The following is a 71,582-nucleotide window of genomic DNA, read 5'->3' on the forward strand; positions in this document are numbered from 1 at the left end:
CCTGATGGCCCAATTGCCCCTAACTGCCCTCCTCTGCCAACCCAATTGCCCCTAACTACCCTCCCCTGCCTGCCTGGTCATCCCTAACTGCCCTCCCCTGCAGGTCTGGTTGCCCCCAACTGCCCTCCCCTGCAGGCCACCTTGTGGTGGCCATCTTGTGTTCACATGGGGGCAGCCATCTTGTGTGTTGGAGTGATGGTCAATTTGCATATTACTATTTTATTAGATAGGATAGGTTGATTTCAAGCAGAACCATCAAGTAGTCCTTGGCCCATGGTCTTCCAAACCTGGAGGAAATATTGAACTGGAAAACCAGAGGAATAATTGGAATGGGAAATTCCATGACCTCTAATCCTATGGTTACCAAATAATTTTCCTTTCTTTTTTTGTGACTTTATTTAAACATTTCCCGCATTGGTTAGGTGAAGCTTAGAGATAATGTCGCATTATATTTAAAGTGTTCAACATGATGATTTGATATTCATATATATTGTGAAAGGGTTCCCACAATCACATCTATCATTTCACAAAGTTACCTTTTTCAGGGGGAATGCAGGGTGTGTGATGTGAGAATGCTTAAGGTCTACTGTCTTAGCAAATTTCAATTATCCAATACAGTTTTATCAACTATAGTCACCATACTATAGGTAAGATTCTTAGAATTTATTCATCTTATAACTGAAAGTTTGCAGCCTTCTACCAATCACTCTCCATTTACCCCACCCCACCAGCTCTTGGTAACCACCATTTTACTCTATGCTTCTATGAATTCAACATTTTTTTTAGAGATTCCATATATAAGTTATACCATGCACTATTGTTCTTTCTCTACCTGGCTTTTTCACTTAGCATAATGCCCTCCAGGTTCATCCATGTTGTCAAAAATGGCAGACTTTCTTCTTTTGTAAGACGGAATAACCTAGAAAGTAAACTGTTTTCCTCAGGTCTATGAGCTGCTCTAGCAAATTAATTGAACCCTAAGAGGGTTTTGTAAGAACCTCCAATTTATAGCCCTACAGTCAGAAGCACAAGTAACAACTTGGGACTGTGATTGGCACCTGAGGTGGGTGAGGGGAAATCTTGTGGAACTGGGCTTGTGGAGTCTGATGCTATCTGCAGTCGAGAGTGTCAGAATTGAGTTCAATGGTGGGACTCTGAGCTGGTGTCACAGAATTGGTTAGTGTGTGGAAAATCTACACATCTGTTTTCTGAAGTGAGTGGTGGTGAAGGGAAATACTGAGAGTAGAGGTGACAAGCAAATAAGTGAGTTTTACCTCTAAAGCCTATATACATGGTGGCTTTTAAATGTCTTGAGTTTGTAAGAGTATCATCTCTGCGTTTTTAGGGGCCTTCGCCGTTCTATAGCATTCCTCAATAAGTAGTCTCTTTCCTCAGATCTGTAGACCTTCAAGAACATTACAATCCAAGGCCCCTTCTTCCTGCAGATTGCCCTAACCTGAGGTATGAGCAGTGTTGCTTTGGCCATCTGTGCTCTGAATTCACAAGCAATCCCTAACAAGTTAGATGGTTTCAAATTCAGTCTGCTATACTCTTTCTGAGGTAAGTTTGTGTGTCTGGAAGGTATATTTCAATACTTAATCTACTTTTAGCGTGTTCTCTACTATTTACTATTAACACTTTCTAAATATACAGATGTTTCCAGGATACTCTCATAGAAAATTAATTACACATTCAAAAATTAAGTAGCTGACATGTAGATAGGTTCCCATGCAGATTTAGATGAAGCTACAGACTCATTACAGTAAATTATAACAGAGTTTCTTTACTCTCATGTAATTTGTTCATTCTTCCAACATGCGATGCATTTATTGTGTGCCTATGGTATTGGAGATAAAGTATTGACAAAGTGATAAAGCCAATCCCTGCTCTCATGAAGTTTACAGTGAGGAAGGACAAACGATATACAAACAAGGGTGAAACTTGGCACACCAAATGGTCATGGGAGCTGTAAAGAGAAATGGGGCAGAAAGGTAGTAGGGGAGGTGACATGTGAGGAAGTCATCACTGTTCCTGCTTGGTGATCCCTGCAAGGGATCTGGGAGGCCTCATCGACAGGGAGACATTTGAGCAGAGACCTGGGGGGAAGGAGGGAGACCACCATGTGTGTGTCATGGGCAGGGAGGGATTCAAGGTGAAGAAACAGAAAATGTTAAGTCCTGGGGCAGGAGCATGTTGGCACATTTGAGAAGCACATGAAGACCTGTGAGGTGGAGTGGAGAGAGTGAGGGGTCCGCATTGTAGTTAGATCAGACAGGTGACCAAGGGCCAGATCATGTAAGAGCTCCAGGGGATGCACACACTGTGGCTTGAACTCTGATGAGTAGAATGCTATTGCAGCTTCGAGCTGCAGAGTGACTCCTCTGGGTCATCTGGTACCGGGTGGAGAGCAAAGTGCAGGGGTGAGGGCAAGAGCAGGGCATGGTTAGCAGAAGCTACAGTCATCCTGTCAAGTGGTGATGGCGACTCTGAGCAGACAGAGTAAGGGGAGGCACTCAAGGGGTCAGGTGAGGACACTTTCTGAAGCTGGATATAGAGGCTTTGCTGGTGGGGACGCGAGGGGGTGGAGAGAGGGGAGAAGTCAAGAAAGACCACAAAGCTGGGGCCTGAACACCTGTCAGGATGGAGTTGCTGTCATGGAGAAGAGGGAGACCAAGTGAGAGCAGGTTCAGGGGGAGTCTGGTTGATTTGGGCACATTAGGCACCCATATGGAGATGTCATGCTGGCAGCTGGGTGGGAATCGGGACTGTGTGCAAAGGTTTGGGATGGATAAGTAAATGCGGAATTATGACAGTATAGATGCCATTAAAGCCATGAGATGGATGAGGTCAGCAAGCAGATGAGAAAGGAAAGTGTTCCAAGAAAAAGAAAGATCTTATTCCCTGAAAGTGAAACAGCACCAACACCTGTCAGAAACTGATGCTTGAGTGATTAAGATCGACAGCTGGCAGACAGGAAAAGAGGGCAGATTGGCCCCGCCTGCATACCCCTAAGGCCTGCGGAGACACACCTAACCGGAGGACCTAACCATTAGACCTAACCTTTAGATTGCTTGGAGAGTCAAACAGGGCGCCAAAAGCCAAAAGACAGCACCTGACAGTGGTCAGCACCTAAGTACCTAACAGGAAGTCCAGAATTGGCAGACAGAACAGAAGAGTATGGTCCTAAACCTGCTCCTATGGGGCACTTATACTCGGCTGAAGCGAATGACACTTCAATTTTTTATTTTTATTTAAATATTTTTAATAATTTTCCCTTTTTTGTACCTTTTCCCTACATTTTAGGTTTTCTGTTTTCTTTCTTTCCCCCTTTAAAAAATTGATCTTCTTTATCTGCTTTTTTTTTGGTGTGTTGGTTTATTCGTATTTCTAATTTCCTCTTCCCTACTCCTACTCCATTTCCCCTTCTCTTATCATTTTCTTCACCCCTCAATTTATTTTTTATTATTTTCTCTTTTCTTCTTCTAATTTTTTGTAACTTTTCCACTTCCTAAATTTAGGCCTATTGGCTCTCTTCTCTATTCTCCTTTTCTCCCCATATTCCTTCTCTCTTTCTTTCTTTTTCTTTTCTCACTATCATTCTTGCTCTCTTTTCTCGTTTCTCTGGTGGTCACTTTTGTTGGGGTTATAGGTGTCTTGTGTATATTCGTGTTCTGTTCCTTCTGTGTCATGTCTTGTCATGTAGGTTTTTGATGGTTGTTCAGTCAGCACCTCCACAATGATTGGCATGACATGGTAGCAAGCGAGCTACGTAATCAGACACCCTGAGAGGAGACTCCATCCACGAATAGGACAATAACATCCAAAACCCAAATACATCAGAGAGAGCGCAACTTTCCAATAAGCTAGGTTATTGCCTCCTCCCCCACCTGAATCCTGCTGGTCACAGATGTTACTTTTTAAGAGGTTAATGCTGGCTCAATTTTCTAGGTTTGTTCTATTTCACAGCTGTGAAAGGGATTCTTGTGTTTACTTTTACTTCCTTGGCAGCTTGATTTTAAAAGGTATACTTCTAGATTAGTAGTGTACCTAATCTCTTTCCAGCTCACACCACCCCCATGCCTTTTACTGTTTATTAAAAAGAAATTTAAACACTCCAAATAGCAGAAATAGTAAAATGAATATCATGTACACATACTGCACAGATTTAATGATTCTTAATCTTTTAACGTATTTGCTTTCTCTGTTTTGCTTAATTTTTAAAAAGTAAATTATAAATATATTATTTTTAAATTGTAACTGTATCAGTAAGTATGTTTAAAGTACAGCATTTTCCTGCATAGTCCAAATTCAAGGGTAGGCAAAAATAAGTTCACAGTAGTGAGTACACGAAAGTTTATGAAGCATGGTAGCAATCATCTCAGGTAACAATTGCTGTTTCATATTTTAACCCTGCTGTTCTTCGGTAATTATTTGCTTGCTAAAATAATAGAGAAGTTATTTTGATTTTCTGAACTTATATAAATCATCTCATTCGATTGAATACCCCATTGATTGTGGTTTTACTGGTCTTGCAAAACACATTCCTCTGCACCTGGAGACCAGGACAGTACAATTACTTTAAATTGCTTCAGTGGCTTTAGAAAATGTTTCTGTTGACTCAGTGGTCCCAAGACCTGAAACTATAATCTTTGTAGATAACTAACTTGCTCAATCTAGCTTCTGTAACAAACTGCTTTTGCAAACCAGGTTCCTCATTCCAAACCTCGAGATGTAATCAATACCTTTGTGATATTTGCCTCTATAAGTCTGATGCTTCAGCCAAGGGGGCACTGCGAGATTTGGAGCCGCTTCTCCCTCGCAGTCGCCGGCTTTATTGATTAAATGACTCATTGATTTGATCTTGTGTCCTGTGTGTTACTCGAGGAGTACATTACAACAGCTATTCTTGTATTATTACTTATTGTATTATTATTAGTAGTAACTTTTGTCCACCCTTGTCTTATCACACTAACCAAGGTAATGGTAATTTTCCTTAATATTTCTAATATCTGGTTCATATTTGTGTTTCCTCAATTGGTGTCTCTTGCAGCTCTTGTCTTTCCAACCCGGATCCCATCAAGTACCACGCTCTGCAACGTGTTGTTAGGTCCTAAAGTCTAACCCCAAATCTCAGTGGATTCAGGAAGTCTCCAGGGGTCAGGTCCAATGGGCTACTGAAGCGGAAATGCTTCAAAAATTACTTCCTTCGGTCTCAAGGGTTCATGGGAAATGTAGTCTTGAATGTGTGGGCCTACCGAACAGGCCTCTGGGAAAGGGTCTTCAGCAGTCACTCTGTGCAGGTGCCCACCAGTCCCGCCTCCTCCCTGCCGCCTTCCGGGGTCCGTGCGGAAGCACAGCCTGTGCACCTGAGAGCCCGAGCCCCCGCGGTCAGGTAACTCAAGTGTGGGGCGCGGGAGCTGGCAGTCCCGGGGTTCCGCAGGCGGGCCCTCCCTGCCCCAAGCCCGTGTGCGTGCGGGTCCTCCTCGCCGGCTCCCGCAGCGCCGGTGGGACCGAGTCCTCCGGGGAGGACACGCCCTGTGCGGCGAGCGGGGGACTGCACCCTCTGGACGCTCACAGTGCACAAGGGGCTACTCATAGTTTATGCAGATATTCTGAGAACGAAATAAGGTGTCATCTGCAAAATACTTTGCCAGATGCCGTGTGAGCACTGTGTAAATGGCTACCGAGACACTTTGTTCCCTTGTTTCATTTAGCGCTGACAACAAGCCTACTTGTCGGTATGGACGTGCCATCTTAAGAAGCGAGAGGACTCTCCTGGGGGCGGAATGATACACCCCAGGGCACGAGCTGGCCGCGGAGAGCGGTAGGATGCAAATGCAGATGTTACCCCCTATCTCTGCTCTCCCGAGAACCCTCCCCGCCCCAAACCTGAAGTTGCAACCTTTGCAGCACGTAGAAGAGTAGCCTGTCCCCAGATTGCCAGAGACGTGATTGTAAAGTGAACGGGGACAGGACCTCACCATTTGGTAAACATCCCTGGGGTTCGTGGGTTTTCTCCAGAACCCCGGGTCAGACTGAGGCTCTTGCAGCTTCCTGCACTGTCCAGGCTGTCTCCGTCCTCAAAGGCCCAGGCTGGCCATCACATGCAGTGCTGGCCAATAGAAAGATAATGCAAAGATAATATAAAAATTTCATTTAAAAAATTTCAGTAGTCACAGTGAAAAGAAAGGAGGTGAATGAATTCAATACTGATTTAATTCAGTACAGTCAAAATATGACCGTCCTGCGGAGCAGCACATTTCAGGTGCAGGAGCTGCATGCAGCTGCTGGCTCCAGTCCTGGGTGGTACATTCTTAGTGAATTCCAAAAGGGTCAGGCTTAGAATGTCGGCGGGAGGTTTCAAATAAAGTGCATCTGTTTCTCAGGCTCAGGTCCCAGTTCCTCTGGAGCAAAGTAACTCTTTCCCGTCAGGAAGGAGGGAGCCCCAGAAACAGCTGCCACTTGGAAGAACAGCCATTCTGACAGGCCCTTCACCAGAGCTTCAGAGCAGAGGCAGAAGTTTCTAGAAAGGAGCAGGTGCTGATTTGCTCCACTAGAAGCAGGAGTGGAGGCTCTGGCCCAGCTGGTTCTGGGAACACCCTGAGGCCAGGCACCTGGCGGCTCCCAGGGCCTTCTCAGTGTAATTACTTAATCACACCCCAACCAGTGAGCCTTTGTGAGCAGCAGGTGAGCCTTTCCAGCAGCAGGTGAGCCCAAGCGGGGTCTGTTTGCTCACACAGAAAAGTGCTATAAACATCTCAAAAAATCTTTGTAGAAACTGTAACCAATTTAGAGCAAAATGTTTAAGAATGTATTTCTTACATAAAATGTCCCACCATATTTTAGAGTTTTCTGGGGAAACTAACTCAAGCTCTAAAGACAACAAGAACTTGATTAATAATCCAGCAAGAGTAGTTTTTTGACATTAGTCTTAATGAAAGTAGAGGATTTCACCTCTGGTGTACCTGAATTTATTTAAGGAACCCTCTGTTTTATTTACTTTAAAAAATGTTGTGTTTTTTTAATTAGGAGGGAGCATAAATTTTTAATTCATTGAAAAAATGCAGTTTACTTAGTGAAAACGCAGTATTAAGCCCACGTGATCATCTCAGATGCAGATATTCAGGTGGTGCTACCTCTGTGTGGTTTCTGCTGTTCCTTCTCAAGACTGTCAGAGGGGCCCAGCTGGTGTAGCTCAGTGGTTGAGCATCAACCTATGAACTAGGAGGCCACGGTTTGATTCCTGGTCGGGGCATATGCCCGGGTTGTGGGCTCAATCTCCAGTGGGGGAACGGAGGAGGCAGCGATTCTCATCATTGATGTTTCTATCTCTCCCTCTTCCTTCCTCTCTGAAATCAATAATAAAAAAAGAAGTCAAAGGGACATTCTGCCGTAGGGAAGCCTTTTCTCCACCTGGTGTTAGGAGATTTTTTAGCCAGATGAATATAGGAATAAGGCAGACCAGGTTTCTCATGACCCCATTTCTCTTCCCTTCTCCCCAGCTAGAACTTCACAGTTTTTTACCTTCTTGCAGGAGCAGCAGAAAATGAACGAAGCTCAGGTGAGTTCAGTTTTTAATAACCTATTTATTTTACAGTGGATTTTATAAGGGTTTAAGTGTCTCTATGTTAACATGGAAAAATGGAAATTGAAATGGGTCAGATGCATTCAGAGAAGATACAGAAATATAGATGAATAGCAGAACAAAGTTGGCATGTGGATATATGCAGAAATTTATTTCTGAGGGTTCTGATATCTATGTCAGAACGTTAGACAATACTTCCTTAAAGGCTGACATTGGTGAGGAGATAAAGCAAACTGATTCCCCATAAAGACAATTGAAAATAAAAAATACCTTTGTTGTTTCAAGTAGGCAATTTAGTTAACAACTTTCCAGTAACATAACCCTGAAATAATATAGAATATTGCCTCTAATTGTTCTTTAATAAAAGTAGAAGACTTGATGCTACATGTAAACTCAGTCAATACTAATTTTCAGAAACTCAAACACAGGGGTTGAACTAAGACATTTTTCTGATAAATCAACTGAATATCCTCAAAATTACTCTGCATAAGTATGAATTGCATGTAAGTGGCCTTCCAGATCCCCAGGAATATATAGGAGCTTTACAGAATCTTCATTGACCTTTCATTCCCCAGCATTTCCTTTTAAGCTTCTCGATTGGTCATTGTTTGCCCCTGCTGTTATTACCACCTCAGGTAGCCACTGAGTTAAACAAATGCCTTTCAGTGTTTTTTTGCCTTTCAGTGTTTTGACAGATGCGTCTGAAGATAGTCTGTTCCCACTATGTAAGCTCCAGGTTAGCTCAGATAGAGACATCCTTGTAAGCCGGGTCTTTCAGGGAACCTCCAAATAGACCAAGTGATGACAGTTTTTGGGAATGAGGTTTTGATTTGATGGAACTCCAACCCTCTTGTAGTTGCCAGGCTGCTGGTTGCAGACTGTTGGTTCTCAAACTACTGCTGAGTTGGAGAGAGAGGGTTAAATTAAAAGGACACAATATTGTTCTTACTGTGAGTCAGCCATTTTTCTTGTATATTTCCACAGTTTGCCTTTGCTAACTTCTATAATTTTTTGCCAGTTTTTCAGTTGCTTTAGTGGAGGAGATAATTTTCTGGGATGCCTGCTTCAACATTTTTACCTAAACCACTTGTTAGCTTAATTAAAAAAAAAATCCAGCTGATCTTTATTAAACCAGATATTAAAGATGAGCTAAAATGAAAAAATTCCATTTTTCTCACTAATATTTTAGTTTTGGAAAATATAGTTAAATTTTCTTTATTTGTTTAGATGACAATAAATTTAATGAGAAGTGTTCCTGTTCTTGTTTTCATTTGTTTTAGTTCCCAGCTACTAGTTCTGAGCATCACACAGAGCATTCACTCAGTAATGAAGACATGAATGAACATGTAATTGGATTGTGTCTGTCCTCTTATCTCTTAATCTCCTTCCCATTCTTTCTATTTTTTAATTGTGACAAGATCCACTCTCAACAAATTTCTCTGTGTACAATTCAGTGTTAAGTAGAGGCACAGTGTTATTTTGGAAACTTTCTCTTTTCTTGTTTTCCAAAACTCTGCTCTCTCATGCATCTATTATTACTTTTCAAAAAGTTCTCTGGCTTTGTGGCCTATACTTTTTCTGTCAGTGTCTTTATTTATTACTAGAGGCCCAGTGCAGGAAATTTTGTGCACGGGGGTGGGGAGAGATTGTCCTTCCAGCCCAGCCTGCACCCTCTCCAATCTGGGACATCCCTCTCACAATCTGGGACTGCTGGCTCCTAACTGCCCACCTGTCTGCCTGCTTGCTCTCCCCTAACTGCCCCCCCTGCTGGCCTGGTCAACAGCAACTGCACCCCACCAGCCCGGCCTGCACCCTCTCCAATATGGCGCATCCCTCTCACAATCTGGGACCACTGGCTTCTAACTGCCCACCTGCCTGATCTTGCCTAACTCCCCCCCCCCCCCGCATGCCTGGTCAACACCAACTGCACCCCCCTGCTGGCCTGGTTGTCCCCAAGTTATTTCCCCCACCCACTTGCCGGCTCGGTCTCCCCCAACTGCCCCCCCTCCCCCAGTGGCCTGGTCACCCTGCATGCTTGCTGTTCAGTCGTTTGGTCATCCGTCACCAACCCCCCTGCCATCCTGGTCGCCCCACCCAGCCTGCTGTTAAGTCATTTGGTCATCCCTCACTAACCCCCCTGCCAGCCTGGTTGCCCCACACAGCCTGCTGTTTAGTTGTTTGGTCATCCCTCACTAACCCTCCTGCCAACCTTGTTGCCCCACACAGCCTGCTGAACGTTACTGTTACAGTGATGGCATCCCAGACAATTTGCATATTCCTCTATTATTTGTATAGATTATTTGTTAATCCTCACCTGAGGATATATTTTCCATTAATTATTAGAGAGAGTGGAAGGGAAAAAGGGAGGGAGAGACAGAGATAGAGGTAGAGAGAAAATCATCAATGTGAGACACATTGATTGGTTGGTTGCCTCCCACACAAAGCCCAACCAGACCCGAGACTGGATCTAGGGATCGAACCTGCAACCCAGGTACGTGTCCTTAACCAGGAATTAAATTCAAGACCGTTTGGTGCACAGGCCAACGCTCTAACCTCTGAGCAATACCTGCCAGGGCTCTGCTAGCCTCTTAATATTTCTCAAATGTTTTTGGTACTTTGCTTTGCTCATTTCCTTCATGCTCAAGTTGCTGTCTGATTCCTTCTGATGACTTCAGTCACCATCTAAATTGCTAGTAACTCCTTAATGTTGTCTCCATCCTAGACCTCCTTTCTGTGCTCTAAAGTCATGCGTATACTAGTTTAAGGGGCAGTTCCAGCTTTACATTCCATAGACTCTTCAGTAGCAACATGAACCGATCTGTCATGTTAGACTTACAGCACACTTTTCCTTTTGTGTCCCAAGTCAGTATTTGGCACCAGCCTTGAAGGAGCAGCTCGTTGCTAGAGCCACACAAGGGTAGCTACATAAGAAAGTAGTTATCACATTGGTTTCTGCTTCTGCTCTGTGACTACTTCCCTATCCTTACAGCAGTTGCTGTTACTTCAGTGTAGATTTTCTCTCATACTGGTCTCTCTGATTCCACCTCCTTGGTAGGTTGTTCTTTGCTCTTCATGAGCTCTAGATTTATATATCTTTACTAGTGACCCGGTGCACGGATTCATGCACATTGAAAGGAAAGCGTCTGCAGAGTGAGCAGGGTCCCTCTGGCAGGTGGGGTCCCTTGGCCTGGCCAGGCCTGTGGGGATCGGGCCAAAACCAGGTCTCTAGCATCCCCCGAGGGGTCCTGGAATGTGAGAGGGCACTCTGCAAAGTCGCTGTCATACAAGGTGTGGAATGCAAATGCAAGTGTGCAGTAAACCAGACTGGGGGTCGACAGTGTCCCAGTAACAACATAGCCCACGGCTGAAGGTGGAATTGCGAGGCCCGGCAAGGAATCATGCTCTCTCCTCTCTGGTTTTGGGTGGGTCTACCGAGAACCACCACTGCCAAGTCACTGCAGCTCGGCAGCTCCTGCGTTGAGAGTCTTCCCCCTGGTGGTTGTGAGCGTCATAGTGACCCGTCAGACAGAGTGAAGGACACTTAGCATATTAGCCTTTTATATATATAGATACATTTATTTATTCATGAGCTCAATCATGTATGATATCTCCACATCTTACATGTATCTCTTTCTTGACTCCCATTATGTATGGTAGTGATGTCCAAGGAGGGATTGAACATCCTAGAATTCTCTAGAATACCCAGGAATATCACTTGGGATGTAGAAGAGCTGTAGGAGGTCTCTTTACACTGGATTTGTTTTGTTTTGTTTAAAAAAACTAATTTGGCCTGGTTTGTTTGGCTTAGTGGTTAGCGTGTTGGCCTGTGCACCATAGGGTCATGGGTCAATTCCTGGTTAAGGGCACATACCTGAGTTGTAGTTTCCATCCCCGGCCCTAGTCGGGGTGCATGCCAGAGAAAGCAAATCCATGTGTTTCTCTCACATCAATATTTCTTTCTCTCCCCCTCTTTCTTCCTCTCTCTCTCTCCTTCACTCCCTTCCACTCTAAAAAATCAGTGGAAAATATCCTTGGGTGAAGATTAACAAACACAAAGCAAAACTACAATTCATAAATGTAAACGAATTACGGTACATTAGAAGCGAATTGAACAACTCCATAGTTAAAAACAAATTAAAATTAGACATCCTTGATATCTGCTTTTGAGCCTTGAGAGTAAATAGGAAAATAGTAGTTCTCAAAGGTATTTTCTTTGTCACGTAATTCTGAACTGTTGAACGACATGTTATTACAGGGATCAGTGTCATTCGAAGACGTGGCTGTGGAGCTCAGCAGGGATGAGTGGCAGTGCCTGGGTCCTGGGCAGAGGACCCTGTACAGAGAGGTGATGCTGGAGAACTACAGCCACCTCGTCTCCATGGGTGAGCAGCCCTTCCCCTGGGACTGCCTCTAGAAGAAATTTCCTCTCTTTAAATTTTCAAAACACATGGATCCTTTATAGAGATCAATCTTTAGGCTTTTGATTAAGAGTCCTAAGTAACTGAAACTTTTAGAGAAATAGAAACAATGTTTGTGTCATTATTTTCCCATTAAAAACTGCAAATAGGTACTTTTATTTTCAGAAACTAAAAAGATGGATCTACTCTGTATATACCCTCAATTGTTCTGTTCACAGGGTATTGCATTACCAAACCCCCAGTGATTTTAAAGTTGGAGCAAGGTGAAGAGCCCTGGTCCTTAGAGGAAGAATTCCTAAGTCAGACGTACCCAGGTGAGCACAGACAAAAAGAAACTCTTGGGGTTATTAGCCCTTTAAGGGAAACACTTTAGAAAGTTGTTTTTGCTTTTAAATAGCTTTATTGAGATATGATTTGCATATCATATAATTCGCCCATTTAAAGTGTACAATTAATTCAATGGCTTTTATTATATTCATAGATATATGCAAACACCACAGTCAGTTTTCTTCACCTCTGAGAGAAACCCCATGCCATTTAGCTATTACCTCCCTATCCTCTGGCCTGCCAGTCCTAGCATCCACTACTCTACTTGTCTCTATGGATGTGGCTATTCTGGACATTTCATATAAATGGAATTATACATTATGTGTTCTTTTGTGATTGGTTTCTTTCACTTTGCATTACAAGGTTCATATTATAGCATATATTAAAATTTCATTCTTTTTATGGAAAGAATAAATTTCATTGGATATACCACATTTGTTTGCTCATTCATCAGTCAGTGGACATTTAGGATGCTATCTTTTGTCTATAATTGAGTAATGCTAATATGGTCATTCATTTATAAGGTTTGCTTGGACATATGCTTTTATTTATCTCGCGTTTCTAGATAGGAGTGGAATTGCTGGGTTATATGGTAACTCTGCGGAACTGCCAGACTGTTTTCCAAAGTGGTTTGACCATTTTACATTCCTGATGACAGCCGCTGAGGGTTCTGGGTCCTCCACATCTTCACCAGCCCTTATTACCTGACTTTTGATTGTAGCAACCCTAGTGAATGTGAAATGCTATCTCACGGAGGTTTTGATTTGCATTTTTATATTAGTCATCTGGGCTGGCATAACAAAATACTATAGCCTGGGTGGTTTAAATAATAGAAACATATTTCTCCCAATTCTGGAGGCTGAAAGTCTAACATCATGGTGCATCAGGGTAGATTTCTGGTGAGGCCTCTCTTCCTGGCTTGCAGGTGAGCACCTTCTCAATGTATCCTCACGTGGCTTTTCCTCTGCACCCCTGGGGAGAAAGAGCTCTGATGGCTCTTTCTGTTTTTGTTAGGACACCAGTTCTGTTGTTCAGATTATTACAGATGTCCCTCTTTTTTCCTTCCATAGCTCCCCTCCACCCGGTTCCCACCTCTCCCCATGCCCTTAGCCCTCGCCACTGTCCTCATCCATAGGTGTAAGATTTCTGTCCAGTCTCTTCCCACACCCCCCATCTCCCCTCCCCCATAGAATTGTTTTTTGATGGAGTCTTTCGGGTTTTCTATGTACAATATCATATCATCTGTGAATAATAACAGTTTTACTTTCTCCTTTCCAACTTGGATGCCTTTTGTTTTTTCTTCTTGTCTGATCGCTATGGTTAGGACTGTTAGTACTATGTTGAATAAGAATGGTGAAAGCAGACATCCCTGTCTCATTCCTGTTCTTAGGGGAAATGGTTTTAGTTTAGCCCACTGAGTATGATGTTGGCTGTAGGTTTGTCACATATGGCTTTTATAATGTTGAGGCATGATCCCTCTATTCCCATTTTGCTGGGAGTTTTTTTCCCTAGGGATTTTTTAATTTGTGGGAGGGAGGACCTGGAAGAATAGGGCTGCTCCATTTTGGCTAGCACTGGGAGTAATTCTGTTTTTTTGAACAACTTGGATGAGCAGAGAGAAAGAGTGTGTGTCTTGTGTTTCTGTCTTTGTGCATGAATTATTAATCTTTGAAAACATGACTAGAAACAATACAAAGCATAACAAAACATGATTATAAGCTCCTCATAATAAGAAATGTAAAATTCATAAGATGTTTTCAATGTTTCTAATTTTAGGATATTACAAAGTTGATGTCCACATTGAGGAGAACCAGGAAAAACAAGAGAAACCTCTTTGGCAAGTAATATTCATTGATAATAAACCACAGAGTAAAGAAAGGCAGATCGTTTTAGATAATGCAACTCTGTTTAACCACAGGAGAACTGGTTCAAGGGAGAAATGCTTTGATCTTAATGATTGTGGGAGATCCTGTGACAAAGCCACTATTGAGGAATATGATGAAGTTCAGATGATTGTGACACACTATGAATGTAATGAAAGTGGAAATAATTTCAACAGGAATTTACTCCTCATTCAACCTCAGAGAACTGTTACAAGACATGGTGCTTTTGAAAGCAGTGAATGCGAAGAAAACTTGACCCAAAGCTCACCCCATCTGGTACATCAGAAGACACAAACTGGAGATAAGGTCTGTGTTTTTAATGGATGTACAAGTGCCTCCTACCAGGACTTAGACCTTACAATACATCAGAGAACTCAGACAGAAGAGAAATTCTACCAATGTGGTAAACATGGAGAATCCTTGCATCAAAACTCACTTTTCAGTGTACATCAGGAAAATGACATAGGAGAGAAGGCATTTGAAAGTAATGAATGCAGGAAGTTCTTTTACCAGAAAGCACACCTCATTCAGCAACAGAGGACCCACTCAGAGGAGAAGACTTGTGAATGTGAGGAGTGTGGGAAATTCTTCTGTTCAAATTCACACACTAGTCATTATCCTGGAACTCATATGGGGGCCTGTCTCTATGAATATAATGAATGTGAGAAAACTTCCTGTCAGATGTCAAACCTCAGTGAACATCTGACAGTTCACACAAAAGAGAAACCTTGTAACAATGAATGTGGGGAATCTTACAAGTGCGCCCTCTTAGTTCATCAGAGAACACACACAGAGGTTGAACTCTATCAAAGTAATGAATATGGGAAATCATTCTGCAGGATGGCACAGCTCAAAGAACATCAGAGAATTCACACAGAGGAGAAACCAAATGAATGTATTGAATGTGGGAAAACTTTCTCTATGACATCACATCTCAGAGCACATAAGAGAATCCACACAGGCAAAAAGCCCCATGAACGTATTGCATGTGGGAAAACTTTCTCTAAAAAGACACACCTCAGTGCACATCAGAGAATTCATACAGGGGAGAAACCCTATGAATGTAATGCATGTGGGAAAACTTTTCCCCAGAGGACACACCTCAGTACTCATCAGAGAATTTACGCAGGTGAGAAACTGTATGAATGTAGTGATTGTGGGAGGTCTTTTGCCCATAATTCAACCCTTAGAACACATCAGAGAATTCACACAGGTGAGAAACTGTATGAATGTAATGCATGTGGGAAAAGTTTCACTCATAATTCAGCCCTCCGAGTACATCAAAGAATTCACACTGGGGAGAAGCCATATGAATGTAATGCATGTGGGAAAACTTTCTCCAAGACATCACATCTCAGTACACATCAGAGAATTCACACAGGGGAGAAACCCTATGAATGTAATGCATGTGGGAAAACTTTTTCCAGGAAGATACACCTCAGTGCACATCAGAGAATTCACACAGGGGAGAAACCCTATGAATGTAATGCATGTGGGAAAACTTTTTCCCGTAAGACAAACCTCAGTACCCATCGGAGAATTCACACAGGTGAGAAACCGTATGAATGTAGTGAATGTGGGAAGTTTTTTGCCCGTATTTCTGGTCTAAGATCACATCAGAGAATTCACACAGGGGAGAAACCCTATGAGTGTAATGAATGTGGGACAGCTTTTGCCCACAGTTCAACTCTCAGAGAGCACCAGAGAATTCACACAGGGGAGAAACCACATGAATGTAATGAATGTGGGAAAACTTTCGCTCGTAAGGCAGTTCTTCGGGTACATTATAACAGAAGGCACACCAGAGAGAAAAACCTTCCATGTAATGAATTTGGGAAGTTCTGAAGAAACTGATTATTAAAACACACAGTGGAGAAGGTCATGTCACACAGACTGCAAATGGTTTCCTTTAACTATTTCCTCTTCCAATAGGCACAAGCATGTCTAAATTTCCCAATCTGCCTTTCATCCAGGTGGGACTGGCCATAGGTTATTATGCTATTACATATCAGCTAAGTTTAGCCTTTAAAAATGGCATTCTTCCTGTTCTATGTTACTCATACTGGAATGGAGTAATTTGCAAGGAAGACTTGTGTGCTGTATATTGAGTATAGAGCACAAGGTAGTGATGAAACAATTTTCCACTAACAAATCTTGCCCCGTTTTTTTTTCTTTTTTCTTTAAACAGGAATTACTTTTGTACTGTGTTGAGCCTTAAAGATTTGGTGTATTGGTTAAATGCATATAATTTAGCCAACTCTGTTAGAATGAAGTTAAACCTGTTAACCCTGGGTCATTGGTGCCAATTCAGCACCAACAGGAATCCCTGATTTGGGGTGCAGTGAAGGAAGCTTGACTCAGTGCTATAGCATGGCTGTAAAAATAGCACAGCTGAGGAATAGCTCAGTTGTGATGCAGTGCAGCTGTGAAAACAGCAGGGGCTAGGTCACCCTTGGGCCAGGACTCTCTTTGGTCAGGCAGCTCTGGTCTGCTCCAGCGAGGCATCTCCCATGTTTCAACTGTAGCTGGGGAAAAACGGTCTCCAGTGGAAAGTTCGCTCCCAAACCAGAGGAAAGCTGGCTTCAATGGACAGAAGTCCCTGCCTCTGGTCCCTGATTGGTCTGTCCTCCTGCACATGAGGCATCCAAATCCTCACAGTTTGGTCCAAAGGCACTGGTCCTGATTGGTCAGAATAGAGCTGCTCTGATTGGATGGAGAAAGCCTCAATCCAATTGGTAGAAATAGGATTCCAGGAAACCCTTATAAGGGCTGGCTCAGCCAATGGCAGTTTAGTGCTGAGCAGTGTGCATGAAAGTCCCCTGTGCAGAAATGGCTGCTGGCTCTGCTTTTTTTGTTTGTTTGTTTGAGCCAAGGTAGCCACCAGAAGCCCTTCTTAATAGGTGTCTTTTTTTCCTTTGAGGGTTCACAAACTCTGTAAATATAATAAATGTCAGAAGATCTATCATAATTCAACCTGTCATTGTATATTATAGAACTCACATGAGGAAGGCAACTTCTGTCAGTGATCCTGAATGATCAGACAACCTCATTAAAAATGAGAGAAATCTCAGGGAAAAACACAAAGGCCTTTACTTCCCAGTGAACTTTATTAAACATCAAACAATTAAGATTAGACTAAAACCTTGTATTTTGTTGTGACATTTCTAACACTGAGTTTTCAACAGATAATTTTTTTCTAAGAAAATGTGTCAGTTTCAGAAATGAGTAAAATCTTCACCTAGAACTTATGTACTAAAACTTGCTTTATTATATTAAGTTTTATAGAAAATATTTGTGCACAAACTCACTGTGGACATTTTAAAGATGGAAGAATAGCTTGAATTCTGTGGACAACACTAATAAATGTTTGTGACTGGTTTCTGAGTTATGTGTACATCTGTGAGTCTGTGTAACAATAGAAGGCAGTAGCTGAACCTGGTCTGGACTGGTTAACTTTTCTGAGCAACACTCTATGTTAGTTCTCAACCTTGGCTACACATTAGAATCACCTGGGAATCTTTAAAATCCTGATTTCTAGTCATCATCCTTCGGAATTTCTGTTTCTTTGTTATGGGGTGGGGCCACAACATTAGTAACAAAGAAACAGAATTTCCTGAGGATGAGGCCCAGAAATCAGGATTTTAAAAAGATTCCCAGGTGATTCTAATGTGCAGCCAAGGTTGAGAACCACTGGTCTATGTGCTGCTTCTTTGGCTCCCCTCAGCTTGATGCTGTTCGATGTTGGCCTGCCTGGGACATCTGACCATTGGTCTGGCCCTGTTTTTTAGGACCATAAGTTTTCTCAAGGATTCTTTGCGTGTGTGGTGGATGTTGATTCTTACATAGACTTTTGGCCTTCATTTTATGCCATTTTAGTGGTTCATTTTGCACTGAGTAATTATTAAGCAAGTCTTAGCTCTCTTGTATGCATGTAGCCTGAGTATCTGGTATAGGATCTTTTCCCAGTCCCATGATGCTTGCTGATACTGCAGCATTGCAAACTAGTTGATTTCTGCCCTGCTGGGATAGGAGGTTGTAGAATTAGAATGAAATCAGGGTTACTTTCACGTCAGAAGCACTGCATTAGTATTGAAAAGAACTCGCTTTGGGGGGGGGGGGGACAATATAGTATAGTCTTAGCCAAGAAAATATTTGTTCAATCTGTCCTAATTTCAGGCTACATGGTTTGGTCAGCACAGAGAAGAAAGTAAATGAATTTCTCATTTTTAAAACCTGAACCTCTAAGAATTTCTCTCAACACTGGGCATGTTGCTTTCTGCAAGTGTGATCTGGTAGATTATGTGGACAATGTCAGTTGATTCCCTGAGTAAATTTTCTATTCCCTATCTTCTATTAATATTACGTGAGGGAACATTATGTGTTTTTGTTTGTTTGTTCTTTACCATTAATTGGAAAACAGGTATTTCTTTGACTGGCTTATCATCGCTTTTCTTGGTGGCATCACTGCCGTAGAAAAAGGCCAGGAGATGAAGCTGATAGTACCACCCGGGCTAGCACACCAGAGACTGGGTTAGCACTCCTGGTGGCAGCAGAGTTCCAGCAACTAAGAAACTATATTTGTCCCTCCTCAGTCTCTGCCACTTCGATACAATATGAGTGTGTTGCACGGGGCCAAAAGGGTATCTCTACATGCTTGATTTTTTCAGAAAAGTATTGATTTCTAGAAAACTAAAGTACTTTAAATTTTTAGAAAATTAACTTCATTCTGGGATAGTTGTAGATTTAAAGAATAGTTAAAATAATAATTCCTATACACTCTTCACACAGTCCCCTTATTAACATCTTTTATTACTCTGGTACATTTGTCATTGCTAAGAAATACTGATACATTATTAACTAAACACATTATTTTTCAGATTTCACTAGTATTTTTCTCTACTGCTGTATTCCGAAATTTCATTCAGGATACCACATTACACTTAATTTTCATGTCTCCTTAGCTTCCACTGGTCTGTGACCATTTCTCATACCTTCCATGTTTTTTATTAACTTGACAGTTTTGAGGAGTACTAAGCTTGATCACCTGGTTGAGGTAGTATCCCTCAACTTAAAAGCATAGCACCATGCTTGCTACTTGATAAAAATTTCTTTAGTAAACTAATAGTTTATCAAGTTGTACAAAAAAGATCAAAATCCGTTTTATATATTTCTTATTTTAATGTTGGAAACAATAAAAATAAGTTAAAAACTAGAACACCCGCAGGTTAAAAATAGTCTTAAGCTGATCTAGTTCACAATCCAACTTTTTGGTTTTAGTGTTTATTGGAACATGAATGAATCATTGCCCTTTTCTTTGTTTCCCAGGATTTAACTTCAGGATTTTATTTATCTTCACATCTCATCATGAAAGTGGTGCTCAGCTCTTCTATACATCTTTTAAAATATATATATATTTTTATTGATTTCAGAGAGGAATGGAGAGGGAGAGATAAAAACATCAATGAAGAGGGAGAACCATTGATCAGCTGCCTCCTGTACACACCACACTGGGGATTGAGCCCACACCTGGGCATGTGCCCAGACCAGAAATCAAAATTGCAACCTCCTGGGTCAATCACTGAACCACATCGACTGAGCTCTTCTATACATCATCTTTATCTTTGGAGGTTGGACTTTGAGTAATGAAAGGACTGAAAGAAAGTTTGCATTTTCTGAGCCAATCAACCCAGAGGTGGTTATATTAACCCAGATAATAACAGTAGATACAAAGAATGACAATCCATGATAACTAAGAAATCCAAAATGATAGGAGAAATAAGTCAGGCTTGAGAGTAAGATGGGGTATCACAGCCAAATGCCTACATAGGGTTTTTTCTTTTTAAAGCATTGATAAATTGTATGGTACTAACACAACTTAAAAAAAGAGTGGTGCCCTAACCAGTTTGGCTCAGTGGATAGAGTGTTGGCCTTTGGACTGAAGGGTCCCAGGTTTGATTCCTGTCAAGGGCATGTACCTTGGTTGTGGGCACATCCCCAGTAGGGTATGTGTAGGAGGCAGCTGATCGATGTTTCTCTCTCATCGATGTTTCTAACTATCCCTCTCTCTTCCTCTCTGTAAAAAATCAATAAAATACATTTTTTAAAAAAAGAGTGGTGTTGCTCTAGCCTGTTTGCTCAGTGGTTAGAGTGCTGGCCTGTGGACTGTAGGGTTGCTGGTTCGATTCCCAGTCAATGACATGTACTTTGGCTGTAGGCTCCATCCCCAGCCTGGGCATGCAGGAGGCAACTAATCGATGTGTCTCTTTCACATCAATGTTTCTCTCTTCCCTCCTCCTCCTTCCATCCCACTCTCTAAAAATCAGTGGGAAAAATATTGTAGGGTGAGGATTAAATAAAAACAAAACAGGGGTGGGTGTGTTACCATTAGAAAAATAAGTTTGAGTCTATTGACAATAGGCAGATGACATAATTAGATACATAAAAGATTAGGAGCAAATGGTCACTCCCAGATAATAACTTAATAGTTAAACTAGGGAAGGACTATAGAGACCAAGAATTACTAGTGAAGCAAGAACACCGGCATATGTTATTGCACACAAACAGTACATATCATCAGACAAGTGTGGATGAAAATCTAATAGGAACTGTTATAAAAGCAACACTTCTGGGAGAGAAATTGATTGAAGTATATGTGAAAAACAATTCTACTGATAATATGCTTTCAAAACAGGCATGTACCTCTGATAGAAGATAATAACCCAACAGCACAAGTAGAATGTAATCATGCCTATTGTGATAAACAGGAATAAAACTTCATTGTTTGCTCAGGAAACCAGAGAAAATTATTGTTGGCCAGAGTGCACTGTGAATCCAAGAGAAGGAGAAACCAACAAGCACACTGAGAAAGCACAGAAAATAAGGGAAGGAATGAAAGAGACTACTGAATAAACATGAAAAAAGAACTAGATTATACATGCCTTATGGCAGTGACGGCAAACCTTTTGAGCTTGGCGTGTCAGCATTTTGAAAAACCCTAACTTAACTCTGGTGCCATGTCACATATAGAAATTTTTTGATATTTGAAACCATAGTAAAACAAAGATTTATATTTTTGATATTTATTTTATATATTTTAATGCCATTTAACAAAGAAAAATCAACCAAAAAAAATGAGTTCGCGTGTCACCTCTGACACGCGTGTCATAGGTTCGCCATCACTGCCTTATGGGTAGATAACGCATGAAAGAGCAAAAGGTTATACATTGAGAAGTGGCCACAAGGCTTTAAACTACAGAACTGCCACATTCCAAGGAACGTGGTGCACTAACAGTGACAGTTAACTAGAGTTAAATTGCTAAAGAAGACTCAGGCCCAAAATGGCAATACTTACAAATGTTAATATATTAAGGAAAAAGGATGCATTGCTTCATAGCCAAAGGTTGCTTCACAGCAAAGGGTTTAGATAAAAGTCAGGCACGAGCTCCAAATTTTATCCATTGCACAGGTAATTTTATCTAGTAAGAACCAACATGTGCACATTATAGCCTATAAGCCAAAAGTTGATTTACTGCTGAGGTTTCTTCTATTGTGCTAGGTATGTAGGTGTATTTTTAGGTAAGCAGACCCTGAAGGTCTTAATGAGAATGGGTATAAATGATCAGTTGCACTGTTATCAATAAACACTGTTGATAAGATGTTCAAACATGTCCCCAAACTTCTTGGATCCATGGTTACAAAGCAACACTAATGTATTTCATCTTGGACTAATGAATAGTGATGTATAGATACTTTAGGTGAGGCCTATTCCAAGTCTGCTGGACTTAATCCCCTGATTTTTTGTCAAAGCCTTTTACAAAATACACATCGCTCTTAGTTTGACAACAGTCATCTGCCTTTCAACAACATGTAATCAAATAGTCAAAATACACACAGATTTCAGAGAGTTGTAGTAACAAATGCGGGGCTGTATAATTTAGACCACCCTATAATGCTGATACAGATTATCTCATATTTTTATATTTTTACACTTTTCTTTTTGGGGGGCTCCCAGATCTATAGCTGTCTGCACTTTATGGTATACATCTGTTGAATAATAAGAATTCTGATCAATCTGTCACTCAAGTGTAAATCTTTAAGCCTATTCTGTCTCATAGACAATGTTCTATGGAATGAGAATCATAAGAGACAGCTATGTCCTAGCTGGTTTGGCTTAGTGGATAGAGCGTCGGCCTGTGGACAGAGAGGTCCCAGGTTCGATTCCAGTCAAGGGCATGTACCTTGGTTGTGGGCACATCCCCAGTCTGGAGTGTGCAGGAGGCAGCTGATCGATGTTTCTCTCTCATGGATATTTCTAACTCTATCCCTTTCCCTTCCTCTCTGTAAAAAATCAATAAAATATATTTTTAAAAAAGAGACAGCTACATTGGTATTGTTCCATATAGTCATCTGAGTTCTGATCTGTTTATGGAATAAAAAGGACGAGATAAATCAGTCCTGAAAGTGTGCTTAGATTGGCCATTGTACAGCTCCTTCATTTAGTTAAAATTGGAGGAAATTTTGGCAGTCTTTTGTCCCAAGATGCACCTGAGTCTAAGCTAAGAGCATAGTTTTCACTTGTTCTAAGCCTCTCTTCAGGCACCACTGTTATCTTAGAATGTTTGCTTTTGTAACTCCCATTTGTTGGCTCCCTCCACTAAGCAACAATCTCACTATTGCTCCCATGTACCATTAATTTTAAAATCAACCTTTCCCCTTGAAGTCACTGATAGTGATGGTAGCAAGGCGAAATGACCAGGGCTTCCTCTTTGGGCCATTCATAGCCGTATAGGGTTGAGCTGGTTAAGTGCAGAGAAATATGGCTGTCCCATCCACAAGGCAACAAAACATTGGCACAGTCAGCCCAACTTGGTGATACAGGGAGATTATCCATCCAATCAATCCCCTTGGAATTCTTGCCATTAGTCAAAGTAATAGACATAGTGTCTCATTTGCTGATGTTTCCAAACTGTTGGATATTAATTTCAGCCCCATTACAGGGACGTCCAGATCTGGTATTGCAAAATAAATAAATAAATAAATAAATAAAAAATAAAAAAAATTGTGAAGTAGGGATGACTTGTATGTGAATTATTTTTTCATCCCCTACCCTATAGACTGAATGAATATCTGTGTCCCCCCAATCTCCATATTTTGAAGCCCTAGTCCCCAATGTGATGGTATTTGAAGTGTGGGACCTTTGAATATTTATATAATGAGCAATTATTAAACACATACATAACAGACATTATACAAGGTATTTGGATTATGCCCTGCCCACATGGAGCTTATAACCTACCTAGAAAAATAGTACAAATACATGTGCTGGTTGTCACAATGGAAGAGATACTTCTCTCAAATTTAATAGGATGTGTTATATTTCAATACAACAACAATAGAGTTAAATTAGAAGCCAGTAACAGAAAGACCTCTAGAATTTCTTCACAAACTTAAAAACCAAGTAAAACACCTATAAACCACTCATGGGTTGAAAGAGAGTCAAACAATTAAAAAGCATCAAATTAGTGGAATCTCCCTCATTGAGTACTTAGAACTTTATTGCACTAAATGGTTACATTAAAGAAGATTTTGAATAATTGATCTCAGCTTCCACCTTAATAACCAGAAAAAGAAGAGCAATACAACCAAAAAGATGCAGAATAAAGGAAAAAAAATGTCAGTGTGTCCCACATATGAGTGACATGATATGGTTCTTGACTTTTTCTGACTTATTTCACTTAACATGATAATCTCAAGATCTATCCCTGTTGTTGCAAATAGCTGAAAGCAAATGAACAGATAAGAAAAACAAAAATTCATAGACACAGATAACAGTATGGTGGTTACCAGAGGGAAGCGGGTAGGAGGTAGTAAAGGGTAAAGGGAGTCAAATATTTGGTGATGGAAGAAGATTTGACTTTGGATAGTGGGCACACAATGCAATATACTGATGATGTATCATAGAATTGTATACTTGAAACCTATATAATTTTATGGACCATTATCATCCCAAGAATGGGTTTGGCCCGAGCCCTTTTCAACTTAATGAGACTCATGGGCTTGAGGACCTTGAGGGGCAGGCCCCACCGGTGCTTCACCCAGAACTTTGTAACATGTGCTTCCAGCACCTTTTGAATGTCTGTATCAAGAAAGAAGGCCCCGTGGGAGGCGTTCATGCAGGGTTCCCAGCCATTTAAGATTCCCAGATTTTTGGTTTCCATGTGAGTGTCAGCCTTGGCATAAGAGTGGCTGACAGGAAGCCAGGGTCCATGCACACTCATCAGGTCCTTGCTCATCTGTCCCAACTTGCTGCCCAAGTGGCCTTTTAGCGTGTTTTCTAGATTTTTGTCTAAGTTCCTCAGTAAATCACTTCCAGAGTCCCTTCTCCAAAGCATCATATCACTTTGACTCCTCAGAGTCTCTCCTCTGAAACGTCACTAGGGAGCGTTCTGAGCCCCTGGAGAGATCTTTTGGGACCTTCCCTGTATCGGGGCTTAGCTGAGACCCCATGTTCTGTGCGTCGTTGCTGCTTTCACCTCTGAGTGAAGTGGGCTGCGAGGGCTCATGCTTGTCCTTTGCCAGACATGTTCCTAGTAATTCGCTCTGATGTTGCCCTAGTTCTGGAGGTTCTCTGATCTTGGGGGACAGCTCCCAGCTGTGTTTCATATGTAAGTTTTGGAGATGTGGCTCCAGCTGCTTCCGGGGCTCAGGACCGATTGGAAAATTCTCAGGAAGGATGCTGTCCTTGGAAAGGTTGGCTGTGAAGACACTGAAGGCTTCCTGAGATCTGTTGACTACAGAGGATAAATCCCACCCACTTTCTACTTGCTTCTGCAACAAGGGCCTTTCTGGATGTTGAATCTCAACTGGGATTAAAGATTGTGGCTTATTCTGGGCCGTTGGGCATGGTACTCCACAGCCGCTCATCTGAGGTGGAGAAGGTGGTAGGCTTGGTAGAGAGGATGGGAGATGGCCCCGGGCCTGGACCTGAGCCAGAGGTGGGGGCTGTAATTGAAGCATGGTTGGAAGCAAGGGTGGAGATTGGAACTCCAAGTGAGACATGTGCTGGGAATGGGAAGGCAGTGGAGGCACTGTAGCCTGCAGTGGAACTGGGCAGGCACTCGAGATGCCATTGAATAAGGAAGGTGGAGGCTGTAATGTGGAAGAGCCCTTCGATGTCCAGGCAGTAGCCTCCAGGGATTCGCTGTGCAGGGAGGGGAGACCCCAAAAAAGCTGGCTGTAGAGCTGCAGAGGACTATGCAGCTGTTCTTGTTCATCCTCCATGCTCCAGAAGGGTTGGGGGGTTGTGGTGTCCTGCTCAGCACCCAGTGATCTCCACGTATTCCCCAAAGAGTGCACGTTTGGGTTCATTTGAGTTGTACATATTGTATCTTTTTCATTTTTTTTCAAAATATTTACATTGATTATCTTTGTGATATGTATCTCCAGGAGGTTCTGCTCATAAGCCTCTGCCTGTCTGTCTGTGGGGTCTTCCTGGAACGAGGCCTCTGGTGGGTGGTGAGACAGGCGCTCTTGCTGGGACTCCCACTGTGATGAGGCTGAGAGGCATGAGGCTTTGGCAGCCACCTGCCACCGGGACAGGGCTGAAATGGAACAGTTTGAGAGGCCAAGGCCTGAGATGGCTGGGGTGGGAGAAGCCGTCCGAGGTGTGTGTGGACATGAGCTCTACGGGGTGGGGCCCAGTGTCAGTGCCACTGAGTCACACTGGGGAAGAGTCAGAGTGGAGGCTGGTGGTGGGGAGGCAGAGGAGGCTGTGGGAGGTGGAAAGTGGGCCCCTCAGTCAGGGGGAAATAAAGGGGAACAGGAAAGTGCAAGTGGCTGGGGTGAAAGGTCATCCAAGGGAAGGAAAGGCTCTGGTGGCCGAGAGGCACTCAGGGATGAGCGGGAATGAAGGGAAACTGAGGAGCTGGCGGGCCTGGTGACAAGGTGGAGGCCAGAGGTAATGGGTACTCAGTCACAGGAGCCAGAGAAGCCGAGGGGGACATGGTGGGAGCAGCATCTTCCACACGCTCCCCACAGGGCCTATTGGCTCCAGCAGGCGCTGCTTTGCAGAACTCACCAGAGGGGTCTTGACGGGAGTGCTGACGAAAGCTGCCCTGTTCAGGGGGCCTCTCCAGGTGGCTGCAGGAGATGGGGGCACAGGCTGCAGCCAGAAGCAGGCGGGCAGGCTGGGTGGGGTGGGCACCTGGGGCCCAGGTCCTCTCCATGGCCCTGACCCTGACTTCCCAGTGCTCCTGCTGTCCCTCACCTCAGGGCCATAGCCACACCCTGTCCCAGGGCCCCTCCCAGGTCAGAGCCAGGCGGCCTAAGGTGACATCATGGATTCAGGAGGGGGGAGGACCCTGGAGAGAAGGGGAAGATTCTTTACCTTCCAAGAAGATTGATTAGGCTCCGAGCCTTTTCCAGTTCTGGCAGGCACTCTCCGCAGGCTGGAAGTCAGGGGACTGGGTCACATGGTGCACCAGGCCAGGGGGTCTTACAGGAGGCTGAGTGCCATGGCCCTTTAAGAGTGACCAGGAGAGCTGACTCAGGAGCCCAAGCATCAGGGTCAAGGCCACAGGACCCCTGACAAGGCTCAGGACAGGTAGTGCTTTGTCATTTACAAAGTGTTTCCTATGCACTACCCCCTGCGGCCCTCCCTACTTCCCTTTAGGGGAGAAAGGGCAGGGGCGCCTGGGAGGAATCTGAGCAAAGGTGAGCAGCATGCCCACAGCGGGCCCTGGAGGCCCCAGCTCCCATTCAGGCAGTACTGGTCCACTGCAGCCCAAATGCCCCTCCTGGGACCCCTGCTAGGGAGACTCCCATTCCCAGGCCCTAAGGCTTCGTTCCCAGCACGGAATCTGGGAAGCATCTGCCTTCTCCCTCCTTCCTGGAGCCTCCCGAGGGCTCTGCTTCCTGAGAGGCGGCTCTGCCCTGGCATCCTCGGGGACAGGCAGATGGAGGCAAACTCCCAGGCAGGGCTGAGGGAGGGCAGCAGCTCACCTTTCAAAGCTCCACTTTTCCTGCTGCTCCTGCTCCTGCTGCTCCTCCTCAGCTCCACTGAATGCTGAGACAAGAAAAACGAGGGGCTGGGACCCCATTCTCACTCTCCTCTCTAGACAAGTGGCAGATGCTTGGGGCTTGTGAACAATATGACTTTCTACATTAACTCTGTTTCTTCCTTTTTTACTTGTCATACTTTTTAGTTTTAGAGTTTCTTTAATACTAAAATATGTGGATTCTTAGCTTTATTTTCTTTTCTCTAAAAGTATTCAGAAATTCATGGTACAGTGAGTATTTTATGATAGAAATAAAAACATGTTGATTTAAAAGCTGGTTTTTTATTGTTTTAAATTACATTTACATGGGTGACATGAGACCACATGATCATATAGGTTTCAGGTATGGATTTCTATGTTACAAGATCTGTATATTACACTGTGTGCCCACCACCCAAAGTCAAATCTTCTCCTGTCACTATGTTAGGACCCCCTTCTCCCCAAGCTCCTTCCCTCTGGCAACCACAACACTGCTGTTTGTGTTCTCAAGTCTCAGTTTTATATGCCACATATAAGTGAAATCACACAGTTCTTAGCATTTTCTGACTGATTTATTTCACTTAGCATAATGTTGTCAAGGCCCATCTATGTTGCTGCAAATGGTTCTATTTCATCCTTTCTTATGGCTGAGTAGTGTTCCACTGTGTATAGGTACCACATCTTCTTTATCCAGTCCTCAATCGCAGGACACTTTGGTTGTTTCCATGTCTTATCTACTGTGAATATTGCTGTAATGAACATAGGGGTGAATATATCTTTGTAAATACATGATTTTGAGTTTTTGGGTATATACCCAGGAGTGGGATTGCTGGGTCATAAGGTAGCTCTATTCTTAATTTTTTTGAGGAATCACCAGATTGCATAGTGGTTGTACCAGTCTACATTCCCACCAGCAGTGAATGAGGGTTCCCTTTTCACCACAACCTCTCCAACATTTGTTATTACTTGTCTTGTTGCTAATGGCCACTCTAACAGGCATAAGGTGGTATCTCATTGTGGTTTTGATTTGCATTTCCCTAATTGTCAGTGAGGTTGAACATCTTTTCATATATCTATTGGCTGTTTGTAAGTCTTCTTGGGAGAGGTATATTTTCAGGTCCTCTGCTCACTTTTGATTGGATTGTTTGTTTGTTTGGTGTTGAGTTTTATGAGTTCTTTATATATTTTGGAAATTAAACCTTTGTTGTGCTACTGTTTCCAAAGATCATGTCTGATCTGATTGGCTGCCTCTTTGTTTTGTTGTCCGTTTCTTTTGCTGTGCAGAAGCTTTTTAGTTTGATATAGTCTCATTCATTTATTTTTGCCTTTACTTCCCTTGCCTTTGTGATCAAGTTTATAAAATGTTCTTTACAACCAAGGCCCATAAGTTTGGTACCTAAATTTTCTTCTATGTAACTTACTGTTTCAGGTTTTATGTTTAGGTCTTTGATCCATTTTGAATTAATTTTTGTACATGGGGACAAACTGTAATCCAGTTTCATTCACTTGCAGGTGGCTTTCCAGTTTTCCCAGCGCCATTTATTAAAAGAGACTATCTTTACTCCATTGTGTGTCACTGGTTCCTTTGTAGGAAAATTACCTGTCCATATACATGTGATTTTATAGCTGGGCTCTCTATTCTGTTCCATTGATATGTGTGTCCATTTTTCTGCCAATACCAAGCTGTTTTGATCCGTACTATCATAGCTCTGTAGTATAATTTGAAGTCAGGTAGCGTGACACCTCCATCCTTGTTCTTTTTTCTCAGGATTGCCCTAACTATTTGGGGTCCTTTTTGCTCCCTACAAATCTGATGGTTTCTCATTCTATTTCTTTAAAAAATTACATTGGGACTTTGAAGGGGATTGAATTACATCTGTATATTGCTTTGGGTAATATGGCCATTTTAATTATGTTGATTCTTCTAATCCATGAACATGGGATATTTTTCCATTTTGTTGTGTCTTTTTCAATCTCTTCTAATAATGCCCTGTAACTTTCAGTATATAGACCTTTCACATATTTTGTTAAGTTTATTCTTAGCTATTTTATTATTTTGGTTGCATTTGCAAAATCATTTCTTTTCTGAAGTTTTGTTGTTAGTATACAGCAAGGCAATGAATTTGGCACATTGATTTGTATCCTGTAACTTGACTGTATTTGTTTATAGTTTCTAATAGTTTTTGGTGGAGTCTTTACGGTTTTATATATACAGAATCATGTTCACAAAAAGTGACAGTTTGACTTCTTCCTTCCCTGTTTGGATACCTTTTATTTTGTTCTCTTGCTTTTTTGCTCTGGCTAGGACGTCTAGCACTATGCTGAATAAGAGTGGTGAGAGTGGACATCCTTATATTATTCCTAATCTTAGAGGAAAAGCTTTCAGTTTTTCACCATTGTTTATTAGCTGAGGGTTTATCATATACTAGAGGTCTGGTGCATGGATTCATGCACTGGTGGGGTCCCTCAGCCTGGCCTGTACCCTTTCGCAATCCAGGATCCATCAGGGGATGTTGGACTGCCAGTTTCAGCTGAAACCGGCAGTCCCACATCCCCAGAGAGGTGTAGTAGTGCGCAAAGTGGCAGTCGGCCAGGGAGGAGCCCAAGCCCCAGCTGGGAGCCATGCTGCTTCCACTCATCCCAGCCCTGCTGTGCCTGCCACCACAGCTGGCACTTGTTAGTGCTGCTGCAAAAGCAGGAGAGGGTCGCACCGCCACAGCCGTGAGCCTGGCTTCTGGCTGAGTGGGCTCTCGCTGTGGGAGCACACTGACCACCAGGGGGCAGCTCCTGCGTCGAGTGTCTGCCCCCAGGTGGTCAGTGCATATCATAGCTACCAGTCGATCAGTTTTATATATATAGATGGACTTTATTATGTTGATGTACTTTCCTTCTATTCCCATTAAAATACTAGAGGCCCAGAACTTGTCCCGTGCAACACAGGCTACGGGAGCCTCAGCCTGGGAGCTAATGCGCGAACACTGGGAACTTGTCCCGTGAAGCACGGGCCCCAGGACCCGATTCTCCAGGCAGGAGGCAGCACCAAGCACCAGTGACTTGACTGTGTTTCTTATCACCTGCGCCTGAGATCCCTGACTCCCTGTGCATTCATACAAAGAGCCAGTGACTCCAATTCTTGGTGCATGGGCACACAGGGACCCTGATTCTCAATGCGAGGCCACGTGAAGCAACAGAGACTCTGATACTGGATTCTTGGGGAACTCTGACTTCTGGCGCACACTAGGGAGCTCTGATTTTCAACACACTCCGGGGGGGGAGGGGGGTCTCTGTTTCAGCACGGTGCAGGCAGGGTCCCTGATTCTAAGGGCACACACGAGGCCACATTGAGCACTGGTAACGCTGACTCTGAGCGAGCCTGGTTCCCACCAACCCACCACAACCACACATCTTAGTGTCAGAGCTCTTCAGTGACACGAGGGTGGTGCGAAGCTCCCACTGCACACGGCCCAGGCCCATGCAACACGACGTTTGAACCATCTGGAGATAATCAGAATGGAGAGACGACACAACACCCAGAGGAAAGAAAATGAGGAGTTGCTAAGAAAGGAAATTAATGAAACTGAAGCATGCAACATGACAGAAAAAGAATTCAGAGTAATGGTTGTACAATTCATTCACTGGATGGGTGAGAAAACCAACAACTTATGCAAGAATCAGGAAGAAATGAAAAGTGATATAGCTACAATCAAAAACACCATGGAAGGTTTCAACAGTAGACTAGAAGAAGCAGAGGACCGAATTAGTGAGTTAGAAGATAAGGTAGAGAAACAAGCTCAATCTGAACAGCAACTGGAGAGAAAAATTAAAAAGCAGGAGGAGAGCCTAAGGGAGCTTTGGGATAACATGAAACGAAGTAACATACACATAATAGGGCTGCCAGAAGGAAAAGAAGAGCAGCAAGGATTAGAAAATCTATTTGAAGAAATAATGACAGAAAACTTCCCAGATATGGGGAAGAAAAAAGTTACACAAGTACAGAGAGTCCCAAGCAAGATGAACCCCAAAAGACCCACAGCAAGACACGTCATAATAATGATGGCAAATGTACACGACAAAGAGAGAATCTTAAAGGCTGCAAGAGAGAGACAGAGAGTTACCTACAAAGGATCCCCCATCAGATTATCAAATGATTTCTCAACAAAAACACATCAAGCTAGAAGTGAATGGAAGGAGGTATACAAAGTGTTGCAAAGCAAAGGACTGAATCCAAGAATACTCTATCCAGCAAGACTATCAAACAAAATTGAAGGGGAAATCAGGAGCTTTGGGAGTTTATCACTGCCAAGCCAGCAATGCAAAAAATGCTAAAGGGAATGCTGTAAAAAGAAGAAATATAAAGGTAAGAAAGAACACAGGCACAAAAATAGAAATGACTACAAGCAAGTACCTTTCAATAATAACTTTAAATGTAAATGGACTAAATGATCCAATCAAAAGACATCAAGTGGCTGAATGGATAAAAAGACATGAACCATATATATGCTGTCTACAAGAGACCCACCTCAGAAGGGAGAGGTCAACAACAACACAATCATAATAGGGGACTTAAACACACCACTGACATCACTGGATAAATCCTCTAGAAAAAAAATCAGCAAAGAAACAGCAATCCTAAATGACTCACTAGATCAGATGGACTTAATTGACATCTTCAGAACATTTCACCCCAAAGCCACAGAATATACGTTCTTCTCAAGTGCAAATGGGACATTTTCAAAAATAGACCACATATTGGGTCACAAACAAAGCCTCCCCAAATTGAAGAAGATTGAAATCATACCAAGCATCTTCTCAGACCACAATGGCATAATATTAGAAATAAACTACAATAAAAACAATCCAAAAAAACTCAAACACTTGGAAGCTGAATAGCATGCTACTAAATACGATTGGGTTACCAATGAGATCAAAGAAGAAATTAAAAACACCCTGGAAACTAATGACAATAACAGCACAACAATCCAAAATCTGTGGGACACAATGAAAGTAGTCCTGAGAGGGAAGTTTATAGCACTATAGGCCTACCTCAAAAAAACAAGAAAAAATGAGAGTAAATCATCTAACTCTACAACTCAAAGAATTAGAAAGAGAGCAACAAGAAAAGCCCAGAATGAGCAGAAGGAAGGAGATAATAAAGATCAGAGCAGAAATAAATGGCATAGAGACCAAAAAAAATACAAAAGATCAATGAAACCCAGAGCTGGTTCTTTGAAAGGATAGACAAGATTGATGAACGTCCAGCCAGGCTCACCAAAAGCAAAGAGAGAGGACTCAAATAAACAAAATCAGAAATGAAAGAGGTGAAATCACAACAGACCCCACAGAAATTCAAAGAATTGTTTAAAAATACTATGAACAACTCTAACAAACTAGACAACCTGGAGAAAATGGACATATTTCTAGAAAAATACAATCTTCCAAAAGTCAATCCGGAAGATTCTAAACATCTCAATAGGCCAATAACTATGGAAGAAATTGAAGCAGTCATCAAAAAGCTCCCAGCAAACAAAAGCCTGGGGCCAGATGGCTTCACAGGGGAGTTTTACCAAACATTCAAGGAAGAACTAAAACATATCCTCCTCAGACTATTCCAAAAAATTCAAGGGGAAGGAACACTTCCCAGCTCATTCTATGCAGCCAGGATCACCCTAATACCAAAACTAGATAGAGACAACACAATGAAAGAGAATTACAGGCCAATATCCCTCATGAACATAGATGCCAAAATCCTCAACAAAATTGTAGCAAATCAGATCCAGCAATGCATCAGAAAGATCATACACCATGACCAAGTAGGATTTATCCCGGGGAAGCAAGGATGGTACAATGTCCACAAATCAATAAATGTGATACATCACATAAACAAACTGAGAGATAAAAATCACATAGTCATATCAATTGATGCAGAAAAAACATTTGACAAAATTCAACACCCTTTCTTGATAAAAACTCTCAGCAAGGTAGGAATAGAAGGATCATACCTCAACATAGTAAAAGCCATATATAACAAACCCACAGCCAACATCATAATCAATGGGCAAAAACTAACACCATTTCCCCTAAGAACAGGAACAAGACAGGGATGTCCACTCTTACCACTCCTGTTCAACATAGTACTGGAAGTACTAGCCAATGTGATTGGACAAGAAGAAGAAATAAAAGGCATCCAAATTGGAAAAGAGGAAGTAAAACTGTCCTTATTTGCAGATGACATGATATTATACATACAAACCCCTAAAGACTCCATAAAAAAACTACTAGACTTAATACATGAATTTGGCAATGTAGCAGGATACAAAATTAACCCCAAGAAATCTGAGGCATTTCTATACACCAATAGTGAACTTTCAAAAAGAGAGATTATAAAAACAATCCCTTTACCATCGCACCAAAAAATTAAGCTACCTAGGAATAAACTTAACTAAAGAGCTAAAAGACCTCTAGTCAGAAAACTACAGGACGTTGAAAAAAGAGAGAGAGGAAGACATAAACAGATGGAAGAACATACCATGTTCATGGATTGGTAGAATCAACATCATTAAAATGTCCATACTACCCAAAGCAATCTATAAATTCAACGCACTTCCCATTAAAATACCAACGGCATACTTCACAGATCTAGAACAAACTCTCCAAAAATTCATCTGGAATAAAAAAAGACCCCGAATAGCTGCAGCGATCCTGAGAAAGAACAAAGTAGGTGGGATCTCAATACCAGATAGCAAGCTGTATTACAAAGCCGCTGTTCTCAAAACTGCCTGGTACTGGCACAAGAACAGACATATAGATCAATGGAATAAAATAGCCCAGAAATGAACCCGAACCAATATGCTCAATTACTATTTGACAAACGAGGCAAGAACATACAATGGAGTCAAGATAGTCTCTTCAATAAATGGTGTTGGGAAAATTGGACAGATACATGCAAAAAATGAAACTAGACCACCAACTTACACCATACACAAAAATAAACTCAAAATGGATAAAGGACTTAAATGTACGAAGGGAAACCATAAAAATACTAGAATAATCCAAAGGCAACAAAATCTATTGCTGAAGCAATTTCTTCACCGATACAGCTCCTAGGGCATTGGAAACTAAAGAGAAAATAAACAAATGGGATTACATCAAAATAAAAAGCTTCTGCACAGCAGAAGAAACCATCAACAAACCAACAAGAAAGCCCACTGCATGGGAGAACATATTTGCCAATGTTATCACTGATAAGGGTTTAATCTCCAACATTTATAGGGATCTCTACAACTTAACAAAAGGAAGATAAACAATCCAATCCAAAAATGGGCAAAGGACCTAAATAGTCACTTTTTAAAAGAGAACATTCAGAAAGCCAAGAGACATATGAAAACATGCTCAAAGTTACTAATCATCTGAGAGATGCAAATCAAAGCGACAATGAGGTACCATCTCACACCTGTCAGAATGGCTATCGTCAACAAATCAACAAACGACAAGTGCTGGAGAGGATGTGGAGAAAAAGGAATACTTGTGCACTGCTGGTAGGAATGCAGACTGGTGCAGCTACTATGGAAGACAGTATGGAGTTTCCTCAAAAAACTAAAAATGGAACTCCCATTTGACCCCATGATCCCACTTCTAGGAATATATCCCAAGAAAACAGAAACACCAATCAGAAAGGATATATGCACCCCTATGTTCATAGCAGCACAATTCACCATAGCTAAGATCTGGAAACAGCCTAAGTGCCCATTAGTAGATGAATGGATTAGAAAACTGTGGTACATCTACACGATGGAATAATATGCTGCTGTAAAAAAGAAGGAATTCTTACCATTTGCAACGTCATGAATGGAACTGGAGAGCATTATGCTAAGTGAAATAAGCCAGTCCATGAAGGAAAAATACCACATGATCTCACTCATTTATGGATAATAAAGATCATTATAAACTTATGAACAAAAATAGATATAGAGGCAGAGCAGCCTCAAACAGACTCTCAAACTACAGTGGGAAGGCCGGGGAGGGCTGGGGGGCAGGAGCGGAGGGTTAAGAGATCAACCGAAGGACTTGTATGCATGCATATAAGCATAACCAATGGACATATGACACTGGGGGGTAGGGGAGGCCAGGGGATTGTCAAGGGCGGGGGAAAAAAAGGAGACACATGTAATACTCTTTGTAATACTTTAAGCAATAAAACAATTAAAAAAAAAAAAAGAAACCCAGAGGGCCTTGAAGGCCTTGAGTGTTTTTCCAGAACTATAAAAATAACTTTTATTATCCTCGACAAAAAAAAAAAAAATAGTGGCATTGCTTTATCATTTTGAAAATCTCTTTTGTGATTGGTTTACAGAAGAAAGTTTATTCAATCTATTGTACTATCATATATCGTACAAGTTCTTCGGAAATTCCTTCATAATCACCTCCTTTCTCCACTTATTCTCTATTATAAGCACTTGTTTCAGTTCTGTCATTAATTTATTTCCCAAACTTGGTATGTTCATATTATGATAATGACATTGACAGTTTCTGTGGTCCTTACCTTTTCAGTGTAGCAAACACAAAGATTACACATGATTAGATATGTATCATTAGCCTATTACCCTTCTGAATTAGTGGTTCTATCTCAAATGAGGCAGTGATTCTTCCAATATCCTACATAATTTTAAAATATGTTAATATGTACAAATATATATTGTAGACTGTAATGCGCTACAGGGCTCTAAGAATACACCGGATGTCCAAGGCCACTCTAAGCATGGGCCTAATCAGGGTGCTCAAGGCCAAGATACTTTTAAGCAGGTGCAAGGCCACAGTGATCTCACGGTATACTGCGCATGTGTGCCCTTCTCTAGCTAAAATGCTTGATGTAACCATTGGCATGAAGCCTTCTTTGTCTCTGGAGTAATATACAGGTTACTGACCAGCTTGTCTGAAGGAAGGTGAAGAAGACCAAGATGGAGAGACAGAGCTGAGAGCTAGTACTGCTACGATGTAAGGCTAAGAGCTCATAGCTCAGATATAGTTACCATGTTAACCAGCTAGAGGGTGCTGGGCAGGAGAAGCTGCTGAGCCAGAAAGGATACTGAAGCTGTAGCTCTAAGGGAGAGCTTAGGCATTATTGCTATGTAAAGCTTTAGGTTTAGAGGCAGGGTGCGGCTGCTCAGATAATAGCTGTGGGTACAGAGATTAATGCTGCTTTGTAGGAAAGATATGTATTTACTAGCCAGTGTACAGCTGCCTGCCTAATTGGGACACTGTTATGAAAGACTGTGTTGTCTGATGACTATATGGCTACTGGCTTCTGCAATAAAGATTCTTATATACCCACAACTTCTCATGGCTTCACCCTCTAAGACCCAGCATCCAAGGAGGTCCAGGTAGAGGGGCTTGAACGCAACATCTGTAACTAGTGAGCAGAAGATAAAGGAAGAACTTGGACTAAGTTCCCAATAGTTAGTACAGTGGGCAGGGTTCAAGAAGGGACCTGCTCAGGTGTAGTCAGGAAGAATTTTGGAGAATATATGGACTCAGAGCAACTCAGAGCAGCAGTGCTCATGCAAAGCTTGGGCTATGCTCTGACATGTGCTATACAGATATAAGCTATAAATATTTCAATAAAAGTGAATACAATACTATTCCTTAGTTGTGTGTAAATTAAAGTCACATTCGTCGTCTATGACTAGATGATGCCTAGATTACTAATATCAAAACATTAGTGTGAGGATATGATTCCTGGTTGTGGTTTGATCATTACTTTTGGGTAGTTGTATGGTTTTTCCAGTTACCTGTGACATAGGAAAACTCAGTTTAACTAACCATAGATCCTTATATATTTAGTGGTTACTAGAAAATACAATTAGTTCTTAAAACACTTTGGGAAATTTTAATTTTGCTATAGTCTAATTTGTGATAGCTGATAAGCAGGGCAAGTGTGTGTATGTAAAATGATGAATTAACTGACATCATATTGTAACATGCCCTATTCCCACAACCCCTAGCCATTTTAGAAACACAGTAACCTTTGGAAATGTAATGTAATTTTTATTTTTCATCAGTCTTATGGATTTAGTACATTTCTTCCTATTTCTCATTAAAGAACACTCTGGACTCTGCCTACAATGGGAAGTGAAAGCTAATTGCTTTGCAGGAGCAGCAATGAATGCATTATGTCACTCAATTGATATCAGTGACCAAGTAAAATGAGATCATTTCCTAGTAGTGAACTCAAAAGGAAAATTCTTAAATGTTTCACAGGAATCTTAGTGTGTCCTTGTCGGTATAATGTAGCTGATATAATGACAATCTGATTTCCCAGTAAGTATTCACTTTAGCCATACCAGCTGCTAGGCTCTACCACTGGCTACAGCTTTGATATTAAGTAGAGAGAGTAATTTTTTTATTGGTTTTAGAGAGGATGGAGAGAGAGATAGAAACATCAATGAGGAGAGAGAATCATTGATGGGTGGCTTCCTGCACACCCCCTACTGAGGATTGAGCCCACAACCTGGGCATGTACCCTGACCAGGATTCAAACCTGGGAACCTTCAGTCTGCAGGCCGATGCTCTATCCACTAACCTATACTGGCTAGGGCAAGATAGTCATCTTTGAAATATGTAAATTCCTTTATTTATTACTGATGTTGCTTGTCTCATTTATTGAAAGACTTTATCACAGATGTATAGTGGTTCTCAAACTTCCTAATGCCGCAACCCTTTAATACAGGTCTTCATGTTGTGGTGACCCCCAACCATAAGATTATTTTCGTTGCTACTTCATAACTGTAATTTTGCTACTGTTATGAATTGTAATGTAAATAACTGATATGCAGTATGTATTTTCATTGTTACAAATTGAACATAATTGAAGCATAGTGATAAATCACAAAAACAACATGTAATTATTTATGTGTTTTCCGATGGTCTTAGGTGACCCCTGTGAAAGGGTCCTTCGACCCCCAAAGGGGTCGCGACCCACAGGTTGAGAACTGCTGCAGATGTAGAATGCAGCTTCTTTCTTCCCCCTATTTTATAATTAAAATACCATAAGGGAAATATATTGGAGAGTAAATTAGTTTATTTAGTGTTTGAAATAGGCTGTCAGAAAGTTAGAAATCTCTATATATAAAAGTCTAATATGCAAATTGTCCCCTCGGGTGTTTGACCAGGATACCAGGAGTTTGATTGCTCGCTATGACATGCGCTGACCACCAGGGAGTGGTGTGGAATGAAGGAAGGCCCTGGCTGGCAGCTGGGAGGCCCCAATAGGCCCTGATCGCCAGCTAGGCCTAGGGAACCTTCCCGTGCAAAAATCTCATGCACTGGGCCTCTAGTATATAATATTCAGAAAATATGTACTTTAAAACAAAACCTATAGATAATGATCAATTACTCTAGTTGTATTGAAGTATTATTTAGAAACTTTTCTTTGTAGTTAAGACAACCAAAATACTCATATTTTAAACTTTAAAGAAAAGTGAAGCTTGTGAAAATGGGAAATTTTTGTGTAATCATCTACAAAAGATGATCAGATATAAATTTTTATAAATGTAGTTAATCAGAGCCTGGCACATATTAGCAAAGGGAAACTTGAAAACACAAAATATAATTGTTCCTGAATATGATGAACCAGCTTAGAACATCAAAATATTATTTATCTAAACAGCACTTGTGTACTGGAAAAAATACTAAACTCTTATATTCTTACATGTTTTCTAGAGTCAAGTATATTTAGACTTGGTGGTTCAAGCTCAGAGGGAATTCATGTGTGCAAAGGGAATGAAACCCTCTTGATCATGACTCTATGATAAAACCCTAGTGTATAAAAACTTGTACTGGAAAAACCCGTAAAATATTTTAATATATCTGGTAGAAAGTTTCCAACTAAAATTACCTAAAGGTATTCTAATAAAATAATGAAAAACTAATCAGAGTAAAAATAAAACAGTAGCTTCCCTTTGTAGCCATGGCAAAGTAATGAACTGGATTAGCCCTCTCTCCTTATGCAAAAACAAAATCTAAAGGAAAACAAAAATATCCTATCTAATAAAAGAGAAACATGGTAATTGGCGTACGACCGCTACCCTTCCCATTGGCTAATCAGGGCAATATGCAAATTAACTGCCAGCCAAGATGGCGGCCGGCAGCCAGGCAGCTTAAACTGAACATGAGGCTTGCTTGCTTCAGTGACGGAGGACTCCAACGTTCCCCGCCTGCCACTGCAGGCCTCTGAGCTGCAAGCAACTATGTAACAAACATAGAAGCTAAACAAAACCCCAGAAACCTGCCGGGCTTCAGCCAGCAGGATCGCAACATTGTAAGCAAAGGCCAGAAACCTACTTTCAGCAGTGGAGGCCTAAGACCTGGAGCCAAGCCTCAAAGCTAAAGCTGGCCCAGAATAAAAAAAAGAAAAAAGAAAAAAAGGAGTGGTTGGGAGCTTCAGTCACCCCCAGCCTGAAAACAGCCCTCAGCTCCTCACCCAGACTGGCCAGGCACCCCAGTGGGGACCCCCACCCTGAAGGGTGTGTGACCAGCTGCAAACAGCCATCATTCCCTCACCCAGGCTGGCCAGGCACCCCAGTGGGGACCCCCACCCTGATCCAGGACACCCTTCAGGGCAAACCAGCCGGCACCACCCATGCACCAGGCCTCTACCCTATATAGTAAAAGGGTAATATGCCTCCCAGCACTGGGATCAGCGGAGCCGCGAGGCCTCCTGGCACCGGGATCAGTGTGACAGGGGCCAGCGCCCAAACCCCCTGATCGCCCTGCGGCTCTGTGTGTGACAGGGTGCAGCGCCCCAACCCCCTGATTGGCCCTGCTCTGTGTGTGACAGGGTGTGGCGCCCCAACCCCCCCACCCCCACGGGCCCTGCTCTGTGTGTGACGGGGTAGAGCCATAACCTCCCCATCGGTCCCTGCCCTGAGTGTGAGAGTGGCGGCACCCCAACCCCCTGATCGGCCCTGCTCTGTGCATGACAGGGTACAGAGCCCCAACCCCCCTGATGGGCCCTGCTCTGTGAGTGACAGGGGGAAATGCCCCAACCCCCTGATTGGCCCTGCTCTGTGCGTGACAGGGGGTGGTGCCGCAACCTCCCCACTGACCCTGCCTTGAGTGTGACAGGGGATGGTGCCCCAACCCCCCAATCGGCCCTACCCTGAGTGTGACTGAGGGTGGAATCACAACCTCCCGATCGCCCTGCTCTGTGTATGACAGGGGGCGGTGCCCCAACTCCCCAATTGGCCCTGCTCTGAGCCCGACCAGGGGCTGCACCTAGGGATTGGGCCTGCCCTCTGCCACCCGGGAGCAGGCCTAAGCCAGCAGGTCGTTATCTCCCGAGGGGTCCCAGACTGCCAGAGGGCACAGGCCGGGCTGAGGGACCCCCCTCCCCGCCGAGTGCACAAATTTTTGTGCACCAGGCCTCTAGTATGAAATAATTTTTTTCAGGCATTAAACAAATGCAGTATAAATCTGTGATACTTTAAGAAAATAAACAGGGTAAATGCTGTAATTTTCCCAAATTATTACCTGGAAACATATTGCTCACTGCAGACAATAAGGGTTTATGAGTGTAAAGTAGGGGTAGGTGAGATTTTCACCTTCTCAAGTTTTTATAGAGTCTAGAACAGGGGTGGGCAAACTTCTGGACTCGAGGGCCACAATGGGTTCTTAAACTGGACCAGAGGGCCGGAACAAAAGCATGGATGGAGTGTTTGTGTGAACTAATATAAATTCAAAGTAAACATCATTACATAAAAGGGTACGGTCTTTTTTTTTTTTAGTTTTATTCATTTCAAACGGGCCGGATCCGGCCCGTGGGCCATAGTTTGCCCACGGCTGGTCTAGAACATCTGTCTGCAAAAGACTCAATAGTGGCATATTTCTGGCCTGTGGAGAAACATTAAGGCATTGTTCTAAATTATGGAGCTGAGTATATTTGATCTGAATGAAATATAACCATGAATTATGCATCTTAATTTATTAGTTTTAGAAAAAAATTTGATAGAATGGTAAATTAAACTAAAGTCCATCTACATTTTATACAGCAAAGTAACAGTATTTAGAATAAATAGGTGTAAATTAGGCTTTAAACTGAATGATCTATAGCCTTGGGTCAGTCTATTAACTTTTCTAGTTCTCAGTTACCTCATATGTAAAATGAAATTGCTAAACAAGAGCAGTAGTTGGTAATAATTGAAAGTAATAAGTATCATTATTGTGTATCATTTACATGTCTCAAGAATTCTCCACAACATCTCTCTGAAATAAATATTCTTAGTACTGCATTTTACACTGAGAATAATAACCTGTCCCAGGTGAACATAGCTAGGAGATGACAGAGAATGAATATGCACCTACGTATACGTTTCCCAACCCTGTGTTACTATTCACCAGATTATAATGCTTAGATGTGAATTCACCAAAAGCCATGTATTTGCACTTCATAATAGAAGGAATGGACAGTAGTAGGTGGTTAATATTAATAATAAAAAAGGAAGATCGATGTAATTATACTAAATATTTTCAAAACCAAATTTTAAAAACACAAAGACACATTCTGTTATCTTGGGCTAAGACATTTTGGCAATCTAATAAGCTTTAGTTATGATGATGCTTCTTTGAATATTAGGAACAAGTTCTGGTTTTAGTAGAATTGTTGTAGGCAACTGGATTAATTTAAACTCGTACTGAAAATTAAGACTGTTTTAATTTTTTCTATTTAAAATTGTAGCTCAATGTATATCCTTGTTCAGAAACCCTTTTTATATTTATCTAATTCTTGTGTTATAATTTGTACATATAATCCACTGAATCCTGAGCCATAATATACCAGTGGAATTATTACCACAATTACGAAAAAGACCACATCCAACATGCCCACAGATATTCCTTATGCCCCTTTGTAGCCCATCCCTTCATCTGCCCCTGGCTGCAGACAATCAGTGATCTCCACCTTATCACTATATATTTCAATTTTCTGTTAAACATATATGAACCCAATACAGGAATATCCAAATATATTTTTAAAAAAAAACTTCTGGAGGATATCAAGGGAGAGATCGACAGCAATACAATCATTGCAGGGGACTTTAATACCCCACTAACATCACTGTATAAATCTTCGACACAAAAAAAATCAACAAGGAAATAGCATGCTATTAAACAATGAATGGGTTACCAAAGAGGTCAGAGAAGAAATAAAAAAACATCATGGAAACAAATGAAAATGAACACATAACAATCCAAAATCTACGGAACATAGTGAAAGAAGTCCTAAGAGGGAAGTTCATAGCATTAAGGGCCTGCCTCAAAAAACAAGAAAAACTGATAATAATTTATCTAACATTACAACTTAAAGAATTAGAAAGAGAAGAATAAGAAAAGTCCAGAGTAAATAGAAGGAAGGAAATAATAAAGATCAGAGCAGAAATAATAACAGAGGAGAAAAACAAAACAAAAAAACAATTCAAAAGATCAATAAAATCCAGAGCTGGTTCTTTGAAAAGATAAACAAGATTGGTAAATCTCTAGCCAGACTCACTAGGAAACAAAAAAAGAGGACCCAAAAAACAAAATCAGAACTGAAGAAAGAGTAACAACTGACCCCAGAGAAATACAAAGGATCGTAAAAAAAAAAAAAAAAAAAAATACTGTGAATGACTTTATTCCAACAAATGGGACAACCTGGATGAAATAGACATATCCCTAGAAAAAGAAAACCTCCCAAAACTCAATCAGGAAGAATCAGAAAACCAGAATAGGCCAATAACTAGTGATAAAATTGAAGCAGTAATAAAAAAATTTCCAGCAAAAAAAGCCCTGGTCCTGATGGCTTCACAGGGGAGTTTTACCAAATATTCAAAGAAGAACTAACACCTATCCTCCTCAAATTATTCCAAAAAATCAAGAAGAAGGAACACTTCCCAGCTCTATGAGGCTAGCATTACCCTAATTCCAAAACCAGATAAAGACACTACAAAGAAAGCGAATTACAGGTCAATATCCCTGATGAAGAGAGACACTAAAATCCTCAACAAACTATTAACAAATCAGATCCAACAATACATTAAAAATATCATACACCATGACCAAGTGGGATTTATTCCAGTGATGCAAGGCTGGTACAATTTCACAAATCAATAAATGTGATATATCACATAAACAAATTAAGACATAAATCACATGATCATATCAATTGATGCAGAAAAAGCATTTAACAAAACCCAACACTCTTTTTTGATAAAAACTCTCAGCAAAGTGGAAATAGAGGGATTGTACCTCAACATAATAAAGATCAAAATAACAAACCTACAGCCAACAGAATACTCAATGGGCAAATACTAAAACCATTTTTTTCTAAGAACAGGAATAAGATAGGGATGCCCTCTTTCACCACTTTTATTCAATATAGTACTGGATGTCCTAGCCATTGCAATCAAACAACAAGAAGAAATAAATGGCATCTAAATTGTAAAGGAAGTAGTAAAACTCTCATTGGCAGATGACATGATACAGTACACTGAACGCCCTAAAGACTTCATCAAAAAACTATTCGATTTAATAAATGAATTTAAAAATGTACCAGGATATAAAATTAACACCTAAAAATCTATGGCATTTTTATAGGCCAATAATGAACTCTCAGAAAGGAGAACTAAGAAAAAAAATCCTATTTACCATTGCAGCAAAAAATTTATGATACTTATGAATAAACATAACAAAGGAATTAAAAGACCTGTGTTCAGAAAACTATAGGACATTGAAAAAAGAGATAGAGGAAGATAAAAAAGTGGAAGAATATACCATGTTCATAGATTTGTAGAATCAACATTCTTAAAATGTCAATACTACCCAAAGCAATCTATACATTCAGTGCAATCCCTATCAAAATAATAATGCCATACTTCACAGATCCAGAACAATAACTCCAAAAATTCACACAGAACCGAAAAAGTCCCCAAATAGCTGCAGCAATCTTGAGAAAGAACAACAAACTGGGTGGAATCATAATACCAGATATCAAGTTATACTACAAAACCACTGTATTCAAAACAGCCTCGTACTGGCACAAGAACAGGCATATAGATCAATGGAACAGAACAGACAACCCAGAAATTGACTCAAGCCATTATACTCAATATTTGATAAAGAAGGCAAGAGCACACAATGGAGCAGAGACAGTCTCTTCAATAAATGGTGTTGGAAAAATTGGCCACTTATATGCAAAAAAAAAAAAAAAAGAAACTAGACCACCAAGTTACACCATACACAACAAAAAACTCAAAATGGGTAAAAGGCTTAAATATAAGACATGAAACCATAAAAATCTTAGAAGAAACCATAGGCACCAAAATCTCAGACATCTCTCGTAGCAGATGTTTACTGATACATCTCCTAAGGCAAAGGAAACTAAGGAGAAATTAAACAAACGGGACTACATCAAAATTAAAAGCTTCTGCACAGCAAAAGAAACCATAAAAAATGACAAGAGAGCCCAATGCATTGGAGAATATATTTGCAAATGCTACATCCGATTAGGAGTTAATTTCCAAAATATACAGGGAACTCATACAACTTAACAAAAGGAAGACAAACAATCCAATTAAAAAATGAGCAAAGGACCTAAATAGACACTTCTCCAAAGTAGACATAAGAAGGTCAAGAGACAGAAATAAATGCTCAAAGTCACTAGTAATCCAAGAGATGCAAATCAAAATGACAATGAGATATCACCTCACACCTGTCAGAATGGCTATCATCAACAAATCAACAAACGACACGTATTGGTGAGGTTATGGAGAAAAGGGAACCCTAGATACAGAAGTAACCTAATTGTCCGTCAACAGATCAACACTAATAAAAGAGAAAAATGGTAATTGGCGTACGAGCTACCCTTTTCATTGGCTAATCAGGGCTATATGCAAATTAACTGCCAACTGAGATGGCAGTTAACTGCCAACAAGATGGCGGTTAATTTGCATATGTAGGCACAATGCAGGGAGGCGAAAGGGAAAGCAGGAAGAAGCCCCCTGCCACTGACAGTGATCGGAAACCCAGGGGGGAGCTAAGAGCTGGGGGGCAGGGCAAAGGCGGCCCTGGGGCTGCCTTTGCCCTGCCCCCCAGCCATGATCAGAGAATCAGGTGCCTTTTCCGCCCTGGCCAGTGATAGCAGGAAGTAGGGGTGGAGCCAGCGATGGGAGCTGGGCACGGTCAAAGCTGGCAGTCCCAGGAGCTAGGGGTCCCTTGCCTGGGCCTAAAGCAAAGCCCACGATCGTGGGGCCGCTGCAGCTGCGGGTCCCCGCTGCCCGGGCCGAATGCCTAGGCCAGAGGCGTCAGGCCTGGGCAAGGGGCCGATCCTGCAATTGGAGGGTGATGGGGGTCAACGCCTGAGGGCTCCCAGTATGTGAGAGGGGGCAGGCAGGGCTGAGGGACACTCCCCCCCACACACACACCCAGTGCACAGGGATCAGCAGAGCCGCGAGGCCTCCCGGCACCGGCATCAGTGTGACAGGGGGCAGTGCCCAAACCCCCTGAAACCCCTGATCGCCCTGCGGCTCTGTGTGCGACAGGGGGCGGGGCCACAACCTCCCTATCCGCCCTGCTCTGTTCGGGACAGGGGAAGGCGCCCCAACCCCCTGATCAGCCCTGCTCTGTACCTGATAGGGGGGAGCTGCCCAACCCCCTGATCGCTCTGCGGCTCTGTGTGTGACAGGGTGCAGTGCCCCAACCCCCTGATCGGCCCTGCTCTGTGTGTGACAGGGTGTGGTGCCCCAACCCCCTCCCCCCCCCCGCCCCCCCCAACGGGTCCTGCTCTGTGTGTGACGGGGTAGAGCCATAACCTCCCCTTCGGCCCTGCCCTGAGTGTGAGAGTGGCGGCGCCCCAACCCCTCTGATGGGCTCTGCTCTGTGAGTGACAGGGGCCAGCGCCCCAACCCCCTGATTGGCCCTGCTCTGTGCGTGACAGGGGGTTGCACCGCAACCTCCCAATCGACCCTGCCTTGAGTGTGACAGGGGGCGGTGCCCCAATCCCCCAATCGGCCCTACCCTGAGCGTGACTGAGGGTGACATCGCAACCTCCTGATCCTCCCTGCTCTGTGCATGACATGGGGCGGTGCCCCAACTCCCCAAATGGCCCTGCTCTGAGCCCGACCAGGGGCTGCACCTAGGGATTGGGCCTGCCCTCTGCCACCCGGGCGCAGGCCTAAGCCAGCAGGTCGTTATCTCCCGAGGGTTCCCAGACTGGGAGAGGGCACAGGCCGGGCTGAGGGACCCCCCCTCCCTCCCCGAGTGCACAAATTTTTGTGCACCGGGCCTCTAGTGAATGGATAAAGAAAGATGTGCTACTGTTGAAAATGGAATATTATGTGGCCAAAAGAAAGAATGAAATCTTGCCATTTGCAACAACATGGTGACATGTCAGACACAGAAACACAAATATAATTTCACTTATATATGGAATCTAAAAAACAAAATAAATGAACAAACAAAACAGAAATAAACTTGTAGGTACGGAGAACATTTTAGTGGTTAGTAGATAGGAAGGAAGTTGGGAGAAATGGGTGAAAAAGGAGAAGGGAGAAAGATATACAAGTTGCCAGTTATGAAAACAGTTATGGGGATATAAAGTACAGTGTAATACTTACAATAATATTGTAACTCTATATGGTGTCAGATGGATACTAGACTTATTGAGGTAATCACTTTGTAAGTTATATAAAGTCACCATGTTGTACACCTAAAACTAATATAATATTGAATGGCATCTGACATTTAAAAGTTTAAAAAATTATTTTAACACTAAAGAGCAGAGGATTCCTTCTGTCCATGGAGAGATGGGGGAATAACATATATTCCAGAAAATATCGGCCGCAGGACAACTAGCTCTATCCAGACTTAGCCATTCCAATAATTTGAATTCATTCCACCTGGTGGGGGATTTTCAGTGCTGATTCAAGATACAGAGATACTCCTGTCCCTTCCCCCTAATAGAACTAGGGTCCGTGACTTACCATTTCAAAACCAAACCAATCAAAACAACAAAACCAAAACATACACCTTGTATATACGTTATACTGCATTTTCATTTAAAATATAAAACTTTATAAAAATATAAAACCAGGCCCAGCTCCATTCTACCAACAACACACAATATGATCAGTACAACACACTGTCATTTTATTGAGGACTCGAGGCCCAGCGTGCACGAAATTGTGCGCAGTTAGGATCCCTAATAGCCTGGTCTCCCCTTAGCATGGCCTCTCCTCACCCCAGGACACTCTGCGAACCCAGCGACTGCTCCACAAGGTTCCCCCTGCCCCTCAGCTGCTCCGTGAAGCTTGCTGCCACCCCAGGAAGCTAGCTGCTCCGCGAAACTGCCTCCTCCTGCCTCCCCACAACTGCTTTTCGAAACTTGCTGCCTGCCTGGGTGACTGCTCTGCTAAGCTCATGGCAGCCCACCACTGCCGCTCAACAGTTCCCAGTTCTACCCTGACACCAGCACCCCCTCATCTTGAGAGGCTCAGGGCCCGGGGAAAAGGGGGGACTGAGAGGTGCTCCATGCATTTCATGGTGACCGGCTGCCTGTTCGGTCGTGATGGCACTTAGCTCTTTATATATATTAGGATAGGTTATGAAGGGGGCATTGAGAGTCACTAGGAATCTGCTTGTACTAAGAGAAGCAGTTATTGGGGCATTCAAGCAAGTGGGTCTGGCACATTCTGTTGGCAGGAGGATTCACCATGAGAGAGAAAAGGCCAGAAGGAGACTAACCATAAGGAAGGAAGGCCCAGAAATCCTTGGGGGGAACTAAGGGATTGAGGAGGCAGCTGTGGGGTCAGCTGGTGGCTACATTGATCACGTGGTTCCTTCTGGTGAGTGTGCAGTTAAACATGGAATAGAGAAAAGAGGGTCAGAGGAGAACCAAGATGGCGGCATAGGTTAACGCCGGAGAAAAGAGGGTCAGGTCATCCTCTGTGAAATATGAGGCTGAGATGAGCTTCATGTCAGTGTGAGAAGCATCCTGAGCCTTCAGAAAACAAAGAAGATCATGTCTAAAAGGGCTTGGGAATATCAGAGACATATATCTCATCAGAGTAACACACCCCAGTCTCTCCAGTTCTCAGCTTCCAGCCCTACACAGGCCCAAAGTCTCCCCATCTCCATCCCTGCCACTTCACTGACCCCTAAAGTACTTCCTATACCTAAGGATTGAGGTTTCCATGGAGCTAGGTGGGTTGAGAACTAGTGACACACCTAGTTGAGATACCACCATGGAGCAGATGGATGCAGGGACACAAGGCTTTCACCACCTGGACCCCATGTGAAGGGTGTCCTTGACAACCAGCCATACCCCAGAAGGGCACAATGCCTGTAGCTGTCCAGCTGATTCTTAGGGAGTTTGCCTGGGGTACCCTTAGCCATCTGGCTTCCTGTCTAGGAAACCCCAAGACTTCCTGGCTGCTCCCTGTCACACCAATAACACACCTGCGAAGGTTCTGCTCTGCCTGGCTCTCTGTCTACCAGGCCCACTTATCTGGGTCCCTGATGCCAGGACCATTCAAGTGCAAAAGAAATGTCCACCTGCCTAAAGGACAGACATGCCTGAACCCATCTGCATGGAGGGGCCAGAACTTACCCACATTTATATCAATTCTTTGACTCTAAAGAATGAACCAGGTTGGGGTGGGAGGTCAATGGGGCAAAAGGAGACATACGTAATACTTTAATCAAACAAAAATAAAAATTAATAAAAGAGAATGGACTAACCTGATTAAGAGCAATGCAATAACTAGGGTCCATGCACACACAGAAGGGCCCACAGACCCAGATGCCTTACTTGCAAATCACATAGAGCCTCCCATACATATGTCCACTGATGCCTGAATATTTTTGCTTCACACACACACACACACACACACACACACACATATCTATACACACACACACACACACTAGTGGTGTGCTGGTGAATGCTGAACGCTCTCAGGGGGGTGTAGGAAAGACTTCATTTCTGGTGTGTACCTGACACAAAAATCCCCAGCATGACTAATTTTAAGGTATCCACCTGATGTCACTGAACACAAAGTCTAGGAGAGTCATGTGTCATCAAGTATCCCAAGCTAGGATGAGCCAGTTCCAGTGCACCCCATCCTTTTTCATACCATATGTGCACACACTGAGGAGGACCCTCAACTCCCACTCCAGATACATACATCTCACACATGAACATTTCTACCCTCACCCTCACTGAATCTACAGATAGTATAATCACTACTCTTACTACTTAAATGGTTACCAGCAAAATGCTAATTACTCCATATATTCACATGCTACACACACACACACACACACACACACACACACACACACACACAAATGACACACAGACACACACACACACAACATGGGTGTGAATACAAACATGTGCAACCAACATACCACCCAGATGTACACACGGAATACCTACACACAGGCTCTCTAAAATTACCAAATACACAACTGTCTCATGTGCCACCCAAAAAAAATCCATATGCATTCCCACAGCCCTAAAATGCACATTCTCCATGACTGTTGAACACACGCACACACACACACACACCCTACAGTCTCAATTTCTCAACACACAAAGTGGAATCTCACACTCCCTAGCATATGCACCCCCTAAGCTCCAGGAACTCAAATACATACACAGTCACAAAAAAACCTCTATATCAAATACATATATGTCTGCCTCCCCCACACTGAGAGGACACATACAACCATCACCACCACATTCTGCAAGCATTACATTCTGGAACTAATGCAAAGATGACTTCCTGATACACTCACAAATCCCAAATACATATACCCTCAAGCCACTCATGAATATACACCCCACACACAAGAATAGATACACGCAAAACACAAAACACTGACAATCCCTTAATTCTCACTAATATGCATACACAATTCTCACACATTTGTATACAAAAATTCCCAATTCCTGAACATATAGATCCCTCAAGCTCTAAACATCATTCCATATCTCTAGAATACAACCTCATCATCTCTCCTCTTCAGTCTATAATAATAAAAGCTTAATATGCTAATTAGACCAGACATCCTTCTGGATGTCCTTCCTTCTGAAATAAGCCACAGCGGGCGGGGCTGTGGCAGAGGCGGCAGAGGCCCCCGGCTGCAGTGGCGGGGAGCCGGGGCTGGGACCAAGGCCCTTGCATGAATTTCGTGCATTGGGCCTCTAGTAAGTAATAAAAGGTCACCATATATAAATTTTTTCTACCCTCACTCTGGATCTACAGACCACTGCTTTCTACTGGCTACTAAATACATGTAGAAACAAAAGCACTCCCCAAAGAGATACACTTTAAGTATACCTAACAACCCCATAACCTATGAGCAGACTGACAATTCATGCACCTGGTGATTGACATAAACACGGACCAGTATACATGGGCCAAGGCATGTAGATATTTCTCCAGCAAACCACATATAAAACAACATCCAAATTCCAAATTACCCCTAGCTAATGAGTCAGCTCTCACATCCACAAATAACCGTATCACACACCTCCCATACATAGGAACCATCCTCCATCCCCTGTGTAAGCACAGAAACCATCTCTCCATCAAATACTCACACCCTCGGTTCCCAACATATGTAAGCCTTAGGGCCCGACTGAAAAATACAAACCGGAGCTCCAGCAAACATCCTTCCCTGGCCATGGCCCTGGAACACACAGTAAACTCCACACACACACTCTCCACTGTTATGCCCAGAGTTCGGGGTCCCCAGTAATCCACCACCAGGGAGCCTCCTCCGATGCAAAAGCAACGAGTCTTTATTGATCAATTCTAGAATTGGCTCCCAGCCTCTATCCGGCACAGCGGTGAGGCGAGAGAGAGTGTCCCAGGAGAACAAAGGTTATATAGGGCTAGCTATTTGGGGTGGGCTTTAGGGGTGGCGTGAGTTACAGAGATTGGTCAGGGTTTTACAGCGTAAGGGTCAGGAAGTGACCATCACATTCTGAAGGTTGGAGCCGTCCTCCACTGTAGCCTTATTAGGACCGTAGCTACATTTCTGGAGCTTCATTGGTCCACTCAGGTGGGTGGTTCGGAGAGTTAGGACAATACCAGCATTCTTGTGGTCACTCTCGGGGGGCGGGGGGTGGGGGGTGGGGGGGGGGGCGGCGGCTTGGGCTGAGGGCCCAGCCTTGCAAGACAAGATAGAGGAGAGGGAGAAGAGTATGTCCCTGCTTCGTCCTTGAAGAGGGAGGAGGGTGCATTTCTGCTTAGTTCTGCTTAGTTCTTTCAAGTTCCGTTCTGTCCCTTCATTCCACAAGCCCCAAACAGACCGACAATTACCCCGTGCCCTGCAAACATGCACACCTGTCTCCCCATACGTATGTCCCAACACACTTCATGCCACATACACACCTGCGCACACATAACCCCTCCCAAATTCCCCAGAATTCACTCTCCCATCTTGTGAACACACAGCCACACCCCCCACACCAAACCGCACAGACACTCCTGTTCACCGGCATATACACCTCCGCACCCTCCAAAGTCAGCCTCCACCTGCACGTTCAGACACAGGCATGGCCGGGGCGCCCCGTGGCCAGACGCCCGCAGACACAGCGAGCGCCCACATGGCGCACACACCTCAGACCCGCCGCCAGTGCCCACCCCCCGACCCAGGCTGCCCGCACCCCGGCACTGGCAGCAGCCGCATCCCGGTCGGTCGGCAGGTCGCCCCGCATGGCGGGGACGGGGAGGTGCCCGCGGGCCAAGGCCCTGAGGAGGGAGGCCCGGGACTGTGGGGAGTGGGGGCTCCGCCCCGTCCACTCATTTCAGGGACGCGAGCAGCTTCTGCCGAACCGGAGGCGCTGTCAGAGGCGGAAGAGCTGCCGGGAGCCGCGCTGTTCAGAAAGCGGGGGACACAGACCGACCCCGAGTTGGACGCTCACAGGCATCACTGGGCCGTGTAGGCCCCCATCACTGACCCCCAACGGCCAGTGGCTGTCACTTCCCGGTGAAAACACACAGAAACATGTAGGGGGGGGGGGGGCTGAGCACAGACCCGGGGCACAGAGCCCACAGGGAGACCACAGAGAAGAGGGGGCGCCTGAGGGGAGAGGGGCCCGCACGCCCCTTACCTCCCTGTTTTCCTAACGGACTCCGGAGGCCGCCATGCCAGGCCCCGCGTGCTGCCTGGGCGGCCGTTGGGGACCCGCCTGCCATTAGCGCATGCGCGCGACTGTGGGCCCCAACCGCCCCAACGGATGCTGGGAGCAGTTGCAGGACAGAGTCCCGCCCCCAGTGGGCGTGCCCGTGCGTCCTGGCGCGAGGCACCCTGGGAAGGGCCCAGGCTGTCCCTGCAGGAGAGGAAGGAGTGGAGGGAGGGGCCCTGTGAGGCCTCCTGCAGGTCCTCCTCCCAGGAACCTCCCAGCGCCTGTGCAGGGAGCACTTGCGACTTTAAAGTTGCAAACGTGCAGTCCATGCACCTGGCTGCCCCTCGGGACAGAGTTTGGGAGAGGCCGGCCTGAAGCACTGTCCTCGAAGGGGCCAGTGCCTTCATGCCCTTGGACTGCAGGTCCGTGGTTTCCAGAGAGAGTAGGTCCTTCCTCCCAGAAGTCCGGGCGCTGCATTGCACAATTCCGGCCAAGAACTTTAGACCTGGACACACTCTAAGAGATACCGGCCCCTGACCCTGTTCCTCCTGTATTTATTCAGTACATGGAGGTTTTCAATAAATGTTGGTTCACAGATGTTTCCCTTGCAAGACTGTTGTTTTAACATTGATCAAGACATGACTCTCTGGGCCAAATTGCGTTGACATGGCAGGTAGCATGGGAACAATGACACCCTGCCCGCCCTCCTTCTTTTGTATGATATTGCAGAATTTCAGTTGGCAATAGAACATATATATAGTAGCAGAATCAACTTACTGACTTGAGTTTGTCATACTTTCCAAAGAAAATGAAATTATAGCATCATCTTTCTAGTCATTTGCAAGAGGGGAAGGAGGCAGGAGGAAGACTCCTCACTACATTTTCCATTTTGCACAATTTGTGAACTATGCAAAGGCATTACTTGCTTAAAAACAGTACATTAAAATCACTCAAAGGATAAAAAATTAGACATTGAACAACATAATACTCTGAGAAACAAAAAGTGGTGATGTCTGGTCTTGCCATGTAGGCTACAGGGCCTTGCCCGGATGGACGGGAGCCAAGGGGATGGTTTGTAAGGCTGGGCCGGCTGCATCTGCAGGGCTCCCAGCACTGGGTGGAACTTGGGGCCATGGGACTGCTTCCTAAGGAATGATGTGCACACAGCCACCGAGCATGCTGCCTCTGCTGGGTCAGTCCTAATTTCAAACACTGGGTTCCGTGTGGCCATAAGTTCCCATTATTTTTTCAGGCTGCATGTTCTGGATTTTGTTCAGAAAGTGTAGTCTGTGTTGAAGTCAACCAAAACCAGATAGGAAGCAGGTTAAGGACCCAGAACTAGGGTGATGGATCAAGAACTGAAATAAGGGCCCATCAAGTGACTTTGGGTGCCTAGAACTTAGGAGAAGGTCATTACTGCTAGTGTGTCTTTAAATTTGTGAGTTTAAATTTGAAAGGAACTGCTGGTTCTTGCCTACCTATCAGAGCCCTCCATGGAATGCCCCCCCACCCCCACCCCAGCCCATTGGTCCTCGGCCCCTCCCCCGCTGCAGAAGGTCTGGAGCCTACATTCTACAGTTCAAATCCAAACCTTCCCTCCACTGGATGCTGAGCAGCTGTTGGAGCAGCTCACTCTCTGGATTCTCCACTTGGCTTTTCTCATTGTGGAGGCTCCTAGGCAGCAGTGGTCAGTGAATGAGCCTGCGGGGATGGCTTCAGTAGGAGGTAAGCCTATAGATTGGAGGGGGGATGTTTTAAACACGGAGCTGTCCCTCAAAACTTGGGGTTAAACTGTGACACTGGGGAAACACGGTTTGACTGAAGTAGGGAGGGAGCCAGCGCTGGACCTCCAAGGACCTGTCACCCAGGGAGGCTGGGAGCCCATGGGAACCTGTGAGGGCACTGGCAGGAGGGCTCCTAGAGGTGGGTCAGGGAAATGCCTGGGTGTGGAGAAAGGACGGCAGCAGGCACGTGGGCTCTTCCCAGAGGGGAGATGAGCCACTGCCACGTGTGTGGGGGGAGTAGTGGGCGATGTCCTGGGGGTGGCACAGCGTGGTCATGGGAAAGCCTAGTCCTGTGTGCTGATCTTCGGGCACCTGGAGCTCGCCCCGCAGTATCTTTCTAAGGGACTTGACCTGAGTTCACTAGAGCTACTGGGGGCTGTGGGAGGGCCTTAGCCAGAAAGCTGTCCAGTGGGGCTGTCTGTGGCCAAGTCCACAATGAAATGTCCTCTCGAGGGCTGGGCTGGAAGGTCCTCCAACTGCTGCCGCCCAGAGCTTCTCCCCTGCTTCCGGCCCCGAGCTCACCCCTCCTCAGCCCAGGGAGCTGCTTGTTGGCTTGGATTCCACAGGGGCAGGGCGGCCGGGTAACTTCCACCAAGAGAGGGCCCGGCTCCCTGAGCTGTCCCGAATCGCCCCCCCTGTGGCCACCCAGGTCTTCAGACCGACTTCCTCTTGTCGAACATCTCATGGCGCACCCTCTGCCCTGCCCTTCACCTCTGAGATGAGGGGTTTGCTCAGAGTCCATGTCCCTGCTTCAGGAACAGAAAACACATGTGGAGCCTGGGTGGTGTCCCGTGGAACGTCTGTGAAGGCAGATTCCTTATTAAAGGGGAAGGGGAGTGCACAGGGGCAGGAAGACCACGGCCTGTGTCAGTAGTAAATGTCCGAGGCTGCCTGTCCTGAGGAATTAGGGGCACGCGGTGTGCAGCGTGCTCTCCTGGACTAGGTCTGTTCGAGTTCCTCTGAGCAGGGATGTGTTCAGACAACTGTGTCCCACTGTCACCGGCTCACACCTGCTTCCTACTGGGCCTTCACTTTCCACTCTTGGGAGCTGGAAGGGGAAGGACCTCACACAGTCTGCAGTCCCATGACCCATCTAACAGGACAGCAGCTATGGAAGTTTCTGGAAACCCCTACCAACAGCCCCACTTTGCCGCATTCCTTGGCCCTTCTCTAACCCTCTGCAGCCATTGCTGGCTGTGAAATGACAAGCTCCTGAGGAGCCATTAGTCTGAGCGCTGGGGCCGAGTGGCAGGACCTGGCCCGTGTTGAGTGTTCACTGTTGGTTCTGACACACATGTGCATGCTGGTCAGTGCGTTCAAGGGTCAGATCAGGGTCCCTGTGCCTTTTTGTGGAGAGACATTACTCAAGTGTTTCTGTGTTGTTGTGCAAGCCCAGGACAGAAAGGGGGTGATTTATTGAGAAAAGGGAAGACTGAGGAACAGATGGGGCCCTAATATTTTACAAACAGCCTGTTCTCAGAGGCCCTTTGGGTGCCTAGAGCTTACCTTGGAGAAGGTCACCGGAGTGGGTCCTGGGGTCATTTCCCCCAGAGCAGACTGCTGCCCAGGGCCAGGCCTGAGGCTGGCAGGGTCGGTGCCAGGGAATCCTTAGGGCGGCTCTCAGGGTCAGCGCTGGCTGGGGCAGTTTCTTCTCGCAGACAGTGGTCAGGGAGCCTTGGAGATGGGGAGCAAGCTCTCCAGTGGAATAATTCCCAACTGGAGGTCACAGTGTGACAATGACCTGAGGACATGTGCCACCTCCGCAGTTTGCCCATCCCAGTGGCCCTCCCCTGGGAGACTAACTGCTCTGATTCCCCAGTGGCTACAGGGGGCCCAGAGCACCTCAGTGCTGTTTCCTGGTTCTCCTCCTCCCTTCACACTTTCCTTTGTCTCAACAGCATCTGCAGTGCTGGGAGCGGATGTGACCCTGAAGCCCGGTGCCTCCATGACTCCTTTCATGGGACAGTGCTTTACCCCGCCCACTACTGGCTCCGCCCACCGGCCACCTTGGGACCAGCACCTGCCGCCCCTCAGGACCCCGTCATTCCCTCCTGGCCACCCCCTGGTGCTGCCCACTTTGCCCAGGACACCTCTGGTGGCAGGAGATGCTGGTCAAGGCCCCGTTGGGCCTGAGGCTTGTAACATCATGGACCAGGTCAGGTCAGAAGGGGGACGACCACAGCCCTCCCAGACTCAGACCATTGTCCTGACTCAGGCCCCCCTCAATGGGAGTGCTCCAGGGGCCATCTGTGGGGGTGCTGTGTGTCCTGCACCCCTCTTCTTGGAAGCTACTGCGGTGGAGGCGATTATGCCCGCCTCGGCTTTTGGGGGCACCCAGGCCGGCGATGGAGGCTGGTGTCCCGGCCTTCCTCCTCAAGCTCCACCACCAGCTGCCCAGCTGGCCCCCATCGTCCCCCGAGGGGACACTGGATCACGGCCACACGGGGCTTCCAGGGAGGGTGGCCTGGCCGCCTCCCAGTCCAAGGCCTCACTGGATGACACCTGTAACCCCAAGAGTGTGTATGAGGACTTCCGTCGTTGGCAGTGCTTCAAGGCCCTGGCCCGGGGGCACCTTCCCCAGAGTCCTGATGCCGGAGCTCTTTGCTGCTTCCTCATGTGAGTGCACTGGGCAGGGCAGGGGGCACCTGGAGCTTTCAGTCCTGCCGGGTGGGGGTGGAAACCTGGCACCACTGAGCTGGGGTGGGCAGGCGGGTGGAGGCCAGGCTGCAGCCATGACTGACCCTGAGGCATTACAGGCCAGCGCTCCGGTCTCTGTCCCGCCTGAGGCCCACCATGACGCTGGAGGAGGGAATAGGGCAGGCCATGCAGGAATGGCAGCGCAAGAGCAACTTTGACCGGAGGGTCTATTCTGAGATGGCAGAAAAGTGAGTCAGGGTCCTTGGTCCCCACAGCTGGGGGTGGGGGCGGGGCAGACTGCGGGGCAGGGTCCAGCTGTGAGGTCTCATCAGAGAGGAGGTGGTGGGAGGGTGTCACTCAGCACGGGGTCCCCGCAGCCCAGAGGCCCTTCTCTCCTGGGGAAGCCTCTCCCTCAGCTTCAGAGTGTGGGTGCTTCTGTCCCACCTCCTGGGAGCTCCCCATCCTCTGACGCTGACCCGTCCTGGGCTGGACATGAAGGCTCAGGACAGGCTGGGGAGACGGTGCCCAGCCCTGTGGGCAGACTCCAGCCAGAGGGGCTGTGCAGGAATGTGCTCAGCCAGCCTCCTGCCTCCCCAGTGTCCGGGCCCTGACAGCCCCAAGGCCCTGGCTCTCCCATCCCTCCACCCGCTGCTGCCTTTCTGGGCTCCCAGCGGCCTCCTTCTCAGCACAGCTGTGCCCCCCTCTCCCCCAGGTTCATGGAGTTTGAGGCGGAGGAGCAGATGCGGTTTGAGAAGTTCCAGTGGAAGAAGGGGGCGCACACCCAGCCTCCTCCTGCCCCACCGAGACCTGATCCTCGGGGGCCCCCAGCCCCAGTGGTGGGCACGCAGCCAGGTAGGCCAGCACGTTCCCATGGGAGACCATGACCAATGGCAACAGGGCCTAGGGCAGGCCACTGTCCCACCCACATGGGCCCTTCTCCTTCAGGGGGGTTTTGTTCTTTCAAGGGAAACAGCCCTGAGAGCAGGGCCTCTGACCCTTTGTCCCCATGGGGTCTGGACCCGGTCCACTTTCTCATCCCCTCTCCCCGCTCCCTGTCAAAGGCCCCACATGAAGTCTGCTGAGAAGCGGCTGGCTGCAGGGCCTCTTGGAGATTCGGTGGCTCCACACGTCCTCACACATGACTCTCTTGGGTGCTCTCCTCTGGCCTCTCCCCTCACATAGTCACGGGGTTCAGGTGGCCCGACCCAGCCGCACCCATATTAATGCCCCAAACACTGCCCTCAGCATCGCATGCCCTGGAGGTGGGAGCTTTATCCCCTCACGCTCCCTCCTCTTCCCTCTCTGCCCAGCGCGCACTCCCAGGAAGGCTGTACCCAGCGCCCAGTGCGCCCACACACCCCAGCCGCCCCGGGAGACCGAGTCCCGCAATGGGATCCCCCCTGAGACCGAGCAAGAGGACATGGACATCATGGATGAGCTGCCCGTGGGGGCACCAGGTGCAGGATGGGAAGATGAAATAAAGGAGTGTCTGCAGGACGAGGGTCTCCTGAGCTACCTGGACCAGCTGTGCTCCCAGGAAGACTTTGTCACCCAGGTGGGCTGGCTGGCAGCTCCGGGTCTATAAGGTCCCAGAGGGAGGCGCTGCAGCACCCAGACCCGGGGTCTCCCAGGCTGATGGGATTGGGCTCTGCTCTTTGTTCCTGAGCTGGGCGTGTGAGAGTATGCGTGTCTGTGTGCATGTGTGCGCTTTGTGTGGGTGTGGTGTGTGAGGTGTGTTCATGTGTGTGTGTGTGCATGTATGTGTTTCTGTGTGTGTGTGTGTGTGTGTGCGTGCACCTGATGACCGTGATGGAGTAAAACACCCGCCTGAGCAGGAGGCCGGGTGGGTCTGGGCTTTCCCACTTGTGCTCCAGGCCCCGCTGACTCCCAGTTTGCTCCCCGCCAAGGGGCTCACAGCCGCTTCCTTCTGTCCCAGGTGGAGGAGGTCATTCACCCCCAATTCATGGAACAAATAATGTCCCCAGATGCACAGCAGGATCCCTTGGCGCTAGCTGAGGAGCTGGAGCAGGAAGAAGGGCTCACTGCTGCCCAGGTGAGCCAGGGGAGGGTGGACATTAGGGCGATGGGAGGGGGTCCCCAATGAGCCATCGGACCCTGGGACCCCAGGGGAATTAGAGGAGGGACAGGCCCTAGTGAGTCAGGGAGGGAGGGATCCAGGTAGATCGGGGGTGGGGGGCCCTCAGGGAGCCAGGGGAGGGCGCACCCAGGTAAACCAGGGCAGGGAGCAGCCCAGAACCAGGACACACATGCCTGTGTCCATGCCACCCCTGCCTGCAGGCACCGCATGCCAAGGGCCAGCCCTGGGTGGGAGCAGGGCAGGATGACAAGAAGGAGAGGGCTACAGAGAGGAGGGGGTGGGTGCCCAGAAGGGGAGGGGACACAAGGCTGGGAATATGGCACAGGGGACAGAGGAGAGACACATGACTGTGGTGGATTCCAGTCACGGTGTCACCTCCCTCTCCCCCCTAGTGCCATTGTCCCATCACCCATGCTCATCCTACACACACACACACACACACACACACACACACACACACACACGTGTGCAGCGCCAGTCACTGTCTCTTCTTCCTCCCAGCTGGTGGGGAAGCGAGTCCTGGCCTCCAAGGAGGGGGGCGTGCAGGCACCCCCGAGTCACGGTGCTCCCCTGTGGGGCTCAAGTCCTTCTGAGTCTGCGACCCGCCAAGATGCCCAGAGGCGTGACCGTGGCCCCCAGCTGGGGGTCAGTGACAAAGCCTGCCCACCAGAGACCGACTTCAAGGACCAGCAAAGGCGCGGCCCCGCAGGCGCCCACCGGCCCAGGCCCCAGGCCTTTGCTGTCTCTGCGGGGCGTCAGGAGCACCCACCACTCCGGGCGCGATGCCCGCCCTCGGCTCCCCAGGGCCCCGGGCCTGCTGACTGTGCACTGGGCCCCGGGGAGGCCCGCGTCCCCCGAGAGGCCCCTCCTGTCGGGGAGACTCGCGGGCCAGCGGACAGGCCCCGTGAGGAGGAGGAGGACCTCCGCAGCCTGGCCTTCCTCTGGGCCTCTCCCGGCCGCCTGCTGCCCTGCGCGCTCTCTCTGAGTCCTGTCCCCGCCTCGGGCCTGGCCTGCCCTGGAGGTCGGGGGCCCCGGGGCGCGGCCCAGTCCCAGTCCCTTCAGAGAAGAGGCCTCAGCCGAGCTGCACCTGCCGCGTCCAAGTCTCAGAAGAAGACCCCCCGCCCAGGGGCCGACCTCGGGGTCTGTGGGCGGCCAGCGCTGGCTCTGGGGCTGGTGCCCTCCTCACAGCCTCGCAAGAGGAAGTGTGACCCGTCTGACCCAGGGAGCGGGAGGAAGCGGCACCGCAGCCAGGATGGAGCAGAGGGGTGTGCCCCCCACTGCCAGCGCCCCGAGGGGCCCAGACTGCATGGGGCCTGGCTGTCCCCCAGAGGAGCCTAGGGCTCCTTCTCATCGCAGGGCTGATCCTGCTGTTCCACTGACATGGGAGGATGGGAGGCAGGAGGGAGGGAGGGTCCCTTAGGGTGGGGGTGGGCCTGGGTGGGGGTAGGAGGGAGAGCAGGACCCTTAGGGCAGGGGTGGGCCGGGGTGGGGGTAGGAGGGAGGGTGGGACCCTTAGGGTGGGGGTGGGCCTGGGTGGGGGTAGGAGGGAGGGCAGGACCCTTAGGGTGGGGGTGGGTCTGGGTGGGGGTAGGAGGGAGGGCAGGACCATTAGGGTGGGGGTGGCCTGGGGTGGGGGTAGGAGTAGCACCTTTGGGGCATTGTGGGTCTGTTATGAATAAAGATTATTTTGTTTGAAAATGCTCTGGGGGCCGCTGTGTCTGTACTCGGGTCTGCGCTGCTCCTTGGAGAGGGGACCTGAGAGGAAGGGAGGATGCGGGAGGTCCTGGGCGCTCTGCATCCACAGGGGACCCTCAGTCCCTCCTCCTGATTGACAGGGACCTCTTCCTGCTCCTGGGAGCACACAGCTCTCCAATCCCCAGGGACCCCTCCCACCACTTCTGCTCCCAAGGCCAGACTGTGTCCTGACCCGAGAGGGAAAGGCTCTGCCTCAGGGGCCCCTGTCCCCCATGGGCCTCCTGCAGGAGGAGCACCCTCTGTCTCAGCGGGTGATTGAAAGTGGAGGGGGTGGGGCGAGGCTGGAACAAGGGGGTGACAGGAGAGTCATGGCGACAAGCCTGTTAAAGGTGGGTCACGGGGAATGGCAGAGGGTGGGGGGATACCAAGTCCCTTGGGGGGTTTCTGTGTGGGACGATCGTGTCCAGCTGGGGGAGGAGGACCCCTCTGCTGTGGCTGGGGGAGGGGCTCAGGGACAACGGGGATTCAAGGACGCCCACGACTGCTGTCCCTTCCCTCCCAACCAGGGCTGGACTCTTGTGTGATCGATGCTGACGCAGATTTACATCCGCGTGGGAAACAGGTGCTACTCACACCCTGTGGGGCCCTTTCACAAGCTCGACCAGCAGGGGCGGCAGGGGCCCAGGTGCGTGTGGCCCCAGGGCTGGTGGGAGCTGAGATCCCGGCTGAGGGAGGGGCCCCGTCACCGGCTGTGGGCACTGCTACCGACCCCACAGACAAAGCGGGGACCCGACCCCGGATGTAAGAGTGAGATGAGCCAGCAGTGAGGGACGGAGCTGAGCCAGGAGGAGACCCCTGTCTGCAGAACTGCCTGTCCCAGCTCTGCTCCCACGTGGCCACGCCCTGGCCCTCACCCCTGCCTCCTGGCCACTGCCTCTTCCCCAGGTTCAAGTCTGATTCCTGCCCTGGCTCAGGTTGGGTGGGACGGCTGAGGCTCCCGAGCTCGGCCCCAGCCCACCCAGCATGCAGAGCTGTGGCCCGGGCGGCGGTCCAGCAGCGGCGATGGGACGGGGCGGCAGCCGCGCAGTGAAAGGAGGCCTGGCCCTCTGCTGCCCCACAAAGAGCTGGGGGAGAATGGACTCACGTCAGGGCCCTCACCCCTCCCACCAAACCGCAGGTCAGCCCTCAGGTCCTCCTCTGCTGCCTTCCCTTGTCCCGTGTGGCGGGCAGCACCCACTCTCCCAGCCTCCTGGGCACTTTGTGAAGGAGACTTCTCCCCTGGGCCCGTCTTCCCCGGCCGCTGCCCCTCCCTGTCCCGCTGGGCCTCAAACAGGGAAACGGGCTCGGAGGTTGTGCCAGACTCTGTGTGTGTCCTGGGGCTGGTCCAGAAGCTGCCTCCCCTCCCAGGTGAGCGTCCCCCCCATGAGCCCCGATGTGTCCCTGCCTGGGTGGCAGGCCCTGGATGCAAATGTGTGGGTGACGGACAGAGCCTGGACCCTCGGTCGCTGGTGCGAATTAGTCCTGGGACTTCTCTGCTTTCAGGGTCTCCGTGGTTAAACAGGGTAACTGCTCCCCGGCCCCGGCCCCCCAACCCTAGGGTTGTCAAGAACACTGAGTTGTGTTTGAAGGGAACACACTTGCTCCACCCCTGTGTGCCTTGTCACCATCATCAGGTTCACACCTGGCCCCGGGTGTCTCTGCGCCTGTCCTCACTCGCCTGCTGTTTCTGCCTTTGAGTCATTGTTTGGGTGAACAGTTCCCAGGGGGAGGCAGAGCCTGGGCTGCCCCCACCTCAGAGCCCTGGGAACCCAGAAATCTCCCTGGCACCTGCACAGTGGGGCTGACTGGAGGCTTATTGCTGCTTCAACTGTGGGCGAGGCGAAGTTCACGGGGTACATGGAATCCTGGAGAGATTTGCACATTAGCGTTTGGAAAATACTACGGTAGGTGCAATGGGGAGAAAAGGGAAGAAGTGTTTCATATTTCCCTGCAGCCAACCTTCTTTATTACAAACTTATTATAGGCAGTTCTGCAGACATAAAGAAAATGAACTGCGTTTGTCATAAATGAATGGAAAATAAACTTGACATGACATCCTGGAGGGCAGCGCATAAGGCAGGAAGCAGGACGGCGCTCCTAGTGACTGAGTAGAATCTGTGAAACGGCAATGCCCTCCCATCACTCCTCCAGGGAAATCAGGATGCTCATAGGGAGAAGGTGCTCCCTGTGTGCTCTGCGCTCTCTGCTGCTCCACTTCCTGTAGCTCCTGGGGTGGGGGGTGGGGGGGGGTGGGGGGGTAGGGGGGTGAGCCAAAGAGAGCCTGGGAGTGAGTTCCTTTCCCCTGATTTTCTGTGAGGAGAGTGGGGCTGGGAGGTCTGGGGACTGCGTGCAGGTCCCACAGCAGGAACTGGGACAGCCTGGGAGGCACCAGGCAGGTTTGGCTGCAGAGACTTCCTCCTTCTCCAGGAGGACTCAATCCCCTCGAGGAAGCCCTGGCCTCCTGGGGAAATCCCGGTGACATGGGACGACCTGTCACCGCCCTCGTGGCTCGGAGCGGCATCTCACTGCGGATGGAGATTGCGTTTCCCTGATGTTGAGCACCTTTTCTGTGCTCCTGGCCACGTGTACATCTCTATGGAGCAGTGTGTCCTCATCGTTTGCCAAGTTTAGTTGGTTTGGCTTTTATTATTGAGCTGTGAGAGTTCTTTATATATTCTAGGTAAAAGTGTCTTTCCAGAGATAAGGTTTCCACTAAATTCTCCCATTTTGTGGGCTGTCCTTTACTTTCTTGAGAGTGTCTTTGGAAGAAAAAGAGTCAACTTCTAATGAAGCCCAATTTATTAATTTTTTTCTTGTGTTGCTTTGGTGTTTGGTGTTATATCTACAAATCTGTTGACAATCTGTCATGGAAATGTATGCTTATGATTCTTTCTTTTTTAAACCATCTTTACTATTTTTACATGTACACTTCAGTGGTGTCAACTATATTTGCATTGCTGTGCCACAGATTTCTAGAAAATTGTCATTTTTCAACCCTGGATCTCTATACAGATTAGACACCAATTCTCCCACCTTCTCCCCAGACCTTGACAACCACCTTTCTATGTTCTACCTTTGACTTTGACTACTTTAAATACTTAACATGAGTGGAATCATAACAGTATTTGTTCTTTTGTGACTTGCTTATTTCACTTAACATAATGTCCTAAAGGTTCATCCTCGTGTGACTCACCTTCCTTGTTTTCAAGGCTCTTGGTATGAACAGACCACATTTCTTTACCTTTTCATCTGCTGATGGACATTGGGGTTTCTCTTGGCTATTGCAAAAAAAAAAAATGTAGCAATGAATGTGGGTGTTCAAATATTTCAATTTATTTATTTATTTATTTATTTATTTATTTATTTATTGTTTTATTTATTGTTTTATTTATTGTTTTATTTTTTAATCCTCACCTGAGGATATTTTACCATTGATTTCTAGAGAGAGTGGGAGAGAGAAGAAAGACAGAAAAATATCGATATGAAAGAAACACATCGATTGGTTGCCTCCTTTATGAGCCCTGGACAGGGTCAAGCCAGGGGGAGAAAGGAGCCTGCAACTGAGCTATGTCCTTGACTGGAATTGAACCCAGGAAATATCTCTTTCAGAACCTGCTTTGAATTCTTTTGGATACTATCCAGAAGTGGGTTGTGGCATCACATGGTAGTTATATTTTTAATTTTTTGAGAAAATTCCAACTTGGTGTATGTCCATCTTATAAAAGTGTTTATGCTTTTATTACAGACATGGATAATCAGAGTTATACATAGCGATAATTTTGGGGGTTATATATAGTATTATATTGTATATGTTTTTATATTGCCTTAGTCATTCTGACTTCAGAGTAATAAAAGTGATATATTTTAGATATCATTTAACTTTTGAATTTTTCATAATTTTGCATTTTAGGCGCACATTCGAGATATTTTCTAAGTATCTTACTGTTGAGTTTTTATGAATTATAATGTTACAGGGTAATCAGTTCTAGATGGAAAGGTTTACCACTTAAGGGATTTGAAAAATTATTGCATCTAATATGCTTTTTGTAATTGCTATTGAAAATCATGCCATCATTTTAATAATCCTTACTTTGTAGGTGATCATCTTACTTGCTAACTGATTTTAAGATTGTCTTTTGAGTTCTACTGTTTTAAGAAGAACTGGGTTCAGGTTAAAAAATCCTCTATCCTCCTCCTGACCTCTGTTGCTTCATTAACTGACAATACACATTCTTCATCAACTCTAGAAAATGTATCATCTTTTCAATGTTGCATCTCCTCATCTTCTCTTGTCACTACTCCTACAACCCCAAAAATATGTATACCGTACCATCTTATGTATTCTCTATGTCTTCATCTGCTCAGGCTGCTATACTGAATATCACAGACTGAGTGGTTTAAACAAAAATATTTATTTATTTTCTTCATTTTTAACTCAAATTAAAAATTTCTCAATTACAGTTCATATTCAATATTATATTACTTTCAGGTGTGTGACATAGTGGTTAGACATTTCTATAACTCACAAAGTGATCCTTCTGGGAAGTGCTGCCCCCACCTGACAATATATTTAGTTATTACAATATTATTGACTGTATTCCCTAAGCTGTACTTTACATCCCCACGACTGTTTCATAAATGTCAATTTGTGCTTTTTAATCCATTCAGTTTTTTCATCCACTCCATGCAACCCCCCTCCCATCAGGCAGCCATCAGTTTGTTCTCTGTATTTATGAGTTAGGGTTATTGATAGGTATGTAGTTATTACCATTTTATTATTTAAATTTTTACCTCTTTTTTCTTCTTCATCTTATTAAAGAAGTCCCGTTATCATTTCTCATACTATTGGTTTGGTGGTGATGAACTCTTTCAGTTTTTTCTTATCTGGGAAGCTCTATATCTTTCCTTTGATTCTAAATGATAGCCTTGCTTGGTAATCTTGATTGTTGGTCCTTGAATAGTTGTCACTTTGAATATTTGTGTCAACCCCGTTTGGCCTGCAAAGTTTCTGTTGAGAAATCAGCTAATGGTCTTATGGGAGCTCTGGTTTACCTTACCACCTGCTTTTCTCTTAGTGCGCTTTTCAGATTCTCTGTCTTTAGCATTTGGCGTGCTAATGTGATGATGTGTCTTGGCATGGGACTCATTTGGTTCATTATTTGGGGGGGGGGGGGACTGTACTTCCTGGACTTGTATGTCTATTTCTTTCACCAGGTTAGGGAAGTTTTCCATCATTATTTCTGCAACTAGGTTTTTAATCCGTTGACTGTCTTCTCCTTCTTTTACCCTTGTAGTGTGAATGTTGTTACCCTTGATGTTGCCCCAGAGGTCCCTGAAACCACCCACAATTTAGGGGGGAGTTCTTTTTTCTTTTCTCTTTGTGTGTGTTCTGTTATTTTGACTTCCATACCATTGATTCAGTCCTCGGGTTTCATCGAATCTGTTGTTGATTGATTCCTATGTATTCTTCATTTCAGTCATTGTGCCCTTTATTTCTGACTGGTTCTCATTTATGCTTTCTGTTTCCTTTTTTTACATTTCCTATCTTTTTGTTAAAGTTCTCACGGAGATCATCTGCTCTTCCCCTAAGTTTGCTGATCATCCTTATGAGTGGTGTTTGAAATCTGCATCTGGTAGATTGCTTGTCCCCATTGTTGAGCTCTCTTTCTGGAGTTTTGTCCTTTTCTTTCATTTGGGACGTATTTCTTTTTCTCTTCATTTTGGTTGCCACCCTGTGACTCTTTCTATATATTGGGTAGATCTGCTATGTCTTCCAGTCTTGGCAGAGTAGCCTTATGTAGTAGGTGTCCTATGAGTCCTAGTGGCACAGTCTCCCTGGTTTCCTAAGCAAATCTCCAAGGGTGTCCCACGAGTGGATTTTGTGTGCTCTCCTGTTGTAGTTCAGCCCCGATTGCTGTTGGCACATGTGTTGGTGGAACTGACACTCAGGGTTCCTGCTTGTGAAGACTTGTCATCACTACAGTGGACAGCTGTTGTGTGGAATTTGAGTGGGATTCATTTGAGCCTGGCTGGTGCCTGCCATGCTCACCTGTTGGTGTTTCCTTTTTGGCACTACATGGGTGGTGCTTCGGTGTGGTCTGAAGACAGCCACCAGGCATATTGATACTAGAGCCTTTTGGGAGGGGTTCTGGTGCAGGTTCAGGTCAGCCCCTATTCGTGTTTGGCCTGGGGCCACATGGTTGGAGCTACAACGTGATCTGTGGTTGGTTGTTGCCTGTGCTGGGTTTAGTGGCACCCGGGAGTGGTTGTGCTGTGAACTGAGGCCAGCTACCACTAGGGCTGCTTAGCAAAAGGTACAGGGCCTGCCGAGGTCTGCTGTTTCTTGTTTGGGATTTATGAACCTGTGATGGATTTTAGAAAACTGCATAGTGTGGGCCCAGGTTGGTCGCTTGTGTGGGTTAACTTCCGAAAGAGATTCTGGCAGGCCTATGAATTGGGTGGGGCAGGAGAACCACCGGTGTGGGGCAGGTTAATGGAGACTCACATTTGGCACCAGCCTTTAACTGCAGGCTGTGTATATGTGGGAGTGAGGGAGAGGGCTCACAAAGGAACAATGGGTCCTGCCATCACTTTATTCCAGCAGGAAGCTGCTCCACCGAACCTCGCCCTGAAGCCGGACAGTTCAGTCCCTCCCCACAAGTCCTTGGTGCCTTTCAAACTCCTGACCCTTTGCTGGAATTTGGACGGGTTTTGGTGAGCAGGTGTGTCTGTGCTCAAGCTCTTCAGGAGGATGCCTGGGCCTATAGCAGCCCGCCATCTCACCGGGACTGAGTCCCTACTGATTTTCACAACCAGCCACCGTGGGAACTCTTTTTCCTGACACCGGTGCTGTAGGCTGGGAGTTTGATTTGGGGCTGAAACCCCTCGCTCCTGACAGTGGGGACCTTCACCGCTGGGATATCCCTCCCAATTCTTACCTGCCACAGGTGTGTGGGGGACCAGCTGTTGTTCATCTTTGCCCCTCTTTCCAGTCTCAACGTGGCTTCTGCTTTATATCACGTTATAGAAGTTCTCTTCAGCTAGTCTTCAGGTGGTTTCCAAGAGCTATTGTTTGATAATTTATTTGTAATTTTGCTGTAATCATAGGAAGAGGTGAACAAAGTGCTTTCTTGCTCTGTCATCTTAACCAGAAGAACAACATTACTTATTAAACAGACTTACTTCACACAGTTCTGGAGGCTGGAAGTCCAAGATCAAGTTGCCAGCAGACTTTATGTGCATGCATTTCTCTTTCATATTTTCTGACTCTCTTTTCTGGGCTACGTTTTACTTAATTTAGTATATTGACATTCCACATCATGAATTTCTTCTTTTGCGAAATTTTGCAAAAATTTGACCTTATCTACTTTCCCCCCATTTACTTTAAAATACAAATGTGTAATGTTTGTAACATTCAATTTCATTATATGTTATAAATATATTAATTTTCAATAGTCAAGATTTAATAATAAATAATTGCTACTGCTTTATTCAGAATATACTTTTTTTGTGATTGAAAAGACATCCTCACACGAGGATATGTTTATTGATTTTAGAGAGGGAGGAAGGGGAAAAGAGAGAGAGAGAGAAACATTGATGTGAGAGAGAAACATCAATTGGCCACCTCCTGCACATGCCCTGACCAGGGATTGCACCTGAAACCTAGGTGTGTGCCCTAGGAAGCTGATCGATGTTTCTCTCCCATCGATGTTTCTAACTCTCTATCCCTCACCCTTCTTCTCTGTTAAAAAATCAATAAAATATATTTTAAAAAAAGAATTCAAGTTTATAGAGCTCAGAACACTATGTGAATGAGGTTAAAACTTTTAGAATTCACAATGATATACCCTAGAATTGTCTAGAAATGTATATGAAACACTTGGATTACATGTAAATAGAGCCTTAATGTCTAGGTGGCAGTGATAAAACACTGAAAACTTAAGTTCAAACAGCTGTGAAATGACTAGTACACTGTTTTCATATGTACTATGATTTGTAATATTTTAAATTATAAAAAAACTAAAGAAATAAAAAAATTATATGATCATATCAATAGAAGCTGAAAAAGCATTTGACAAGATCTAGCACCCGTTTACAAATAATAAGTCTCAGAAAAAATTAGAATAGAGGAAACATACCAAACATAACTAAAGGAACATTTGGCAAACCCACTGCCAACATCATAGTCAAGGGGGAAAACTAAAATCATTTCCCTTAAGATCAGAAATAAGACAGGGATTTCTGTTTTTACCATTTTATTCAACATATCACTGGAAGTCCTAACCACAGCAATCAGACAAGAAGAAGAAATAAAAGGCTTCAAAAATTGGAAATTCTTCTTATTATTATTTGAAGAAGACATGACACTCTATATAGAGAACCCTACAGATTCCACAAAAATATTACTAGAACTGAAAAAGGAATGCATTAAATTAGCAGGATATAAAATAAATATCCAAAATTAATTGCATTTTATACTGCAATAAAGAACTATCAGAAAAGACATGTAAGAAAACACTCTCATTTATAATTATCCTATACTAGGGGCCCGGTGCACGAAATTCGTGCACTGGGTGTGTGTGTGTGTGTGTGTGGGGGGGGGGAGTGTCCCTCAGCCCAGCCTGCCCCCTCTCACATACTGGGAGCCCTCAGGCGTTGACCCCCATCACCCTCCAATCGCAGGATCGGCCCCTTGCCCAAGCCTGACGCCTCTGGCTGAGGCGTCCGGCCCGGGCAGCAAGGACCCGCAGCTGCAGCGGCCCTGCAATCCTTGGCTTCTCTTTAGGCCCAGGCAAGGGACCCCTAGCTCCTGGGACTGCCAGCTTCGACCGTGCCCAGCCCCCATCGCTGGCTCCACCCCTACTTCCTGCTATCACTGGCCAGGGTGGAAAAGGCACCTGATTCTCTGATCATGGCTGGGGGGCCGCCTTTGCCCTGCCCCCTAGCTCTTAGCTCCCCCCTGGGTTTCCGATCACTGTCAGTGGCAGGGGGCTTCTTCCTGCTTTCCCTTTCGCCTCCCTGCATTGTGCCTACGTGTGCAAATTAACCGCCATCTTGTTGGCAGTTAATTTGCATATAGCCCTGATTAGCCAATGAAAAGGGTAGCTCCTACGCCAATTACCATTTTTCTCTTTTATTAGTGTTGATAATAAAAGGCTAATATGCAAATCAACTGAACAGCAGAACTACCAGTCGCGATGAATTGCACTGACCACCAGGGGGCAGAAACTCAAAGCAGGAGCTGCCCCCTGGTGGTCAGTGCACTCCCACAGGGGGAGCGCTGCTCAACCAGAAGCCTGGCTCACAGCTGGCGAGTGCAGCAGCGGTGGCGAGAGCCTCTCCCGCCTCCATGGCAGCACTAAGGATGTCCAACTGACAGCTTAGGCAATAAATAAAACATATTTTACAAAAAGGGAAAGAAAAATGAAAGATTGGAAACCCTGTGAGTAACTGTCCTTTTTCTCTGGGTTGAGGAGAAAGGAGAAGTGAAGAATAGTTTGATTGTTGAAGGTTAAACCTGTGAAAGACCACTTCCCCACAAGCTGGCCTACCTCAGGCTTCATGGACCTGCCTGTATCCGGGGCTTAAGGCTGCCAAGGCTGGTGAGCGCTACCGTTTGACTAAGCCATGGGCTTACTGAGCAGTACACGTCGCAAACACAAGCTCAGAATCAGCCCTGACCAGCAGGGAAGATGCTGGTGCTTGTTCCATGAAGGGCCTGTGAGCCACCATGCTCCTTCCTATTCCTGTCCACACAGGTCCTGGGTTTCACTGGTCATGCAGCACAAAGCACCAGAGACCGAGGCTTGGGCCCCTCTCCTGGACCCTGTTCCCTACTGCATCCCTGTTTTTGGCCCAGGAAGCAATATGCAGTGGGGACCACACACTTCCCACTATTCCTGCCTGTGAACTTCCCTGATAAGCACATCTCCAGCAGCCTGCAGTTTGTATTTTCGGGAACCCCCTATGACTGCTCTACAAGTGCACAAGACTGAGAATCACTATGTAAAATTAATAGTGGGAAAGTTCACTCCAATGATATTTGAAGAAACTATATGAAGTAACTAGACGAACCCAATCGCATTTTCCTCTACCGTGTCCAAAGTTTAAGCTTTAAATTACATAAAAATAAGAATGAGAAGAAGAAAGCCTCCAAACATTTGGAAGTTAAGATGCACACTTCTAAACAATTCATGGTTAAAGAGCCATCTGAAGGGAAAATTTTAGGTGACAATTCTCAAACTTACTTATACATTAAATGCAGTCTGTCAGAATATTAACAGACCTTTTTTAGGTAGAAATGGACAAGCTAATACTAAAGTTCATATGGAAATTAATAACATAAAATAGCCTATCTAGTTTAGAAAAAATATAAATCTCAGGCTTGAGCTACCTGAATTCAAGATTTACTGCAACCTATGTTAATCTAGACAGTGAAATTTTGGCACAAAGCTAAGCTTGTACATCAATGACACAGAATCAGGAGTTCAGAAATAAGTCTTACTTTTTGTTATCAACTGAATTTAACAAAGTCCCATGACTACTCAAAGAGGGGAAATCTAGTCTTTTTAAATGAAGATATGGTGCTGGGCCAAATGGATATCTGCTAGCAAAACAAAAACAAAAAAACTTACATCACACTGCACAAAAAATGATTTCGAAATTGATCACACACCTAAATATAAAACCCACCCTTAAAATTTCTCAAAGAAAATACAGAAGTAATCTTTATGACATTTTAGGTATGACATCAAAAGTGTGATTCATACAAGACAAAAATTGATAAATTGGACTTTATCAAGATCAAAAATGTTTGCTCTTCAAAACCTACTGTTAAAAGAATGAAAAGTTATGCCACAGATTGGAGTAAATACTTGAAAATCACATATCTGGTAAAGAACTTTTGTCCAGAATACA

At 45.4% G+C, this 71,582-nt stretch overlaps 3 protein-coding genes across 25 annotated transcripts; 2 read left to right on the forward strand and 1 right to left on the reverse strand.

Moving 5' to 3' along the window:
• Positions 1–5,248: 5,248 nt before the first annotated feature.
• Positions 5,249–20,577, forward strand: ZNF484 (zinc finger protein 484). Of its 23 annotated transcripts, XM_059656479.1 has the most exons (9): positions 5,249–5,392; positions 5,715–5,824; positions 7,507–7,561; positions 8,866–8,931; positions 11,841–11,967; positions 12,222–12,317; positions 14,107–15,342; positions 19,539–20,114; positions 20,340–20,577. In XM_059656479.1, the coding sequence occupies exons 2-8, from the start codon at positions 5,787–5,789 to the stop codon at positions 19,634–19,636; spliced, it is 1,716 nt and encodes a 571-aa protein (XP_059512462.1). In that variant the 5' UTR covers positions 5,249–5,392; positions 5,715–5,786; the 3' UTR covers positions 19,637–20,114; positions 20,340–20,577. The 23 variants fall into 23 exon arrangements, with proteins under 23 accessions (XP_059512462.1, XP_059512463.1, XP_059512448.1 ...); XM_059656480.1 differs by lacking the exon at positions 14,107–15,342; XM_059656465.1 differs by lacking the exons at positions 19,539–20,114; positions 20,340–20,577 and adding an exon at positions 15,427–17,597.
• Positions 20,578–24,122: 3,545 nt separating this feature from the next.
• Positions 24,123–29,871, reverse strand: LOC132212677 (spermatogenesis-associated protein 31A6-like). Its single transcript, XM_059658700.1, is given in 6 exon segments — positions 24,123–24,590; positions 24,715–25,796; positions 26,022–26,140; positions 26,143–26,351; positions 26,599–26,659; positions 29,790–29,871. Coding segments are annotated over 6 exon segments (1,953 nt in total). The 3' UTR covers positions 24,123–24,190.
• Positions 29,872–54,121: 24,250 nt separating this feature from the next.
• Positions 54,122–60,269, forward strand: LOC132212678 (NUT family member 2G-like). Its single transcript, XM_059658701.1, has 7 exons — positions 54,122–54,137; positions 56,095–56,812; positions 56,953–57,081; positions 57,546–57,685; positions 58,144–58,388; positions 58,770–58,886; positions 59,433–60,269. Exons 1-7 carry the CDS (start codon positions 54,122–54,124, stop codon positions 60,267–60,269), a joined length of 2,202 nt encoding a protein of 733 aa, XP_059514684.1.
• Positions 60,270–71,582: the final 11,313 nt, after the last annotated feature.

Source organism: Myotis daubentonii, chromosome 11 (assembly GCF_963259705.1).
Source record: "Myotis daubentonii chromosome 11, mMyoDau2.1, whole genome shotgun sequence".
NCBI classification, from domain to species: domain Eukaryota; kingdom Metazoa; phylum Chordata; class Mammalia; order Chiroptera; family Vespertilionidae; genus Myotis; species Myotis daubentonii.

Excerpts from the sequence above, each read along its gene's own strand:
- ZNF484 (XM_059656456.1), top strand. The coding sequence starts at position 5,787 with ATGATACACCCCAGGGCACGAGCTGGCCGCGGAGAGCG. Across the intron at positions 7,562-8,865 it reads AGAAAATGAACGAAGCTCAG|TTCCCAGCTACTAGTTCTGA; the intron begins GTGAGTTCAGTT and ends CATTTGTTTTAG. Across the intron at positions 8,932-11,840 it reads ATGAAGACATGAATGAACAT|GGATCAGTGTCATTCGAAGA; the intron begins GTAATTGGATTG and ends ATGTTATTACAG.
- LOC132212678 (XM_059658701.1), top strand. Across the intron at positions 57,082-57,545 it reads TATTCTGAGATGGCAGAAAA|GTTCATGGAGTTTGAGGCGG; the intron begins GTGAGTCAGGGT and ends CCTCTCCCCCAG. Across the intron at positions 58,887-59,432 it reads AAGGGCTCACTGCTGCCCAG|CTGGTGGGGAAGCGAGTCCT; the intron begins GTGAGCCAGGGG and ends TCTTCCTCCCAG.